General features: G+C 33.5%; 6 protein-coding genes across 33 annotated transcripts; 5 read left to right on the top strand and 1 right to left on the bottom strand.

The window, feature by feature from the left end:
• The first annotated feature begins 6,131 nt into the window (after positions 1–6,131).
• On the top strand, positions 6,132–13,889 carry LOC130944298 (serrate RNA effector molecule). Its single transcript, XM_057872563.1, has 12 exons — positions 6,132–6,806; positions 8,566–8,690; positions 9,253–9,304; positions 9,932–10,006; positions 10,114–10,188; positions 10,302–10,349; positions 10,530–10,598; positions 10,691–11,491; positions 11,578–11,623; positions 12,487–12,752; positions 12,871–13,050; positions 13,438–13,889. The coding sequence occupies exons 1-12, from the start codon at positions 6,343–6,345 to the stop codon at positions 13,496–13,498; spliced, it is 2,262 nt and encodes a 753-aa protein (XP_057728546.1). The 5' UTR covers positions 6,132–6,342; the 3' UTR covers positions 13,499–13,889.
• Positions 13,890–15,968: 2,079 nt separating this feature from the next.
• On the bottom strand, positions 15,969–24,749 carry LOC130944629 (uncharacterized). 9 transcript variants are annotated; one of them, XM_057873035.1, is made up of 8 exons: positions 24,155–24,749; positions 23,200–23,367; positions 23,004–23,102; positions 22,703–22,801; positions 21,112–21,243; positions 20,640–20,795; positions 18,183–18,359; positions 15,969–16,431 (listed from the first exon to the last, which is right to left on the bottom strand). In XM_057873035.1, the coding sequence occupies exons 1-8, from the start codon at positions 24,665–24,667 to the stop codon at positions 16,063–16,065; spliced, it is 1,713 nt and encodes a 570-aa protein (XP_057729018.1). In that variant the 5' UTR covers positions 24,668–24,749; the 3' UTR covers positions 15,969–16,062. The 9 variants fall into 9 exon arrangements, with proteins under 9 accessions (XP_057729018.1, XP_057729019.1, XP_057729021.1 ...); XM_057873036.1 differs by having other exon boundaries at positions 20,640–20,777; XM_057873038.1 differs by having other exon boundaries at positions 23,061–23,102.
• Positions 24,750–34,111: 9,362 nt separating this feature from the next.
• LOC130946028 (uncharacterized) lies at positions 34,112–36,605 on the top strand. Its single transcript, XM_057874709.1, has 3 exons — positions 34,112–34,672; positions 35,113–35,574; positions 35,670–36,605. The coding sequence occupies exons 1-3, from the start codon at positions 34,112–34,114 to the stop codon at positions 36,603–36,605; spliced, it is 1,959 nt and encodes a 652-aa protein (XP_057730692.1).
• A 3,975-nt stretch (positions 36,606–40,580) lies between these two features.
• LOC130945016 (dihydroorotase, mitochondrial-like) lies at positions 40,581–46,635 on the top strand. 15 transcript variants are annotated; one of them, XM_057873656.1, is made up of 9 exons: positions 40,581–40,953; positions 41,955–42,252; positions 42,411–42,556; positions 42,732–42,913; positions 44,034–44,170; positions 44,573–44,738; positions 44,841–44,957; positions 45,398–45,558; positions 45,970–46,635. In XM_057873656.1, exons 2-9 carry the CDS (start codon positions 41,992–41,994, stop codon positions 46,162–46,164), a joined length of 1,365 nt encoding a protein of 454 aa, XP_057729639.1. In that variant the 5' UTR covers positions 40,581–40,953; positions 41,955–41,991; the 3' UTR covers positions 46,165–46,635. The 15 variants fall into 15 exon arrangements, with proteins under 15 accessions (XP_057729639.1, XP_057729640.1, XP_057729638.1 ...); XM_057873657.1 differs by having other exon boundaries at positions 40,581–40,957; XM_057873655.1 differs by having other exon boundaries at positions 40,581–40,971.
• Positions 46,636–49,248: 2,613 nt separating this feature from the next.
• On the top strand, positions 49,249–60,343 carry LOC130946404 (uncharacterized). Of its 4 annotated transcripts, none has more exons than XR_009072274.1 (8): positions 49,249–49,994; positions 51,044–51,135; positions 51,231–51,395; positions 51,514–51,585; positions 51,673–51,790; positions 52,391–52,463; positions 59,453–59,540; positions 59,682–60,343. XR_009072274.1 is itself a non-coding variant. In XM_057875141.1 (5 exons), the coding sequence occupies exons 2-5, from the start codon at positions 51,098–51,100 to the stop codon at positions 51,786–51,788; spliced, it is 408 nt and encodes a 135-aa protein (XP_057731124.1). In that variant the 5' UTR covers positions 49,249–49,994; positions 51,044–51,097; the 3' UTR covers positions 51,789–51,815. The 4 variants fall into 4 exon arrangements, 1 of the variants encoding a protein (XP_057731124.1); XR_009072276.1 differs by having other exon boundaries at positions 51,040–51,135; XR_009072275.1 differs by lacking the exons at positions 59,453–59,540; positions 59,682–60,343 and adding an exon at positions 52,653–53,480.
• Positions 60,344–63,333: 2,990 nt separating this feature from the next.
• On the top strand, positions 63,334–68,511 carry LOC130943564 (uncharacterized). Of its 3 annotated transcripts, XM_057871489.1 has the most exons (9): positions 63,334–63,516; positions 63,619–63,831; positions 64,021–64,212; positions 64,301–64,503; positions 64,598–64,673; positions 65,304–65,424; positions 66,147–66,233; positions 66,794–66,899; positions 68,241–68,511. In XM_057871489.1, the coding sequence occupies exons 1-8, from the start codon at positions 63,412–63,414 to the stop codon at positions 66,868–66,870; spliced, it is 1,074 nt and encodes a 357-aa protein (XP_057727472.1). In that variant the 5' UTR covers positions 63,334–63,411; the 3' UTR covers positions 66,871–66,899; positions 68,241–68,511. The 3 variants fall into 3 exon arrangements, with proteins under 3 accessions (XP_057727472.1, XP_057727471.1, XP_057727473.1); XM_057871488.1 differs by lacking the exon at positions 68,241–68,511 and having other exon boundaries at positions 66,794–67,016; XM_057871490.1 differs by lacking the exon at positions 68,241–68,511 and having other exon boundaries at positions 63,348–63,516; positions 63,744–63,831; positions 66,794–67,016.
• The last annotated feature ends 1,788 nt before the right edge of the window (positions 68,512–70,299 follow it).

The raw sequence follows: 70,299 nt of genomic DNA, 5'->3' as shown, positions 1-70,299 counted from the left end.
CCAAATATAATTTACGAAAAAAAAATTTATACGATTCATGACCATTTATTATAAATCATAATAAAATTGTATTAGGAAATAAAAAAAAGTAGTCTACTTAAATTATACCTCTTTTGATCTGATTCAATTATTTTTTTAAATAGATTTGATATTCATATAAAAAAATATATTAATTGATTCACTTCATATAAATTTTCATTGAATTAATCTAATCATTTTTCTTGGTTTTGTTTTTTCGCCGCTGAATTATCAAAACATATGCCAGAAAAGTTATAAAATCTACCATTTTCGTCCCTAAAATTTTATTATTGTTGGGTCAAAAAATTAAACTCAAATCATGTTTGCAATCAAAATATACCTTAGCCATTTTGTAGTATTTACATCATTGTGCAACTTTTTACAAAGTACTTTAATCTTATTGAATTTTTTTCATGGTATTGATTCATGAGTTTATTTTTTTTAAAGGATATTTTTTATCCTTATTAATTGATTCATATAAAAAATACATTAAGTGATTCACTCCATATAAATTCTTATTGAATCTAACTTAATCACTGTTCTTGTTTATGTTTTTTCGTCGCTAAATTATTAATTAGTGTGCCAAAAAGATTTTAAAATCCACCATTTTCGCCTATAAAATTTTATCACTCTTAGGTAAAAAATTCAAACTCAAATCACATTTACCGTCAAAATATATCTTAGGCATTTCTTACGATTTGTATCGTTGCGTAAATTTTTACAAGGTGCTTTAATTCTTTTGAATTTCTTTTGTGACTTAGTTTCACGAGTTCGATTTTTTTTTCTTTCTGGGTTTTTAAAGGATATTTCTTATCCTTATTAATTAATTCACTCCATATAAATTTTTATTCAATCTAGGCTAACTACTATCTCCTTTTTGTTTTTCACCACGGAATTATCAAATCAGTGTGCCAAAAAGATTTTAAAACCTACCATTTTTGCCTTTAAAAGTTATTATTACTAAGTCAAAAGAATCAAACTCAAATTACGTTTACAGTTAAAATATATCTTAGCTATTTGTAACGATTTGCATCGTCATGTGAATTTTCACAAAGTACTTTAATTTTATTGATTTTTTTATGGCTTAGATTCTTGACTTTGATTTTTTTCTGATTTTTTAAAAGATATTTCTGATCCTTATTAATTGATTCATAAAAAAATATATTAACTGATTCACTCTATTTAAATTTTTATTAAATCTAATTTAATCATTATTCCTATTTTTATTTTTTCGTCGCTAAATTATTAAAACTGTGTGCCAAAAGAATTATAATAAGTACTATTTTCGTTCCTAAAATTTTATTACCGCTGGATCAAAAAATAAACTTAAATTCTGTTTGCAATCAAAATATATATATAGATGTGGCATTCGAACTATATATATTCCCTGCTATACTAGATATAAAAAAACACATATGCATGTTACGTTTGAAGTATATCGCCGTTTTCAACTTTTAATTTGTTTTTGTTTTATTTTTTTAAAACTTTTGTTTCCAGTTTTTTATTTATTTTCTTTTAAATTTTTTGTGGCTGAAAATCTGGAGCATATTAAAAAATTTAGACGGGCTGAGAAATTTAAAAAATTATAAAATGAGGCATTTTTGAAAACCATTATAATTTATAAATTACGTTTTATCATGGTTTAATAATTTAGTCAAAGTTGGCCGAAAAATATTTACACACATATATATATATATATATATATATATATATATATATATATCCAAAACCTAAAGGTACATAAACAAAATCCTGTTTTTTCATAAACTTTTAAGAGGACTAAAAAAATAAGTTATGTAGAGAGAAAGCTAAGTACATATATATACATCACTGTACAACAAAATAACTCAGTAACCACTTCACTTCAAGAGTCCAGACGCCTAACGAGATACCTCTCGACCTGCATCTGAAAAACAATAACATAGTATGGGGTGAGAACCAGAAGTTCTCAGTATGGTAAATGTGTCACACACATAATATATAAGGTCATGGGAATGCCCGAGGCAATCCTAGAACGCCGACACTCAGATTATAGAGCTTAAAGTATTAAACAGAAGCCATAAAAGGTGGTTTTCTAAGAGTATCTAAGCCTAACTTAACTTAATCTTAAATCTAAGTCACATGCTGCCATTCCTCTATACTTCCATCTCCGTCAGCATTTCATAGACAAATAAACAGATAAAAGCAAACACAAGAAGGTTACAAGTACTGTAGATAGCAAATATACAGTTAACATAGTAAAGGCACTTAGGCAAACCTAGTTAGAGCACAAACAAGTAATTTAAGTAATATGCACATGATGCATGTCTGTCCTATGGCTAATGAGCTCATCTATCGGTTATACAGCCAACCCAACAAATCCGGTTTGCTAAACCATTGGACTGTCTCCCGACGTGCATCCTCATGAGTCTATGCATAGCTTTTTTCTCATATATATATCAAATCGCTCAATGGGGGTACCATTCCCAGGAATTTATAAGTGTCCAATCACCCTTACGTCATAGGGTCAACAGAGTATCGAGTTTCAACCTGGTACACGTGGTGGCAAGCCACGGTACTTTATCCAGAGAATCTCATATCTCAGATAATTTAATCATTCAAGCCAAGTAACATACATGATCAACCATAACATTTCATAATCAATTCATCACTTTTTAACTTTACTTCATCTCCAAGTTATCCCTATTTCATAACTTCATTTGATTATCAGGTTTAACACTGTTATTAATGACTAAAGGAATGAAAATAGAGGTTTAGAAGCCTGAAGTGCGGTTTAAAATTCTGAAAACCATGTTTGCTGAAATAGGGGCCACGCGTACGCGTGGGAATGTAAAAATGCAGCTCGCACGCGCGCCCCCTTGTCATGCGTACGCGTATACGAATTTTTCATGTCACGCGTGGACATGCTTACTAGCTCATTACGTATAGGTATAGAACCAATCACGTACGCATCGTCAAAATTTCATGCCACGCGTACCCATAAGCCACGCGTATGCGTGGATGTGCATTTTAAAAAAAAAAGATTCAGTAGCAAGATGCAGAATTGAAGAAGGAAATCAGTTTTGAGTTCAAATCTTCCAACACACATAATTTCTTCAATTTAAAATATTTTTTACCCATTCTTCGAATGGCATAAACTTTATGAACCCAACTTTTATTTAAAACAAGTTGGAATCAATTTGGAGTTCTGGAAGCCAAGTTATAACTCGCCGAAGTTCGGTCCAAAACCAAAATTTTGCAAACAATTCCAAACCTCATTTTCATTCAATAATTCCATTCCTTTCACCACTAAACCTGCATTCTTTAATACAATATACCCCTTTCTCATTATTTTAACAATCAACACAATAAACATACCTCAAATTAATAATAATACACTTACAGTATTCAAATCCATCAACCAAAACCAACCAAGAACCATAGTTTACAAATCCTAAACTTATAACACAATAGGACCTTCCTTATCATCACAACAGCCACCACAACAAATATACCTCAAATCAATATTTCTCCAAACCATCAATTAATCAACCAACACCAAGCCAAACATGTTTTCTCACAATATACTAACAATATATATATGCACATGCATTTCAACCTATTCTACAGTTATATACCCTAAGTTTTCACATAACATTATATATTAAATGTAAGAAACCTAAACCATACCTTAGCCGATTTCCTCATAATGATCAAGGCAACTTATTAAAACCAATCACATCCCCAAAAACCTCAACAAAACTCTAGTGTTTAGCTTCCTCCAAGTTCCAATATCCACAATTTCAAGCTTCAATTATTTATTCACAACCTAATACACATTCATAACACATATATACCCAATTTAATTCCCAAAACACAAATTCAGAATATTTAGATAGAATTATTATATCCTCACCTTATCCAAGCTTCACATAAGCAAGAGTGAACGTTTTTCTCAAACTAATTGGATCCTAAAACATCAAAAAGTAAAGAAATTCAACACCCGTATAATACTTTCAAAAATTGGGGGAAAGGAGTGGCTGAGAGTAATTAATAACTTACCTATGAAATTGTTCCGGTAGAAGCGTAGAGCTCGATGCAGTGGTCGCGTGGCTGCAAACGGTTCGGCGATCGAAACTCAGACGGAGAAGTTACGGGATTTTGAAATCACCGTAAGGGTTGGAAGTGTTTTTTTTCGTTCTTCACTTCCCTCTGCTTGATGCAATGTGAATAAAGGAAGAAAGGGGAAATGTTTGGATTCGTTTAATGTCCTTTTGGGCTGGTTTGGGCCTACGGGCCTGGTTCGGTCCGTTTAGTCTAATTTTGGACCGATTTTTTTTTTTAAATTAGTGTCAAAATTCTCGTTTAGATGAGCTCTATCCTAATTTGATATAATATTCGCATTTCTATTTTTTTATTAAAAACTAATTTATTGACTAATTATTTACTAATCTAACGGGGTTTACATTAGTGATTATTTCAAGTTTTTATAAGAGAAAGATTGTGAGTAAAGATTCACTTTCTTCACTACATACATAACTTTTACATATATATTATATAATATATTAGGAGTGCGGGTAGGGTAGGATAGGATATACCCTAAATCTGTACCCTACCCGCAGTGGATAGGATATACAACCCTACCCGAACAGATTGGTTCGGATTGGGTACCCGCGGGTAGAGTATACATTGCCAGCTCTTCTTTGATCCCAACACAAAGAAGAAAAATTGATATAGGTAGGGAAATGAAAGAAACTATGTCATCCACCATGAAAGTGTCAACATCTAAAGTGGAGAAACGTATAACCCCGAAAGCTATAAACAATGAAACTTGCAATCCAATAGATTCTAAGTGACAGGATGATTAACAGCTTCAAATATCTTCTTATGGATGATCGTGATTGCAAGCACAATTTGTTTTATTGCTTGAACCAACCAAAACACTCCATCAAGTACCTTCCATGGAGCCTGAATTATAGAACTGCTGAACACTAAACTGGAAGCAACAATGAAAAGTGCAGCCAAAACAGATGTTGCAATGAGAGTTAGCTTGAACCATAAGGTTGTTATTTTGGTGAAACTCCTGTTGTTTCTGATAAGGGGCTTGTTGAGCTCATTATTATGGTGGTTATTGTGGCCGTTGGAAGTGATGCTGCTGTTGTTGTTGTTGCCATTTGAAAATAACCTTTGGTAAAGCTTTATTATGGCAAACACATAGAAGGTGAACAAGAGAAGAACATCAACAACAGAAAACAAAGCTCTCTGAGGACATGGTGAAAGGAACACATACTTAAGCGAGATCCTGGCAGCGACACCAACCCCTCACAGCAGCGATTACACTGTGAACGAAAACGACTACCTCACCTCAACAACTGGCGCCGCCACGCCGGAGCAGTTGGCTCCGAAATTCGCCAACTCTTTCCTCTCGGAAACATGGATCCTGATGTGGCGCAACTTCATCAACATCCGAAGACCCCAGAGCTATTCTTGTCGCGCCTTATGGTACTTACTATCATGGGCTTCGTGATGGCCACATTGTTCCACAACCCCAAACAGAATCTCCAGGGAATCACCAACCGCCTCAACTTCTTCATCTTCACCGTCTGCCTCTTCTTCTTCTCCTCAAACGATGTCGTCCCTGCCTTCATCCAAGAATGCTTCATTTTCATCAGAGAAACCTCTCACAATGCCTATAGAACCTCTTCCTACACCATCGCCGGCTTAATCACTCACATGCCTTTTCTTCTCCTCCAAGCTTTCATTTACGCCGCGATTGTTTTGGTAATGGCGTCGTTTGAAGCATAAGGACCAATTTGTCCATTAACAATTTGTTTTTCATCCACATCATCAATTAAAATGGACAGCTCAGTCTCTACCTTTTAGGTAAGCATTTTTCATTACCGTTTTGAGCTCAAACTCGACGAAAAAGTATAATTATCATGCATTTTATAAAGTGAAAAATTTAAATGTATTTTTTAATCTTAAAAGACAAAAATATCCACATTTAAAAAAGTTAGAGACTTATTTCTCTTTTAGTCTAAATTTTTTAGCCCAATATTACTTTTAATTTTTTCGGCTGCGAAAATGGGATGAGACGATGATTCGAGGCAAAGCAGGGCGGCCCGCTTCACACTCTAATAGGCGTGAACAGAAAACACTGCACGCATATAACATTATCAGACACACAGCACACAACCACTCTCAATATACAAAATCTGCTCATAACGAAACGCAGACACATTAGAGAAACATAAGGGGCAAGCTAGATTTTGATTATACAGGCAGAACCACTTCTCCTCCTTCACTTTTCTTATTTCCCCTTTCGGTTAGGGTTTTCGAATTTCCATGGCAGAAGTCATCAACATGCCCTCCGATTCCGTCGACAAATCCCCTTCCTCCTCTGCTCCACCTCCGCCTCCTCCACCTCCTCCTGCTCCTCCCTCTTCCTCCGCTTCCGCCTCTGCCTCCGTTTCCGCGCCCGCCAATGACGATCTACCACCTCCACCTCCCCCGCCGCCGCATTCCTCCACCCGGAGGAGGGACAGGGACAGGAGGGATGATAGGGATTTTGATCGCCACTCTCACCGTCGTGGTGGCGCTGGCGGTGCCGGCGACTACTACGACCGGAACATGTCTCCCCCGCCGCCCCCTCCCAGGGACAGGGATAGAGACAGGGACTTCAAGCGCCGTCGCAGCCCCAGCCCTCCCCACCGCGACCGCCGCTATTCTCCCGCCTCGCGTCGCTCCCCTCCGCCGTATAAGCGATCCAGGAGGGGTAGTCCTCGTGGTGGTTATGGTCCCGATGACAGGTGATGCAATTTCGTTTCTTGTTTCTTTAATTTCTTGTTTTCCCTTTTCTTAGTCTATTATTTTGGGTTGTTGAACTGCGTTAACATGAAATCGTAACTTGCTAGGATTTCAGCTTCAAATTGTTTGTTTAGGGGATTTGGTATCTAGTCTCTACTATGTTATTTGTTATTGCAGATCTGTTTTATTTGAAATTTGGGCCACTGGTTAAAGACCTTAGTATTATTTGCGGTAGCAAATCTTTATCGCTTTTCATTTTCATTTTCATTTTTTTGAACCATTTTGTTTTGTATGTCTGGATGGTTCGTTTGCCTTAAAAAAACCAAGAGGGGGAAGTTTTAAGGGTTTGTTTGTGAGCTGGGTTTTGGAGCGATGGGGAAGGGAAGGGAAAGCTGGTTTTGGAGCTATGGGAAGGAGAGGGAAGGCTTGCAGTGAAAATGTTATATTACAAACTCTCTATTTCACTCTCTTATCCTCCAAACTCACAAACAACCTTTAAGTCATTATGGAGGAAGTTTTATCAGAGTCAAATGTTAATGGTCCATTTCACCTTAGGTGGTCTGCATGATAAATTACTATTAATGTGCGTACCATTTGTTTTATTTTCTATTTTTCATATTCATTTTTTAAAAGAAGTATTTGGTTAGATTTTGAAGGAAACATGCTCATGAAAATATTTTCAGAGAGATGGCTAAATTTGAAGATGCTCAGACTCGGTTCACAGTTTTAGCATCTTCTTTGTTATTCGTGGGGAACATTCAGTTCAAAATGTGGTGGCATAGTGGTAAAGGTGATAAGCTTTCTTTTCTTAATTTCGTTGGTCTGGGTTTGAACCGGGGCAATTCTGAACCATATTTATTTCTTTTCCATTCCAAGCGCCACACAGTCACAGCCTGCGTAATTTAATTAAAAATAAAATCCCCAAGTTGCATGGCACTAGATTTGAACTTGAGTCCACCCACATCTATACAATAATAACTGCATTCAATTCTGAAACAGGCATACCAAATGTATTTGGCCGCTTTTTTGTTCTAAACAGAATCTACTTTCATAAATATCTCGCATGCATTTCCTAAAATTTAAAAATCTGAAATTGGAAATTCTTTTCTTCAAAAAACAGCTAAACACAAGTTCTAATTTTTAAGCTTGGGCTGAGTTTCAAGTTTTAAGCATGGGCTGGTTTTGGTGCAAATCTAACAAACAAAAACTCTAATTGACAGAGGAGATTGGTGAAAGTGTGAATGAGTGTAAAAACAGGGAAGTCCACAAGAGAGAGATAAAGTATAGGAGAGGGGAATGATTTACTACCTAAAAGTTGGTAGAATTTCATTACCCCTAGTTTTTTTTAACTTTCTTGCTATTTTTTTTTCCTTCCGTGTGTGTGCGTGTGTGTACACTGTACAAGAGATAGAGGGGGAGGGAGAAAGAGGGGGGGGGGGGGGGGATAGAGATGGAGGGAGAGAAGGGAATATGGATTGTAATTGTAGCTCAACTTTGTGCACATGAATTATTATATATGGAGAATTTTCTGCTGCATATTTCGATCATATTAGTTTTCATATAGGACATGGTATGATATTGGTTTATTCTGTTGTAATGGAAAAGTCCTTTTGATTGCATGGTTAACATGTTTGTCTTTCTTTGTTCTAGTTGTGTTGCTACTTTGCACCTATAGTTCTCTATCATCCGTTTGTTAATCTATGTTATTCAGAACATTTTGTCGTTAATTTTATTTTTTGAATTTACAATCTGATTATGCAGGTTTGGGTATGATTATTATGGCGGCTACGAAAGGGGCGTGGGTGGAAGATCTGGTTATGCTGATGATAGGTCTTATGGCAGGTTTGGACACCGTCCTGCTGGGGGATATCAAAATGGGATTTCTGGTATGTTAGTAGAAGCTAATACATAGGGCTTTTCCTATATTACACAATCTTAATTTATGTGTAGTATTATTTCCTGTCTTTCTTCCCCGATTTATGTAATTAAATATCATAACTCTTTTCCTCTTGCATTCTGACAAGCAAATATGTAGATATAGAAACTTCTTAGAGATGTTGAAAGATTGAAAAGCTACGCCTCATAGGATTTTATGGTTTCTTCATTGCATGTTATCTGTTGTGTATTTGTGATGTTATTACTTCCGTTTTTGTAAGTACATGGGATGAGTACAGAGCAAGGTGAGGCAAGACCAATTCAATCCTTAAAAGCATAAAATATACATCATTCCTGATTTTGCAACTCATTTTAATAAAGACTAAGAATGTGGATCAAGAAAACATAAAGATAATCCGATAAATATTCTGTCAAAATTTTGGTACCGTAAATATCATGTTCTACAAAAGGGATCATCCACGGTATGATATAATTCAACTTCCAACCTTATATTTTTGGGGTGAAGCCAACTCACTGTTTGTATGTTGTTTGTTGGTGCTTTGCTCTTTGCAGATATGGAAACCAATCGTAGTTATGCAGACATGCCAAGTGGTGGTGCACAAAGGTCAGCTTCGTAATGTGCCCTTTTTAACTACATCATAAATGAATAAAAATCATCTGCTACGTGTCTGTGTTTCTTGTTCAACATAGATGAGGAATTTTATGAGTGGAATGTACTTGAGTAAGGAAGTATAGCAAACCTCCAAATGCTCTAACAAGGCATGCGTTTTCAGGAAATTGAACTTTCATTTTAAAGGTTTTGCATAATCTTTATTCTGTGACGGCCCTAGTGGTCGCTGAAAATTCTAATAATATAGGACTGCTTAGCTGCAAAAACAGATGTAATTACAAAGATCAATACCATTAACACAGGAAATTTAAGAAAGAATCTATGCTGTTTGAAGTCAAACAAAATAGAAATATTGCACAAACCTGCAAGGCTGCAACATAATACATAAATGATGTCATTGTTGTGAATCCTGTGAAGCATAGCTGTCCACATAAAAGATGTCCTACGGAGAAATGTCAATAGGTTTGTCAAGATGGAAAGAGGTTGTATTTGAGGAATGAGTTAGAAATTGGAATTTCTTTTCAAGTTCAACCTATGGAGGTTGGCTGAAAAATTATCATATGTTGTATGTTGTGTGTGTGACACGCATTTGTTTAAATGTTGTTAACGCATTTGTTCCAGAGAAGGGTTGATGTCCTATAAGCAATTCATCCAGGAGCTTGAGGATGATATACTGCCAGCCGAAGCAGAGCGTAGGTTAGTCCTTGAAAGTTGTGTCCTCTGCATAATTATAACATAAGAATTTGGAGATATTCATTGACAAATGAGTTTTTGAATTGAATTTCCTTTTCTTTATTGGGAAGATATCAAGAGTACAGATCAGAATACATTTCTACCCAAAAGCGAGCTTATTTCAATGCACATAAGGATGAGGACTGGTTTGTTTCCTTTTCCGTTTAATATTCATTGTTCAATTTTTAAATGTTTATGAAATTGCTACTGTTCTGTTCTAGAAATCTTATGTTTTCCAATTTTTTACCTTTTGGTATAGGTTGAAAGATAAATATCATCCAACAAATTTACTCGCAGTCATCGAAAGGTGAGGTTTTTCATGGATATTGCAGACTATTGAAGAACTGAACATGTCCTCTCAAAATTGACTGATCGTTTTCTTTCTCTTTCTTTTCCCCATTGAGGGATGGTTTTTCAATGGGCGAGTGGATTAAATGTGTTGAGACATTCAATTTATAACAAACCTGTCTGGTTCATCATCTTTTAGGAGGAATGAAAATGCTCGACAGCTGGCAAAGAATTTTTTACTGGATCTGCAGAGTGGGACATTGGAACTGTATGCAATTATTATATCTCTCTTTCAGGTGCCTGTCATTTGCATGGTGTCAATTCTTCCCATAATGTATATTTTGTTTGAAATCAATGCAGAAATCCTGGTTTAAATGCCTCCTCATCCAGTAAATCAGGACCAGCAAGTGAACCAAATTCAGAGGAGGAAACAGAGACTGGAGGTAAAAGAAGAAGACATGGTAGGGGATCTGATAAAGAAAATGATTTCTCAGCTGCTCCAAAGGCTCACCCTGTCAGTTCTGAACTTAGACGGATACAAACTGATATTCAACAAGCACAGGCACTTGTTCGTAAGCTTGACACAGAAAAAGGAATTGAAGACAATATTTTATGCAGCAGTAATCACAATAAAAATGATGACAAAGTTCACAGTGGCTCTGTAGGACCCATAATAATTATTCGGGGCCTGACATCTGTTAAAGGTTTAGAGGGTGTTGAGCTTTTGGACACACTTATTACATATCTATGGCGGATTCATGGTGTAGACTATTATGGTATGACTGAGACTAATGAGGCCAAGGGTTTTAGGCATGTGAGGGCAGAAGGAAATGGGCATGAAGAAACAGGCAGATCAGGATCTGAATGGGAGAAGAAACTTGATTCATTTTGGCAGGGAAGGCTGAATGGTCAGGATCCCTTGGAAGTTATGACTGCTAAGGAGAAGATAGATGCTGCTGCAGTTGAGGTGTTGGATCCCTATGTGCGGAAAATTAGGGATGAAAAGTATGGATGGAAATATGGTTGTGGAGCTAAGAGCTGCACAAAGCTTTTTCATGCAGCAGAATTTGTGCACAAACATCTGAAGCTAAAACACCCAGAACTTGTTATGGAACAAACTTCAAAAGTGCGTGAGGATCTCTATTTTCAAAATTACATGAAGTAAGTTACTGAAGTTTCTGTTGTTTTAAGGTTATAGTTGCAAGTGTTGGTGGAATATTACTGATAGTGTCCTTACTATGTTGTAGTGATCCAGATGCTCCTGGTGGAACGCCTATCATGCAGCAACCTCAGGTGGACTTATTTTTTTTCTTTCTCTGTTCAGTTTTTTACTTGAAACTTCTTTTCCTAAATACCCTTCACATATAATTCATAAAAAATATAGTTATATCTAATACTTGAACACAAGACCACCTATTTAGAGTCTAAGGTACTTACCATCCTAAATAATTTCATTTGTTATTATTACTATTTGATAAATAAAATGGTACTAATAGGCATATTAGTGCCTATTTGTATCTAGATATATTGATTTATAAACTTAATGATGATTAATAAGAGATGGAGGGAGTATTATGTAAGTTATTGCGTATCTTATAAAAACATCATTATGGTGTGTTGTGAAATCTTGATGGTGTTGAAGATTTGTATTTATATTTATATTTCCATAAATTGAGGTTGATAACTAATCTTACTGATAAACAGCACATTGGAGAGTAGCTCCTTCATGAACAGGAAGGAATTCATCGATAATAAAATATTTAAGCATAAATTTAGTGTTGTGTAGATAATAGCTGCTCTCCCAAACATTTCCCTCTTCCTCTCAATTCACCCTACCTTGCAACTACTTTCCCTCTTATAGTCACTCATTTCTAATCACTGAATTACCTCTCATTTACTTGCTATTTTAAAGTTATAATATTCTCTCTATAGTTCACTCTGTTGTCCACCCATGTGGGTTGATCATCTACTTCATATCCCCTTCCAAGTAGCTTACACACTAATAATAGGCGACTATCAGAAGTGTTGGGAATTTTCTCTGTCTATATTTCATATAATCTGATGTTAGCAAACTTTAAGAATATAGTGGTAAAGGTTGGAGTTGTATTTGTAAACAATATCATATTCTTATGGACAATCTTTTGTTGTATTTGTAGAAGGACAGACCTTTAAAGCGAAGATTGGGGTTGGAAGGCCGGTTGAGAGACGATCGTGGTAATCGTCGAGATCATGATCGGAGTGACAGGATAAATGATGGAGATAGGCCTGAGAGTTCCCCCAGCCGGGAGAGGCAATCTAAAGCACTCGAGATGGGGAATCATGATGAAACCATGTATGATACATTTGGTGGTCCTGGCGTACCTCCATTTGCTTCTGATATGCCGCCTCCTCCACCAGTGTTGATGCCTGTTCCTGGTGCTGGGTATGATTTTCAGTTTGATTATCTTTTCCCTTAATGTGTTCTTGATGCATTCTTTTGAAGTTTTGACTACTGAACACTTTTCCTGTAGTGCTCACTAGCATAATTTGCAACTTTACAGGCCTTTGGGACCCTTTGTTCCTGCTCCACCAGAAGTTGCAATGCAGATGTTAAGAGAACAAGGAGGACCATCATACGATGCCCCGGGTAGGAAGATGCGCGCCGGCCATCCTATGGGTGGACCAGCACCAATAATTGCTGTTCCTCCAGCTTTCAGACAAGATCCTCGGCGGATGCGCAGGTAAATCTGCAGTATTTTTCTCCTTGCCGAAATATTTTAATATTTCCCCTATCTAATCTTTTTTCAAGTCCTCTCAAATGTGAGCTCTTATGTCTTTTAACCTGGCCCGATCATGCTCATTATTCTCACTTAAATTTAGTCCTTGGTGTCTATACTCCGATCAGTTGGAATAGCAACTTGAAGTTATTTATTTATTAATATTAATATTTTAACTGTTATTGGGTTATTCCTTCGCTTCAACTCCAAACTCGAAAAAACCCTTAGGGGACAGAAAGTTAGAAGGAATGCCTATATCAGTTGTCTATATTTACTCAAAACTCAACCGATGTGACCAAATACTTGTTTGTTCTCCTTGTGTGGTATTCTTACCGGGCATTGGTGCTGCAGCTATCAAGATCTTGATGCGCCGGAGGACGAGGTCACTGTGATAGACTATCGGAGTTTATGAGTGTCATCTGTTCCCTCTGAGATGGAGTTGGCAGGCAGACTAAACTGTTGAAAGATCTGATCGTGTACTTTGCTTTTTCGGCTAGAGTAACTGTTTGTCATTAATAATTGGATCAGGCTACTCTCTTCTGTGAATTTATCTGCTGAAAGAATTTAATCTCTTGTTTTGCGGAAATTCGTGCCCTGCTGCTGAAGTGAATTAAATTATTTTATATGCGCTTTTGATGAGGATTAAGGATTTATAATATTGGTCTAGAGTTTAGATGTTTATTTCTTGAACGATATTATCCTGCTTTTTATGAATAGTTCGATACTTGTAAAATTGTTTTTCCATAGTTAAATCTTTACTGTGCGGTTTTATTTGTACATTCGCAATTTAAATCTGAGTTCTATATCCAGTTTAGAAAGAAATACCGTTTTATTTTATTTTTTTTTTGCTTGTTACTATTTTTGTATTAGTCTTTAGTTTAGTATTAATTTTTGGGATAAATGTATATTTTTTAATAGAGGTGGTCTAGTTTAGTTTGGTTAATTTTAAAGTTAGTAAATTTTATTATTACTTAACTAATTCATATAATGTTATACAGGTTTATAAGAATGAGAAGGAATGTACAATCTTAACCATTAGATCAGTTTATGAGTAGTGGAACCAAATTTCAAACATTTTGTTCAAAATACTAGTATTTCTTAAGGTTAGGGTTAAGTACGATTTTAGTCTCCATGATTTAGGTTAAAAATTTTATTCGCTTTTAAGCTTTTTTTTATATACAAAATTATTTTTAAGATTTAATTTAGTTTTAAAATTATTCTTTTTATTCATTTTTTTTAATTTTGAATTAAATTGTTCCTAACAAAAAATTATAAAATTAAAAGAAAAAAAAAAGAAGTAAAAGAAGCTAGGACGGAGAAGAGTAGTCACTCATAGAGAGAGAAGCATGGGGAAGAGGAAGGTGGTGACGATGCTGACAAGAGAGAGAAGGAAGGTGGCGACGATGCTGACGAGGGAGATGTCTTCGCTGCTCCTTGCCGCTGTTCCATGCTACTTGTCTCTGCTCCTTGCCATTCGCATTCTTGTCGTTTTGCAGTTTTTTTTTTTTTTTTTGCTTTTCATCACTCGTCACTCGACTTTATTTTTGCTCGTTTTACTTTTGCTTCATTTCACTTTTGAATTAGGGTTTTAATTCTATTTTATTTTTAATTTTGTTGAATCTTTGACATTTGAAATGCAAATTTATTAATTTTTTGGTACTGATTTCTACTTCTATTAAATGTTTATTACATTATTTTTTCTTGCTGGCTTGTTGTCTTATTGTTGGTGTTTCTTGTTTATTTCTTCTGCTTCTGTTTTAAAACTTTTATTGTTGTTGTTGATGCTGCGAAAATTCTTTGTTGCTTAGGATGCAAAAGTATAAATTTTGGATGAAGAAGAAGAAAAAAAAAAAGAGAAACCAAGCATTTTGGTGAAGAAAGTTGTTGGAGAAAGGTTGAATGGTATTTTGGTCAGATGGACGATTTTAAAACCAAGTTGAACCTTAGAGATAATTTTGTATGCAAAAAAAGGTTTGAGACGAATAAAATTTTTAGCGTCAATCATAAAGACCAAAATCGTAATTAATCCTATTTCTTATTACTTCCTTGTTATACCTTTCAACAATTATTGTGGTTTGGGTGCAAATTAGTCATAAATAAAAGATTCTATCCAAAATTACCATTTTAATAACGCATATTGTTACTGTTTAATCACAAATATTTCTTATATTCCAACAAGACAGATTTAATACATACCTAAAACTAATTTGCTTCTCTCAAATAACAATTTTTTGCTTCTCATGGTTGTTGTACCTCCTTCACGACTTCCTCCTTCCTCCTATGCGATGAAGAGGGTGCAAGTGAAAGGCAGCATGGGGCAAGGTGGTAGTGGCTACAGGTGGAGGTGGGGAGAGTTAAGGTGGCTATAGATACAGGTGGGGTGAGATAGTATATTGCTCATACGAACTCATCTTTTATGAATATAATAACACCAATTCTTTTTTCTCCAGGATTAATTTGTCAAAACTTCGTGATCATATATGGTAGTTTATTTAATATGAAACAAGTATACTTACACTTTCTAGTAAAAAAATCGAAATCCTTAAATCTGGATGTATTATTTTCTTGTTTGTGATGGTATAGTATAAATCAGCATAGAAGAAAAGAGTTTCTATCAGAGCATTTGTTAACCGATTTAGAAAAGAATTATGTAGTAGAGAAAATCAAGAGGGGAAAAGAGTTTCTATCAGAGCATTTGTTAACCGATTTAGAAAAGAATTATGTAGTAGAGAAAATCAAGAGGGGGCTGTTTCTATTTATAAGCTACTGATGAAATGGAAACTAAAGCGTTTAGGCATGGAGTGAACATTCATAACTACCAGATCGAATAGGTGGCCACTATTGTGCAGTAAGAAAAAAGATGCCAAAGAAGAAGGGAAAAAGAGTGCAAATCAGGCATATGTACAGTTATATTGCTTGGGAAAATGATACGAATACAGTTACATTAGTAACAATAGGTTAATCCATACTTCCTGGTCAAATTCCTATCCCACAATATTTTGACCATAATATACTACCGCCACTACAAAGCAGCAAACCACCAGCCTCAATTCTGTTTTTTAGTATCACCCTATCAACCAACAAACTCTCCGTTGGAGATTGATAACTGTATTCACGAATGTCATGATAACCTGATCTCATATTTGGTGACTTTAATACATTCTTTTCAAACATCTTTATGTATTGTTGGATGTCATCTGCAAATCCAGAACTCTCAGGTGATTTCTGTGAAAATGAGAAGCGAGATTTGCAACTTGATTCCGGGGAGCCAGCAGTATCAATGACGGTACATGGTTGTGAAACGTCATAGTTTCTACTAATCAATTGTCCATGAGAAGCTGATTCCTGTGTCATGTGTAAAAGTTACTTTTAGGAACGTGTTTGGACACCACATAATATCTAATAGTAATAATGTCCAGAAAGTTCACACAAATGACCCTAATCAATTGCACTTAGTTTGTGGAAAAAGTAAATGTAGAAGACAATTCCACTGCTAAACAACTTTTGCACTTAGAATTTTGCCCCAAAGAAAAATAAATCCTAGTGATAGAATGGAGGGGTAATAGAGTAACAAGAAGGATCAACAAATTGTGTTTACCAATTTGGAAAAGGTATACAATAGGGTGTCAAGAGAAGTCTTATGAAAGATTTTGAAAAAGAAGAGAGGAAGGATTGCATAATATATTTGTATAATTAAGGATATATAAGATAAAGTTACATCTAGTGTGAAAACTCAAGTGATATAATAGAGGAATTTTTCATTGGTATAGGACTACAAAAGAGTCGTGTCTCTAAATTCACATCTGTTCACATTGGCTTTGGAACTGCTTTCGGAACATATCTAAGAACCAGTCCTAAGGTGCATGTTTTTTTGCCAATGATATCGTCCTTGTGAGGAGAAAATTTAGAAGTTCGTACGTAAGCGGTAGTAAAACAACACATGGAAGTAAGTTCGGGACAAGGAGGGAAAACACCAACACAAATGGAAATTGGAGAAAGCATCCTACCACAAGAGAATTAAATATCTTGAGTTTATTATACAAGATAATAGAGAAATCAAGGATATAGAACATAGGATTCAAATGGGCTGGTCAAAGTGGTGAAGTACGTTTGGTTGAAGGATAAATTTTATCGCACTGTCATTAGACCAGCTATGTTATATGGAAGAGATTGTTGGGACGGCAAAAGATAAGCATGGACATAAACTTAGTGTGGTAGAGATGAGAATGCTTAGATGGATGAGCAGCCAAACATGTATGGACAAAATAAGAAACCACAATATAAGAGAAAATGTTGGAGAAGCACTTATAATGGTTTGGACATGCGGAAGAAGATCATAAGGGTGCATTAGATGGAGGATAGACAGGTGACGAAAGGTAAAGTAAGACCCAAAAAGACCATACACGAGGTGGTAAAAGGATACTTCTTTGTAAATGATCTCACTGCAAACATGATACATGTCAGAGCACAATAATACCGTTTGATTCATGTAGTCGACCCCATCTAATGGGATAAGGTTTTGTTGTTGTATAGATAAACAAGACTAAAGCCCAAACCAAACAGTTACACAAGAATCAACCTGGCGTAACTTACCTGCGATGAACTTTAAGGACATGAACGGGGAGAACTCTATCAAAAACGACTAACCCCAAACTAAGAGTATACCTCTGTTTGCACAACCCGCACACTCATGGCTCACCTATTAGTTTCCTTGTAAATGTGTCTTAACAATAACAGAACAATTCCTGTTCATATATTGCCTAACCCCCCAATTGGGAGGTGCAATCACAAGCTACCCTTTTAAACTAATGAGAGCACTAAAACAGACTTGTCTCAAATTAAAGAAAATTTCTCGTTATAAATATGAAATAATTACATTGATATTATTTATTTGTGTACTCTAATTAAAAGAATCAAGCTTAAAAAAAGTATTATATTTTCTCTTTTTGATGGAATGATTCAGTATATAAGAAAATAGTTTCTATTAGAGAATTTGTTAACCGATTCAGAAAAGAATTATGCAGTGAAACAAATCAAGAGGGGACTGTTTTTATTGAAGAAGCTACTGATGAAAGAGAAACTAAAGGATGACTTGCCTGGAGTAAACATTCATAACTATCAGATGGAATAGGGGGCCCCACGGAAGTGACGGGAGGATCATCTTGTGATGAGAAGTCTGAACTATCAAATGTTGATAGCGAAACACACTCATCAAAATAAGCCTTTGCATCTTCTGCAAGACGTTTTGACATCCGCCTTCTTTCTATGCTATTCTGTCACCAACTTACCATATTAAACAATGCAATATCAAAAAAAAAATTAAACAAAAGCACGATATCAAAGGCATTAATTCACAATCCCAAAAATCTATCACAACCACTACAACATTATCTTCACCTATTTCAGAGAGCAACCTGATTAATTAGTTAAATAAAAAATGCTTATAATCAAGTCACATGTATCCAACAAGCAAATGTTTGACTCAGATGTGTCATTTCATGTTTGAAGTTCACATGTATGGAAATCTTGTATTCAAAATTAATTAGTAAGTGTTGAGATTATAGTATGATTTGATAAGATTCCTTCATATATCAATTATAGATATAGACACAAATGGTCAGCAGCTTCAATAACATGTAAGCTATCAAACCACCAACTGACCCTTTTGTCCACTCCCCATGAGTTTCTAAAAGAATAAGGAAGCTCGGATGGTATTCCTTTTTTATATCTATAATCAGGGATGGAAAGGCTTTACCACCAGCCCCTCTGTGATTCCATGCTAAAATTTGTTTATTAGTTGTGTGCCTTGTTGTGGCAGTCAATGGAACCTGCAATTTTGGATAATTGACGGTCTTTTAAAACTTTCTCATAAATGATGTATTTAACACATGATTTAGCTCAGAAATTGCCATCCCATAAGCAAACAGATAAGGATATGACAAATTTAGTTACCCAGGCAGATGCTTTTGTAGTAGAGTTGAAATTGATTTTGCAGGCAGACATGCTAGAGAATGTGAAAACAAAGTTAGATAACTTGTACATGGTGCTGGTTCTATGTGCAATACTGCAATGCACTCGCAATTCGACCATATCCGTGATCAGATCCTAACTGATCAGACGGTTCCTAATATGGAAGATTTGATTACTCACCTTCTCAGACTTCCTCCACCCAAAATCTATTCATCTTCAAATTTAGTAGAACCAACTACCATGGTGACTTTGTGGTGGATGATTTATGGAGATCGAAGAGGACATGATGGTTGAGGGGGCTGTGGACGCAAACGATTTGTGGTTGCTAATGCTCCTACTGCAAACGACCATGGTATACCTAGGACACATGTTATTCTTTCATGAATTTCTCAAGAAAGCAATGAATGTTGTTCAGACAAGACTCCATCATGCGGAAGAGAAAAAGATTGAGGTTCGTTCTGGCAAATAGCATATTGCTACTTCTAAAGCAAAATTCCAAGAGCACATTCAATTAAGGGCAGGAAACAGGATCAATCTCCTATCTTGCCACAGTAATAAACCAAGTTCTAGGATAATTGATTTCTGTGCCTCTGACCACATGGCTGCTAGTGAATCCCTTTCCTCTCTCTTTCTACACCTGTCTTACCAACATTTATCACTTTAACAGATGGTTATGGAGTTATTGCCAAAGAACCCGGCCATGTTTCGCTTATTGAACCCATGTCTTTATAAATAATTTTATACGTGACTCTACTTCAGGCTTCAAGTATTTTGTTACTTTCATCTACATTTTATCCAGTTGTACTTGGTTATTTTTAATAAAAGAATGTTCATAACTTTTTCTATATTTACTTCTGTCACCACTGAAATTTAAACTTAATCTGGCAATACCGTTAAGGTTCTCCGCAGTGACAATGCCAAAGAATATTTACTTCTGTTCTCACTAGGTTTGTAAATTTTAATGATCAATTGGCTAATATTCTTATAAAATCTTAGAGGTCCTCGTACCGACTACATTTGTAACAAGCTTGGTGCATCTGATGCATATGCTCCAGCTTCAGGCGGAGTGTTGAGAATATAGTATGATTTGATACGATTCTTCATATATCAATTATAGATATGTAGATATTTGTAGATATCAATTAGGACTTGTTTTCTTATATTAGAGATTGCCATTATGCAAAAAGTGTATATATGAGGACCATAGGCTAAAGAGGTTTTCCTCAAGCATTCACAGAAGATTACTCCTTCAAGTATAACAAAATGTCAAACATCTGTCTATTAATTAAACCCAACCCCCCAACCCCCCCCCCCCCCCCCCAAAACCAAAAAAAAAAAGAAAAAGAAACATAATTAAAGGATGAAGCATATGCTTGATATAGGTTTTAAAACAAGACAATCATCAAGCTTTCACACTAGTACTTTCTGCTTTTGGAAAGCTTTCCTCTCTAGATACGTATTTGTAAAGAATACAGATCCATGTACAACATAAAACATACTACATATTGAGATAGGCCAATTATGAATTATGAAAAAAACACATATGGAAAGGTGCATAAAAAAAATAATATAAAAGAACATACCTTTCTTGTTGGATGAGACTTCTGCACATTAGGGGTCTTTGGATAAGGTAAAACTTCTTTCAAGATTCTGTCCAGTTCCTGTCCACAATGTTCTTCAACAGCCAGGTTTGCTCTAAGATTTCTAGCTCGCTCCTGGGACTGCATGTATGACAAGGTCTACTAAATAGAGTTCATGTGAGGAGAAAGGAGAGTAGAATGCAGATAGAGAATACAACTGAACAAGGACGAATGTACATAACAGCATCACCAGGAGAAAGAATCGGCTTCTTTTGAGAATTTCCATTAAAGCATAAAAGGAAATTTTAAAATGAGAGAGAAAAAAACAAAAAATCATATGTCATCAATAATAAGAATCATCCACAATAGGGAAAATCAAAACTTTTAGAAATACAGGGCAAGGGCTTGCTCTAGTTTCTTGGAGGGGGAAGGAGCTAACCGTACTTTATGTACAAACCATAAAGGGGATAATCACCTCTTCAAGCTTTTGGGCATACTCTCTTCTGATCTCAAAAACCAATTCTTCCGCATCCGGGTTTACCAAGCAAGGAGGAATATCAGCTATGTTGGTAACAGCAATAGCAGTGGCATTACTCCTTTGGATAGCCTAAATTTCCAAAAAGCCGAAAGCAGGTTGGCATTAAACATACTTTTGCAATAATTGTAGTGATTTAAAAGTTGGACAAACATGCATTAACATTTCAATAAGAGTCAACTATTTAGATGTTATGATGCACAACCAGAAATGCCTAGTAGACATGAAACAGTAATCAAGGAATAAATTGAGCAAGTCTCGTGAGAAATAAAAGGGTTTTTGCTCAAGTGCTTATAGATGAAAGGGTTTTTGCTCAAGTGCTTATAGATGAAAGCTTTATGAACATTTCTCTTACCCAGCCCTATGGTGGAAAGAGGTGGAAAGTTACCAAGGGAATTGTACCAGCTGTTGAAGCTGGAAAGTGTGACCTGCACACATAACAAGGGGCATTGGTAGTGCTGGTAGTCAGTTAGTACCTAAATGGAAGTAGAGTCTGATGGCTTTGGCAGAATTTTAGTAGGAAAGATGGTAAGAGATTTGCAGTCCAACAAAGAACCAATGGTGTTTCCTTTTATCTAGTGTTTCCTTTCTATTTCTGAACATTGAAGGTAGTGAGAATGAAAAATTAATGTGATATACTGTTTTCATATTAATATCATTTTCAAGCGGGAAGATTCTAGAAGTTTGTGAAAGGAGGTACAAGAGGAAGTAAAAGGGGGATTCAGTGGGAAAAGAAACAGATGCATCATAGATAAGGGTAGCATTTCAGGAGAATAATCCTATGTTCGTGGATTTGGATCCTCTAAAGTTTGAATTTCACTTTAGAGAGTAAAGTGTGATCTTCTACCCTTGAATAGTTTCTCTTTCATATTTATTCTTGGTCCCACCTATGAAATCAATGGTGAGAGATCACACTTTACTCTCTAAAGTGAAATTCAAACTTTAGAGAAACCAAATCCTATGTTCGTACATGGCCGCATCGGGTCATGACAGGTTGCCAATATGGCGAGGCAGCTATAAGGAAATAGAATGGAGCAAAGCATGACAAAGCTATCACTTTTGTGGAAGCAAGATTTTTTGTAAGTGTTTGAAAGAGCTTGTGATGAAAGTCAAAGGAGAGCATTTGTGATGTTCTCAACCAAGAATGTCATTACCACCTTCTTTAGTGAAAAACTGAATGAAGTAAAGCAGAAGTCTTCCACATAGAACAAGCAAATATATGCAGTTGTTACAAGTTTTATGCTAATGGTAAAAGTTTATCCTCTAAAGAAAGAGTTTGCAATTCATTCAGATCATAAAGTTCTTAAATGCATCTAGAAAACAAAACTTATGATGAGAGGAAGAATACAAAGATTTAAGATAACATGAGATCATGCCTGCAATAAACAAGAAATGACAGAAGACAAAAATGTATGCAAATTTCACATAAAGTTGCATAATGTATCAATATTGCTTAAATAAATTCAACGTTTCAAATAGAACCAGCAGATTTATAGTCGGTATGGACAAATCAGGATATCATGAAATTTACACTCTCAAGATCAGTCTGAATCTCAGAAATAGCACGCCTCACTTCAGAGCGAACTGTCTCGTATACATCACTGGTTACCAGCGGACCTCCTTGTACTGACTGCAGGAGCATAGAACAACCAAAATTGTACAAAAGTTATCAGTAAGGAAGAACTAGTATCTCTTCTTAGCATGAGTTCAGATCTTCTAGACATAGGACATATGCATCTATAACAATAAAGATGAAGGTTTTCTTCTCTTTGTTTTCAGGCAGACATGAACATGGATAACTAGGAAAGAGTAGAAAATTTCCTATCACACACCATCTTTTCACTAACAGCTTTGATAGTTTTCACATCAGATCCATATCCAGAGCTCACCATAGAAACTGCATCTGCACACCTCTGAGTTTCCAAGCTAGACTGCCATACAAACATAATAATTAATCAGCACTGAACAATAAGATAACACCTCCTCATCTTGGCATCACATATACAACAGCAAGGGTGGAAAAAATACCAAAGTTGCAGCAAAAGAGTCAGAAACCTTGGTAGATGAATGCTGACTAGACCACCTGCGCAGATCTCTCACTTGATCCACCATACCACTATCACTTCCAAACAAACCACCTTTTCTATTACTCTCAACAAACCTCAGATCACTGCTATCTAAAGCATCAGTTTCGCTCTACACAAAAAACAGATGCAAATAAGTATACTTCCTTTCATATCCTTCTTCCATATCCCACATGGGTGCAGGAAAACGGTAAAATAAAATAAAGCAAATAACATTAACCTCCCTTGAAGTCCAGTGAAATTCAATGTGAATCCCATTTTTAAAAAATATATATTGAACTCCCAAAAAATTCCGGTATAAACAACATCCATCTATTTTATAGAATTTGACGTTATAAAATAGATCAAAAAGCTAAAAAGCGCGAAGGTGCCCTATTATATATCATATCTAACTTTTAACCATATATATATAAAATCTCATTTAATACATCTCCCTCTGTCTTTAGCTACAAAAATGCCTACCATTTAATCCACTTTCCCTAAAATGAGTAAAATCGAACCTCCAACTGGCGAAATCTCTCTCTAAAATAATTCCTAATCCTATATAGTGTAGTTTAACGTGTCCACACATCCATCTAAGCATCTTTGTCTCCACAACATTAAGCTTATGTTGGTGTTTCCCTCTTACCACCAACAATCCAACATTCAGTCGTAAAATTTACCATTAAGATTTCCCGGTACCCTTTCTGTTACGGATAAAACCTGAAGCACTCCTCCATTTCAATCACCCGGCTTGTACCCTATGATTTACATATCCCTCAGCCTGCCCATCATTTTGATTCAAATGATTCAACACATGTTGCTCTATTGGATTTGATTACATGATAAAAGAGCTTTAGAACTATAGTAGTAGATTCCAGATTCACAGCCACTCCACTCCAACAAAATAATTGCATTACCTCAGAAGTTGAATAACTCCATGGCCGCCTCGAAGCCGGACATTGAGAAGCCGATCGAGTGCGGCGACCCGCATCCGATCTCGACAAGCTCCGACCCGTTGACGAGGACCACGACCCTCCTTTGGCATCAACATTTCGCGTCACGTGACGGCCACGTGCACCGAAGGCCTTGTTATTGGGATCGGAAGCAGATGGTGTGGGTCTGTCGAAATCGGAGGCTTCTAGAAGAACTGAGCTGGGCGGCGGTTGGGCGTCGTCGTTACCGGGTGGTAATGAAGGGGTGGCGCTGCAGAAGAGTGGGTTGTCTCTCTTGTTGAGGAATTCAGTGGAAATGTCCGAACTGCCCCTGGAAAACGCGCTTACGCTCCTTGACCTTCGAATGGGGGCTTTGGTTCGTGATTCCTGGCGGGAGGATCTGGCAGAAGTTGCGGAGGTGGAATTTGAATGGTTTTGGTTTTGGTTTTGGTTTCGGTTTCCTCTTCTGGAGGATGATTTGAATGCTGCAATGGCCATGAGAGACACAGAAAGATAATGCACCGAAAAGAAGAGCAAAATCTTATTTTATTCTTCCATTTTTTGTTTTGAAGGCCTTATTCGCAGGGTTTAGGGAATAAATTTTCATAATAGTCTTGAAATTCGTATAAATATTTAATGTAGTCTTTTAAAATCTCAATTTTTTTTTTTTTTATATTAGTCCTTTAGATAGAATTCGGAGTATTTATACTGTCTTCAGATATATATTTTTCGTGATGAGTTATATAGTGTTATTTTATCACGTTAGATGACTCTAACTACTAACTTAGCTGGCACATTTTCAATTTATATCCATATTGGTCCCTTCTTCTGTATTTAATCCTGAATTCCAAAATTCAAATTCCTAATCTTCTTTTCCGATAGCTCCCGGTAGTTGAATCACAAACCCAAACACATAAGCTCGCCAAGTAGCTGAATCACACCCGAGCGATATCTTACCATCAATTGCACTTGCCAGAAACTCTATATGGATGCCTAATATGTGTGGACGTCACTTTAAAGCACATGAAGATGAATCAACTCCCAGGTAAAAGCCCCACAAAGTACTGCAAAGTAAGCAAGTGCATATCCACCAAGCATTGCAACCATTTTATCTGATTTCTCTTCCATCTGAGATCAGTGAACAGATATAAACGATGAAGGAAGAGTTTCTTTCATTAGTAGTTGAACCAGCATTAACCCTCCTGATAACCACACTAGAGAAGCTGCTAGGGAAGCTGAAAGCTTTAGTTGGGTCATTGATGCAGCAAATGAAACCTGTCCATATTTTGTGCCACCTTTAGTTGCTTTTAACTTTTCCAATTTTTCCTTTAGAAGGCCACTGGATACAATTTCCCTCACCGAGTGCATCAAGATTGAGATAATCTCTTCAGTCAGAAACACGACATCTCTAACTGATCGATAGACACGTAGATAGAAAATTTCAGGAGCTACATGGCAAATCCCTCATAAATGGGATTTAAATGCATGGCCAAGGAGAGCTCTAACACCACCATTGGATGATAAAGGATAGTTGTTGATACCAAGGGTAGCTATGAAGCAGCTTTTAAGGAGTTGGACAACCGCATCAGTGTTATGGAGGAAAACAGTTCTTAATGCTGAGAAGATAAGGAAGTCAGTCTATAACACCCTACCACACTGAGCTTTACGCTTAAGCTGTAAAACAGAGGTAGTGTGGTATTACGACCTCTAAAACATAATGTATACATATAACAGCAAAAAGGTTTATAATATACAAGGAGCCTAGAAGAATAGATGAAACAAAAGTAGCGAAATAAAAGCGCAATGCTCAAGAAACGAGTTAACTTGCGTGTTAAGAAAACTATAACTATCGAACATAAGATAACAAAAGTAGGAATAGGGTGCCAAAGATACAAAATAACAAGCCCTTAACTCAACCCGCGAAGTCAAGGCTGACCGGAGAATATTTACACACATATATATACATATCCAAAATCCAAATGTACATAAACAAAATTCCGTCTCTCCATAAACCTCTAAAAGGATCAAAAAGTACAAGTTATGCAGAGAGAAAACTAAGTACGTATATATACATCACTATACAACAAAATAACCTGATAACCACTTCGCTTCTGGAGCTCAGACGCCTAAGAAGGTGCCTCTCGATCTGCATTTGAAAAATAACAACATGGTATGCGGTGAGAACTAGAGGTTCTCAGTATGGTAAAGGTGTCACACACATAATATATAAGTTCCTGAGAATGCCAGAGGCAATCCTAGAATGCCGATACTCAGGTTATAAAGCTGAAAGTATTAAAGAGAAGCCATAAAAGGTGGTTTTCTAAGAGTATCTAAGCCTAACTTAACTTAATCTTAAGTCTAAGTCTCATACTGCCATTCCTCCATACCCCCACCTCTGTCAGCATTTCACAGACAGATAAACAGATAAAGGCAAGCACAAGAAAGTTACAAATACTGCAGGTAAAAAATATACATTTAGCATGGTAAGTACACTTAGGCACACTCAGTTAATGCCCAAACAAGTAATTCAAGTAGTATGCATATGATGCATGCCTGTCCTATGGCTGATGAGGCTCATCTGTAGATTATCCAGCTAACCCGATAAGTTCGAAAACCTTAGACTGTCCCTCGACGTGCATCCCCAAGAGTCTATGCATAGCTTTTTCTCAAATAATCAATATTACTCAATGGGGGTTAACATTCCCGGAAATTTATAAGGCCCAGTCACCCTTACATCATAGGGTCAACAGAGTATCGAGTTAAAAAACCTGGTACAAATGGTGGCAAGCCATGGTACTTTACCCAGGGAATCTCGTATCTCAAACCATTTAATCATTCAGGCCAAATATCATACATGATCATTCATTTAATTATCAAGCTAAGTATCATACATGATTATCCGTAATATTTTATAATCAATTCATCACTTTTCAGCTTTACTTCATCTCCAAGTTATTCCCATTTCCTAGCTTCATTTGATTATCAGTTTTAATATTATTGTCTATGGCTAAAGGAATGAAAATAGAGGTTTAGAAGCTTGAAGTGCGGTTTAAAATTCTAAAAAATCATGTTTGCTGAAATAGGGGTCACGTGTACACATGGCTCACGCATGTACGTGGGAGTGTAAAAATGCAGCTCGCGCGTGCGTCCCCTTGTCATGCGTACTCGTAGGTGAGTATCTCATGTCACGCGTATGCGTGAGCCATGCCTACGCGTGGACATCCATGCTGGCTCATTACGCGTACGTATAGGGCTTTTCGCGTACGCACAGTCAAATTGCATGCCACGCGTATGCGTGGATGTGCGTCTTTCCAAAAAAATTAGATAAACCAGAGAGCTGCATAAACATGGAAAACTCACCTGCATAATTACATATTACACTCCAAAACTTTCGACGAGCATAACTTGATCGTTTTAAATTGTTTTTCTTACGTTCTTCGAACGGCATAAACTTCACAAAACCAATTTTCACTTTAAAACAAGTCGGAAACAAATTGAGGATCCGGAAGCCAAGTTATGCCTCACCGAAGTTCGGCCAAAAATCAACTTTTACAAAATTCTTCAAATCTTATTTTCATTCAAGATTTTCCATTCCATGCATTACCAAACCTATCAACACCAACACAATACACCAATAACAATACTCAAATAAACTCTATCTCACCTCATCAACCACCATTTAATAATATTACACAATTTCATGTCTATCATGCTTCCTTCAATACACTTGTAACCATATGATCAATAATTTAAATCACCAACATAATCTCCACCACATAATCAAATCACCAAACCAAACCAAACATGTTCATCAATCAAATTACTAAACATTAATTATACACCTGCATTTCAACTTATCCTATGGTCATCTAGCCTAAGTTTTCACAAAACATTATATATTAAATGCAAGAAACATAAACCATACCTTGGCCGATTTCCACGTAGCGACCAAAGTAATTTAATTAAAACCAAGACAACTCCTCAAAAGCTCAATAAACTCTAGGCTCAACTTCCTCCAAGTTCCAATATTCACAATTTCAAACTCCAATTATTTATTCACAACCTAATACATATTTAATTGGGGGAAGAGTAAAGAAATTCAATATCTCCACTTAATTTTTCCAAAATTGAGGGAAGAGGTAGCTGAGAACAATAAAGCAAGTTACCTATAAAATTGTTCCAGTAGAAACGTAGAGCTCAACGTGGTGGTCGCGTGACCGCAAACAGTGCGGCAATTGGAGCTCTGACGGAGGAGTTACGTTAGTTGGAATTCACGGTAAGGGTTACGGGATTCCTTCTTTCCTTTCCCCTGTGTGCTTCAATGCTGCTAAAATGGGGAAGAGAAGGACGTGGGTTCATTTAAAAGGCTGGCCCGGTTGGGCCCACGTCCAGTTTGGGCCCAGTTCAACCGGTTCGGTCCGTTCGATCCAATTTTGGACCGATTTCTTTAAAATTAGTGTCAAAATTCTTGTTTCGATGAGCTCTATCCTAATTTAATATAATTTTCGTATTTCTAATCTTATTTATTAAAAGCTAATTTATCGACTAATTATTTACTAATTTAACAGGGTTTACACAATCCAACGTTTTGCCGTTTGTGTCCACAAAGAACCCACAATTAGCATGCAAGGCCATGGACAACTTGCAGCAAGGGACTCGAGTGCTGGGCAGCTAAATTAAGAAAATGTTCTGCAACTCTATCTAGTTTGTAGGTAGTAAGGCTCACAAAGACAGCCAAGGGCAATGGAAGCATGGCAGGAAAGCTTCCTCCTGCAAGAAGATTAGGAATTTGAATTTTGGAATTTATGGTTAAATATAGAGGAAGGGACCAATGTGGGTATAAATTGAAAGCATGCCAGCTAAGCTAGCCATTGGAGCCACCCAGCATGCCGAAACGATGCCACGTAAGCGCTTTGGTGATGACTCATCACCAGAAATATGCCCAGGGACCACTATGAGTGTCCGGAGCTCTATCTGGAAGACTAATATAGGGAAATTGGGATCTTGAGGACTACAATAAGTATTCACGTGAATTTCAAGGACTATTATGAAAATTTACTCAGGGTTCAAGTGTTCAACTTAGAACATGGACGCTTTTTATTTTTGTTATTAGACTTCAGACGGAGTTTTAAAAGAGTTTATGTATTTTTTTCGTGTAATTACTCTATCGGTCCTTTTAGTTTCACTAAATTTTTAATTAGGTTTCTATACTTTTTTTTTTCGATATCCCTATACCATATTAGATTTTGTAATTAAGTTTCTACCGTGACAAAAATGATAGAATTAACAGAATATTCTGTTAAACAAACTGAATATGTCTAACACTTTACTGAATATTCTGTATACTTTAATAGAATATTCCGTTAATTTCAACGTTTTTGTCACAGTAGGCACTTACTTACAAAATTTGATATAGTATAAAGATTTAATTGAAAAGGAAAAAAATATAGAGACCTAATTAAAAATTTGGTGAAATTATAAGGACCGACAGAATAATTAAACCATTTTTTATGTGGAAAAAACTTTTTTAAACAAAAATTTGAGAGTTAGATTTGAGTTTCTTATTTTAAATGTGTAAATTGGAGGGTTTAATTTGCTTCATGATAGAAAAAAAATTATTTCAACATAAATTGAAAAGTCCGATTTGTATATTATAAAATCTGATTCTCAGATTTTTTCTATTTCTCCAAATTTGAGGGTTCAATTTGTTACTTAAAATTAAAAAAAAAATTAAATTCATATTAAAGAAAACGGCCATGCTACACATCCATGTAATTTTTCATTCAAGTTCATCCAAGCTGGCCCAACACAAAAAAAACTCAATTTCATTAAATGAGCGTGTATTCACGTACCCAAACCCCCAAAACGTTTAACATTCATTCGTGCCTTCATTATGAAACAACGTTCCTTCTTCAACTTCGAAACCGCGACTGGAGAAGTTTAAATTTCTATCAAAATCTCTCAAACCTCCATTGTGTTCTCTACGAAAACTGCTCTTACTCCAAAATCGCGTCAAGCTTTCGAAAAGAAGAAGAAAAAAAGAAACAAAAACAAGAACAGAGACTCCGCAAGGTATGAAGAGAAAAACTATCATTATTATGTTCATTTAATTTCTCTCAAAACTCGTATTTCTCCTAGTTCGATTTAAGGTTTAGTGGATTGAATTACTTCATTTAGTAGATCGGCTTATTCTAAATCCATTTTTATTACGTAACTAGGGCATACGAATAGAAAATGTGTTGTTATTTTCTTTCTGTGATATATTGATCGGTTCATTGGTGTTGGTCATTTTGATTCACTTGATTGTTAGTGTGTTCAGTTGAGTCATTGTGCATGTAGAAATATTTTTCTTAATAATTAAATGTTTTTCACGTTTTATTCAGCACATGAACGTTGTTCGGTTTAGTGGAGTTGCTCATTTTGATTCACTTGATTGTTAGTGTGTTCATTGAGTTCTTGTGCATGCAAAAATATTTTTCTTGATGATTGAATGTTTATCACGTTTTATTCAACATGTGAATATTGTTCGGTTTAGTAGAGTTGCTCATTTTGATTCACTTTATTGTTAGTGTATTCAGTTGAGTCCTTGTGCATGCAGAAATATTTTTCTTCATGATTGAATGTTTGTCACATTTTATTCAGCACATGAATGTTGTTCAATTTATTAGTGTTGGTCATTTTAATTCACTTGATTGTTAGTGTGTTTAGTTGAGTCATTGTACATGCAAAAATATTTTTCTTGATGATTAAATGTTTATCACGTTTTATTCAGCACATGAATATTGTTCGATTCAGTGGAGTTGCTCATTTTGATTCACTTGATTAAAATGTGCATGCTTGTGCTTGCCAATATATTGAGTGAATTATTGACCAAATTTTTTTGTCCTTACAACAAAAATGAAGAAGACAATGGTGACAAAGAAGGAGAAGGCACGCTATAACGTAAGCATATGTACAAAATGAGAGACGAAATGATTTGGGCATCTAAAGTAATAAGACTCCCAAAGCCATCTGCTACCATCTCAAGCCCTTATTGTAAATTCACATCTGGGGATTTAGATAGTAAATAGGACATACCTTGTTTGATTGATTGTAATTAACACTATTTTGTTTAACTTGTTTAAAAAGCAAACACTGCTTCTTTGAATGTATATATGTGAATATTAATGTAAATGTTATTGGAAATCTAACGTTAATGTATATATTTGATTTAAGATGGATTAGTCCTTGTCTTGTCAGTCTGAGATGTTAATGTATATATCTGTTGGAACTGTCTGGCTGCTGTTTTGTTCCAGGTTCACAGTGAATGAAAATCAGGGCATTTATCAAACATTAATAGCCCTAAAAACCCAAATGAATCGAAATTAACACACTGGATGGACCGAAAAAGTGCATATATCACTATTAAAAAAATGTTTCTATGAGTATTCAGTTTCAAAACAGCTTTCTGCATAATGAAATGAACACGTTATTAAGGTGAATCAACTGTATAGTATTAAATGAATAGAACATTATTCATTATATAAAATCAAATTCAAAACAATTTTCTGCATAATGAACCAAAAACGTTATTAAGCTGAATTAACTGTATAGTACTAAATGAATGGAACATTATCCATTATATAAATCAAATTCAAAACACATGTGCCTACAATTTAGAAGTTATAAATTCAATTTAATTCAGAACACCTGCGTACATTCAATTCAATTCAATTTAACAATTGCATTCCATTCAATTCGACTAAAAAAATTTTAAAAGAGTGATTGGATGGACTTTGAGAGAAATAAATTTATGAATCTAATACAAAAGACTAGACCTTTAAAATTTCATCCGGAGATGTTAAAGAATTTTACTTATTGGGAAGCTTGGAAAAGAATATCAACATAACAAAATTCAATGAGAATAATGTGGCGCAACTCATAGAAACTAATTACTTTGATACGCTTGCTCCTTGTGTGCATATAACAGAGATTATTTGCAATAAACTAGTGGATCACTTGGAATGGAGACTTGAGAGAAAAGATATATATTTGCAATAAACAATTTTCTGTATAACGAACCGAACATGTCATTGTGGTGAAATAATTGTATAGTACTAAATGAATCGAACATTATCCATTATATAAAATCAAATTCAAACAACTTTCTGCATAATAAACCGAAGACGTCATTATGATTGACAGCGATCTGTTTGATTACCAGTTAGGTTTTGATAACTATGGTTGACAGCCAAGTTGTAGAATTTTCATTTCTAACAATATAATATCCTTTTTGCTTCTATTTTTTGTGTCATAGTTTCATCCCTGTCATACTGGCCAAAAACTGTGATTTTTTATTTTGAATGCTGATATGTCTTGGACTCTTGGGCTTTATCTCATTAATCTACTTATTCTTTCAGCCCAAAAAGAAAAAGAAAAAGAAAATAAAATAAAAGGAAAAAAAGAAGAGTATCTCATTCTCAACGTTGACTTCTTGCAACTTAGTTCCTGTCACAGTAGCTACTTCTGTCACCTTCCGATCGAACTTTCCATCGTCGACAGTGCTCGACAGTGCTGACGCCTGCTTCCACCGAAAACAGAGTACGACGACTATCACCGGATTCCTTCTCTGGTAAGTACCGTTTGCTCCCTGTTTTATTTTCAGCTTTTTATTTGTGTGTAATTTTTCTTTTATATTTATATTTTTTTTGTAAAAGATATATGTTGTGAGTGTATAAACTAAAGTGAGTTTTTTTTTAATATGAATTTAGTTAAATTGAATAAAAAGTATATGATTTACATCTTCTTTTATTAAAATAGAACCATAATAATTTATTTGCTTTACATTTGTTAAAGTCAACAAGTTGCAAAGTGCAAATAGCAGCGAGGAAAGTGGACTTTTAAAAACCTAATTTTCAGATGGAGAGCGGTGAGAGCGGGAGAGAGTCTTGAGTCTTTGAGGGTGGCAGATAGCGAGGTAGCTGGCCATGCCGGTAGAAGCAATAAGGGGAAGAGCGGGGGAGGGCATGCATCAGGTGAAAAGGAGGGGACTAAAGGAGACAGTAACAAGACTCAAAGTCAAAGGGTATCATTTAGAGATAAAGTTGTTGGTGCTTCAGCAAAGAGAGTTTTAGAGGTTGCTGATTCTCTTGATGGGAATAAGATGGCTACAGTAGTTGGTAAGTAAGGTGACTCGGAGATGCCAACTGTGACATTCACGAAAGAAGCAAAAGAGATATTGGCAGAGCCCTACAAAGATGCCATCGTAATCAAAGTTCTTGGAAAAAAATTTTAGCTATAAGGCGATCACGCACAGGCTTAAAGTTGTTTGGAGAACCAAAGAAGGATATGAGGTACTAGATGTCGGTTTTGGCTATTTCTTAGTCAAATTTGATCTCTTGGAGGATTAAGAAAAAGTTCTCCTTGGAGGACCGTGGATGATTACTGGTAGTTTTGTTGCAGTTAAACCTTGGAGTTCTTCATTTAGACCTTGTGAAAGCACATTTGGGTCTACCATAGTTTGGATAAGGATCACATGTTTAAACATTAACTACTATCAAGAGAAAGCCATAAAAATGATTGCATCAGCGGTTGGAAAACCGATCCGCATCGACTTAGCCACCAAGTCTACGGAGAGGGGAAAGTATGCAAGAGCATGTGTGCAAATCAACTTGGGACTTCCAGTCATAAAGAGAATTCAAGTTGATGGTCATATGTATGACGTAGAATATGAGCACTTAAATTTAATTTGTGAAAAAATGTAGCTGCTTTGGGCATATAACAAGAGAATGTGCAAAAGAGAACAATAATGGCATTGAGAAGGAAAGCACGGTGAAGGAGAAAAATTTGCCGTTACTATTTCTGGTGGATAACAACGAGAAAACGGCAGAAGGTAGTCAAATCCCAATAAAAAATCAAAATTCAACCTTTGAATTTTGAATTAATGCTAAATCAATTCCAATTATGGAGAAGCATGGAGAAGCAGATCTTGTATATGATAATTTGCAAGAATCGAGCATGGATAAAGATACTCATGTAAAAGAGGGTGAATGGGTTACAGTTAGTAGAAAAGGCAAGGAAAAAGTGGGTAAAGACCCAAAAGTGGTACCAAAAAAGGCCAACGCAGCAATATGCTCTAACTTGGTGAGTAAGAAATTTTCTCTTGGGCCTACTAACATGCATGCTGGATCCTCATCAAATACAAAGGTGAAGTCCTCATCAAATGCAAAGGTGGGGTCCAAGAAAAAGAAGAATTCTCCATCCACCCTTGACTCTTTGGGAAAAGCACAAGTGTCATTCAAGGATCAGAGCATTCCCTTTTTCAAAGCAGGGCATAAAAGGCAGCATCCTATTTCGCTTCAAAACTCACCTATTGAAGCATTGTCAATGGATTTCGAGCACAAAAAGAACTTGATAAAGCCGGTGCAACAACAAATCTGGAGAACCAACCTCAACAGAAGAATGATGGTTCTGCGGCGCAAGATCAAGAGAAGAAGCTTGGAGATAGGGGCCCATCAACGTGAGGTAGGATGATTAAACATTCCAATTATTTAATTTATTTCCATGGATTGTGACCATTTAAATATTATTAGTTGGAGTATAAGGGGGCGTCAAATAAGATGTCTCGGGTGCACTGCAAGGAGTTAGAACGAAAATATCAACCAACTTTTTTTATTTTGGTGGAAACTCATATTGGGTTTGAAACTATGAAATATTTTTGGGGGAGATTAGGCTATTATTCTGTAGGAATTGTAGATGCTATTGGGCACAAGGGAGGAATTTGGTTCCTCTCTGCTAATTTAAAATTTTCTTGTAAAATTCTTTGGCCTATGAATCAATGTGTAACATTGAAAATTGATGGTGGTGGGAGAAGATGGATTTGCAGTGCAGTTTATGGTAGCCCTCAAGCCGCTAATAGAGTAGATTTATGGAGTCATCTGCTTGATATTGTCTTGTGCATTCAGGACCCGTGGGTGGTGGTAGGGGATTTTAATGATATTTTGAGTGTTCAAGACGTGAAAGGTGGTAATTTCTATTCGAATCACAGTAGTATCTTTGCAAACACTTTAGATTCTTATGGTCTTTTTGATCTGACAACCTCTAAAAGATGGTTTACTTGGTTTTGTAAAATTCAAGGAAATAAAGAAATTGCAAAGAGATTGGATAGAGCTTGCTGTACTATAGAATGGGGCCTTCTTTTTCCAAAAGCATTTGTTGAAGTTCTCAGCCATTCTCACTCTGATCATTGTCCCATGCTTATCCGATGTCAAGGAGTTCCTTTCAAGAAAGGAAACCAACCTTTTATATTCCAAGCGGCATGGGCGACGTATCCTGATTACAAGGCCATTGTTATGAAATCTTGGGATAGTACAGATTTTGGCATCCATAGAAAGTTTCAAGAAGCTTCGTTGGAATACAACTCTACGGTTTTTGGCAATATTTTTATTAAAAAGAGGGAATTGGAGGCTTATTTGAATTGTATCCAACAGAAAATAGAAGCTGACAGTGTTCAATTTTGAAGCACAAAAAGGAAGAATTGAGAGCTGGGTATAATCTAGTGCTGGCTCAGGAAGAGATGCTTTGGTACCAAAAGTCAAGAGATCAATGGGTCCGGTATGGTGATAGAAATACTAGTTTTTTCCATATGCAAACCATCATTAGAAGAAAATCTAACAAGGTTCATGGGTTGCTAGTCAGTGATGGGTCCTGGTCTGATGATCTGGAAGTTTTGCAAAGAGAGGTTGTTCATTTCTTCAAAAATATTTTTTGCTCCATTGAGCCTGTTGAGGTTAATTGCATCGGAGAAATTCCCATGCCAACTCTTAGCCAATATATTTGTGATAATTTGTCTAAACCAGTGACAATGTTGGAGGTTAAAAAAGCTCTGGATAATCTGAGCTCATTCAAAGCTCCTGGGCCAGATGGTTTTCAAGTATTCTTCTTCAAGGAATATTGGGATGTCGTGGGTCATAAGGTGTGGCGTACTGTTCAAAAAGCATTCTTAGGGGAGACGTTAAGTCATTCTTTGTTGGAAACTTTGATTATTCTTATCCCTAAGTGCGACCCTCCAACTAGATTGAAAGATTTTTGGCTAATAAGCCTTTGTAATGCCATTTACAAACTTGTGACTAAAGTGCTGGTTAATAGATTACGACCTTTCTTGGATGAGATTGTTGGCCCAACTCAGGGAGGGTTTATTCATGGTAGAGGAGTGTCTGATAATATTATTGTTGTTCAAGAAGTTCTTCACTTTCTTAAGTGGACAAAGTCTAGAAAAGGAGCTATGGCTTTTAAGATTGATTTAGAAAAGACTTATAATAGAGTTGATTGGAATTTTCTTGAGCACACTCTTGAATCTTTTGGCCTTCCTTCTCTAATTATTCGGCTTGTAATGAATTGTGTTCAGGCCTTAAATCTTTCCATCCTCTTGAATGGGAATAGATTGGATAGCTTCTAACCTCGCAGAGGACTCAGGCAAGGAAATCCAATTTCTCCTTATTTATTTGTTTTGTGCATTGATAGATTGGCGTGCTTCATTTCCAAACAAGTTGACGAGGGTATTTGGGATGGTGTGGTTATTTTTAGAGGGGGACCTAGAGTTTCTCACTTGATGTTTGCAGATGACCTTCTCCTTTTTTGTAAAGCGGAGAAAAATCAAGTTCAGAATGTCGTACACACCTTGGAGTTGTTCTGCAAAGCTTCAGGTATGAAGGTTAACATTGAAAAATCCAAAGCTATTTGTTCTAGAAAAATCTCTAATATAACGAAGAAAATGTTGTCTGGTGTTTCTCATATTCCTTTTACTAGTGACTTAGGCAAATACTTGGGAGTGAACCTTAATCATCCTCGAGTTGTTAGGTCTGTTTTTCTGGACTCTTTAGAGAAGATCAAGAATAGGCTGGCTAGGAAAGGTCGACTCTTTACAGAGCAGGCAGGCTTTGCTTAATTAAATCTATTGCTTCTTCTCTTCTTATTTACCAGATGCACGTGACTATTTTTCCTACTTCGATTTGTCAAAAGATTGATTTTGTGCTTAGACAATTCTTGTGGAAGAAAAAGTGGGAGAGAGTTACTTAAGCTTGGTCAAGTGGAGCAAAGTTGTCACCCCAAGAAAATATGGAGGTTTGGGAATTAGAGATAATCAATGTGTGAATTTTGATTTATTAGGAAAGTTTGTTTGGCAATTATTACATAATAAAGATAAGCTTTGAGTAAGGATTATGTTGGCAAAATATTTATCTGGGGGTTCTTGCTTTTCATCTAATTTTTCTAATAATGTTTCAAGTACTTGGTGAGCAATTTATAAGACAATAGAAAAGCTTCGTGATGGTTTTGAATGGTGTATAGGCATGATGTCTCAATCCTTTTGGTATCATGCTTGGCGACCATCTGGAACGCTAGCTCCTTTGGTTCTTTTTGTGCACATTTCTAATTTTCTCTTGAAGCTAGAAGATGTCTGGCACTATGGACATTGGCGGTGGGATATTCTTTGCACAATGATTTCGGAAGAAATTAAACTTGATTTGATGCTCTTTGATCCTATCAAGCAAGCAGGAGATAAAACAGGTTGGTTTTGGACAAACTCAAATACTCTCACATACTCGACTAAAAGCGGGTATGAGTGGCTATTGAAGAAGAAATTTAGCTGGAATGATAATGAAAATTGGCTTTGACTTTGGCGCTTGAGAATACCAGAGAAGATAAAGTGTATATTCTGGCTTTGCCTCAACAACGGAGTTCCTATAGCTAGCTACTAGTTTCAAAGAGGTCTTGCTACTTCTGATTTTTGTCAGAGATGTTATCTTGCTTAGATGATATTAGCCATTGCTTTAGGACTTGCTAAAAAGCTCGTCAGATTTGGATTAGCTTAAACTTGGGAATGATCGCTGTGGATTCTGGTTTGGATTTTGTGTTTTGGATTCGTTCTAATCTCAACAAAAATGAGTTCCTATTTGCAGCGGCCTTTTGATGGATTTGGAGGGATATGAACAATGACATCTTCCATCAAGATGATCCATGGAGTAGGGAGAAAATTGTTCACTTGGCTAAACATGCTGCTCGAAATTTCTCCAATGTCATTACCACCCAAAAACATATTACTCCTTCCTCTTTGCAATATAACTGGAAACCACCTCCGATGAATGTCTGTAAACTGAACTGTGATGCAAGCATTTTTGAAAATGAGCAATTAGCTGGCTTTGGGTGTATTATTAGAGACAGCATGGGAATTTGGATAAAAGGTTGTTCTGCCAGTATACCTCTTTCTAGTGTTCTCTGCTGTGAGATTCATGCTATTTGGAGAGGGCTTGTTATGGCTTGGGATTGCAAGTGCAAATAGGTCATATGTGAAACTGATAATCTTGATGCGTTTCTTCTTATTTCGCGAGACACAACCAGCATGATTAGGACTGACTTTCATTTGCTTGACAAAATCAAAGAGATGCTCCAACGTAATTGGACAATTACGATAGTAGTCATTCAGCGCACAGCAAACAGAGCAGCTGATTTAATGGCTAAGACTGCTGCTTTTAACAAGCAGTTGTACTTGGAGTGGTTGTTGCCCACTAATAGTTTAGACATTATTATTAGAGAGGAGTCCTACTATTTCTCTTAGGTCATTTTTCTTTGTGTTATTTTCAGTCACAAAAAATAGAACAATAATAAATATATTTTCGTTGCTGTGTGAATGAATGCTTATGTTATGTTTGACAGAATGACAAAGTTTTATTGTAGCTATTATGGTTGTTATTAGGGGTGTTCAAAACCAATCCACATCGAACAAAACCGATGAACCAAACTAAAAAAATCGAAAAAACCAAAAATAAAAAACCAAAAAATTAAATTTTTGCTGTTTTCTATTGGTTCAGTTCGATTTTCAGTTTTGACAGTAAAAATTTGAACCAAACCAAACCGAACCAACATGTATAATAAAATATAAAAAATACCCTTATAATGCTAGCACCAACGTCTTGAAAATTGGATTGGTTGGTTCAATCGGGTTAATCAGAAACCGGTTATTTGGTCGTTCTGATTGATCTCCAAAATCGCCTTGCAAAAAAATTGGTTAACAAACCGATTGAACCAGCCGAGTTTTTTAAGGCTCGATTTTGTAATCCAAGATAAAAAATGGTGTCATTTTTACCAATGTTTTGAAAATTGAACCGGACCGACCAATTCAATCGGATTCACTGAGAACTGGTCACCTAGCCATTTCGGTTGAAGTGAAACCGTTTAGCAAAAAACTGATTAAAAAGCGGTTGAACCGATGATTAACCGATAAACTGTTTGAACCAGACGATTTTTCTCCGGTTTTCAATTTAAAAAAAATTACCTAAACCCTCCGCGTTCTCTCTCTTTCACATGCAAATTACCACGGAACCCTACTCCTCCCCCCCTCTCTCTCTAGCTCCACGGAACCTTAGCACCCCCAGCCAACAACAGTAGCAGCCAGGGCCCAGTTCCCAGCGCCGCTGTTGCCCACGAACTCTTCTCCTCAGCCAGCGTCCATCCCCGGTGTCGCCGATCCTCTTTTCCTAGATCCCTTCTCCTCGCGTTGCTAGTTTCGCTTGGAGCTGCTGTTGGCGTCGCCGCCTCTGTCCTCATCGTCATCGGCCACCCTGAACTTGTGTCTCTGTCCTCGTCGTCGAGCCTTCTCTCTCGCACGCTGTCTTCGATCCCCTGGCTGTCCGAGCTCACTTTCCTTCCTCCTTCGCCGTCACTTCTATTCCTCCCTTGCCGTCGTAAGCAAAGCTACTTCAATTTATATTTTCTTATTTTGTTATTTTACCCTCGCCCCTCGAAGCTTTTGTTATTGTTGTCGGAAGGTCGGTTTGAAGCTTCTGTCATCGTCGTTGTCGAAAGGTCGGTTTGAAGTTTCTGCTGTTGGTCGCCTCTGCCTGTCGATCACCATCTCTTTTCCGATAAGCACTCATCCATAACTTCTTCTATCCTTTTTTTATTGCATTAATTTTTATGATTCTGATTTCTGAGTTAATTTCTTTGATGATCTTGATGGTACCTATAAATTTTGTTAATTATGTCCATAATCTTGATGTTCAAGTTCATGTCCATAAGTATGTTCTTGTTGATGTCTAATGGTAGTTCTCCTTACTTTTTTAGGTTCATTTTGTTTAAAACCAAATCTTCTAATTTAATGTAATATATTTAGTTGTTACTGATTAGAAATTAATTAAAACAATTTTATTTTTGAAGATGGATAAGTGATTAAAATTTTTTTAGTTATAAGATATTTGAATTTGTTTATGAATAATTTAATGATAAATTATGTGAAAGTATAAAATTTTAAATATTTAAACTTATATATTTATTTTTTAATAATTTTATTTTATATTTAATTAAACTGATTTTATTCATTGAACCATTAAATCAGTTACTCGACCGGTTCGGTTATGACAACCTTGCCTGGCACAACTGCATTACCCTCTGCCCCACTAAAACCTAACCCTAACACACGCATCACACTCTCCAGCCTCCACTCTCCAGGTTTCTCACGCTCCCACCAGAGGCTCACCACTCTTTGCCGGCGGCGAATTCCATCACAGTCGCGCCCCCATCCAGCCCACAACGCCCTCGTACATTTTGTTCTGCGTCACTCCTTTCCCAGCACCGTCGTGGTCTCCATCCAGCGTCTTCGTTGTCTCGCCGGTTTCAGCCCCGCCATCTCCGTCGTCTCACCGTCCAGCATCTCCCTGTCTCTCATTGATTTCTTCTGCCAGAAGCTCTGTTCAGTGGCTGCTGCTGCTACCGGTTGCGTCGCTGGCGGTCCTGTTGATGTTCTTGTCGCTGTCGGTGTTGTATTTCGAGTCAATCTCTACACCTCTCATGGTTCTGTTATTATTGTTGGTTCTGAACTGATTTTTTGTTATGATTCTTTGTTTTTGGTTTAAGGTTTTGGTTATGTTCTTATTGTTTTTATTATTCATTCTAATTTTTTCGTTCTGATGTTTTTTTTTTCTAATTATCTGGTTATGATTTTTAGTTCTAATTATTTGTGCTAAAAACATAAATTTATTTACAAAGATTACCTTTAACTATGAGTTTCTACTCACTGCTTCTGGCGCATCTAATCACATAGGAGTTTCTACTCTTGTTGCATATTCAATTTCTGAAAAACAGCAAGAAGAGATAGAAGAAAATATGGTTACAAAGCCGTTGAAGTTTTCGGTTTTGACATTATATTTTTGGTTCCCTTCATTGTTTCACTTGCATTGGTTAGTTTCTTTTTTTCTTTTTTTCTGAGGCGAAGCAAATGCTTCTTGGAATATCTTGGGCATATTTTAGAAAAATGCTAATATTAGGATATATGACTAATGTATGTTAATTCTAATGGGGTATTTAAAGTATGTATTTAACTTTGTTTAACTTTGAATTATGTTAGAAATTGTGATATATGATTTAAAAACCGAAAAACCGAACCAAACAAATCCAATTATGTTTGGTTTGGTTTGGATGGCTTTAGATAAAAAACGAACCAAACTAAACCGATCAAATTTTATACGGTTGGATCTGATGATTTTTTCTCTAAAAACCGAACCAAAAATCGAACACCACTAGTTATTATACTGATCTAGGACTGAGATTTTACTTGAAAAAACGCACAAGTCCGCAAGCTCAAGTAAACTCTTGTCGCAGATTCGTACATGCATTGAATTATTCATCACAAATGTAGTTGTTATTATGCTTAACTTGTTCTCCTAATATATATAATGTTGACGTACTTGATCTTTCTGCATTTTTTCCAATCATGTTTATATTGTTTGTTTTGATAAGTTTCTTCTTTGAGCAGATAGTTTGCTCATGCTTTCGTGGTACTAGGAAGGGGAATGATAAAGACTTTGTCACTTCCTTGCCAAGTATGTATATATATTCTGATTGTAGTTTTATTCATCTTTCATTTTCATGCATTTTCTTCAATCCCATTCTCCGTGTTTACAAAAAAAAAAAAAGATATTTTTCCTGCTATTTTGCATGGAATGTGTAGAATGTTTGGGGAAAAGGGGAGTCATGGTATCAACATCAACAAGGGTTGCATATGGAACTTGTTGCTATTTTGCATGGATAAGTGTAGAATGTTTGGGGAAATGGTGAGTCATAGCTTCAACATCAACAAATATAGCATATTGAACTAGATTTTCATTTTATTTCTTTAAAGTTTAAATAAATTTTTTGATTAAATCAAGAATTAATCTCTTCCGTTTTTTCTGATTCTGCTAGTAATTGAATTGTTATCCTTCTACGAAAGGTATTTAGATTGTCTTCCAAAAGGTTCGAAAATCATAGGCGCTTTAATTGTAAAGGAACAATGATGGAACTCAGTATTACACAACCTGATGATTGGCATCTTCACCTCCGTGATGGTGACCTACTTGAAGGTGTCATCCCTCACAGGTAATTTGATTTCTAATAGAAAAGACTTGTTAAACTCCTTGCATTTCTTGCTGTTTATTTTTGTCGGATGCCTAAACAGCCTTGGGCATGGTCTATTATTATTTAGCTATGACTGTGCTCACTTCATTTAAAGGAAACAGAAGTGAATATTAATTAATAAATATTGCTTCTACAGTGCCAAGCATTTCGGAAGGGCAATAGTGATGCCTAATTTGAAACCACCCATCACTACTACTGCAGCTGCTTTGGCTTATAGGGAGTCCATTCTGAAAGCATTGCCTAAAGATAGCAGCTTCACTCCTTTGATGACCCTTTACTTAACAGATATGACAAGCCCTGATGAGATTAAACGTGCAAGTGAGTATAATTTGTTTATATGTGAATCCAAAATATTGCCAATTACCTATGCAATTTCAAGTAATAAAAAAAGCGTTGGCGGAGATAGTAAGTATGTTTAATTGATGTGTCTTTGTTAGTACAAGGTTTTATGTTTTACTAGAAGAATTTTGTTAAAATTAACTTCTTTTACCTTTTACCTTATCAGTTCTATTTCATATTTCCAACTGTGTTTTGTTGCTACATGACATGCTAACATGATATTATCTTTGCTGTTAAGCATTTCTTATATCAAACACAATTAGCCACTATATAAAGAAGTTTATGGTACTAACGAAGGGGTGACTTTTATTTTATTATAACTTTTATGAGGTGAAATTTGAGATGTAATCATTGGCAGATATTTAACCAGTTAGTAGCTATGGAACAAATTATATATGATTCGTAAGAGTCAAAACGGATAGAGTATGGGATAGAAGTTAAGGAAACCTCTACGCATAATTAACATAATCTGATATCATAGTTTAATATTGATCTTAAGAAACAGTACTAGTGTTTAAGCAAGTATGAAAAAGATATTAAAAGGCTATAAAGCAAGTAAATATCCTATGCAGATGGGAGCCACCCTCCTTAGAAATTGCTTAACTGGCTCCAAGCATATTTTTTACTCATTGAACCATGCGTCCTTTCTCTCAATTTTCCTCATAAACCCACATCTCTTCCTAGTCAGCATTACGGCATTATTAGCTTCTTGCTGTCCTCACTAATTCTTCCCCCTGCTATTCTCACTCCTTTCTCCTGAGTCAGGTTTCTCTACTATGGGGCCAATGTTGCTTGGAGTAGACTTCGGTAATCATGAGTTTGAGCCTTTTTTTCTTTTCTCTTTCTTTAGACGACAACAAGCCATTTATTGCCCTTTTCTTATGCATAGTGGAGGCTTTCAGCTTTGTCCAATGGAGCAAAGGATCTAGCTTAATGTTTGTGTACACAACTACTTGATATAAAAAGTATAAAATTTTGTCGTTCACATGGAAATCAATGGTTTGATAATCTAATTTCATGCTATTCTCTATATATTTATTCAACTTTGGCTTGATTCTTCTGACTATAGTACATTATTTATGCTAATTGCATTTGGAAGAAAAGAGTGGAGCTGTTTATGGTGTGAAGTTGTATCCTGCTGGTGCTACCACAAATTCTCAAGATGGTGTTACAGATCTTTTTGGAAAATGCTTTCCTGTTCTTGAGGAAATGGTTGAGCAAGATTTACCATTACTGGTACGTTTTTCCCTCTCTGTATGTGTGTGTATGTGAGTTGATGTATAACAATGCATTACGTGCTTTTAGATGACATGCTTGCCCCAATTATAGATAGTGATTCAATTTCAGCTACAATGTCATTAGTCTTATGACTAATCACACCATGTCTTAATTATAATACACCTTTTCTAATGGAATTTATTATATTTGACGCCAAAATCACAATATGCCCCTCTAAAAATTGTGTGCAAATACTCGAAGACTTTATCTATTGTCTACGTTGTGCTTTGGAAAAGCCAAGGCTAGCCCAATAATGTTTTACTCTCTTTTTGCTTGTTGATTTGTCTATTGTCTATAATGTACATAAAATTGAAAGTTCATGTTTGTACTTTCTTATTTGCAAATCAGTGTATGTGACAGGTTCATGGAGAAGTTACAAATCCAAATGTTGATATTTTTGACCGGGAAAAGGTTTATATTGAAACGATTTTAGAGCCTTTGGTTCAAAAGCTTCCACAGCTTAAGATTGTAATGGAGCATATTACTACCATGGATGCTGTCAAGTTTGTTATGTCTTGTAAAGAGGGTACCTTATTTCAATTTCTTGAAAGAGCTTTCTCGAAAGAGCTTTCTCATCATTATGCTGTGATGTTGTAAAATTTTACTGATGTATGGTTTTCCTTTACAGATTCTGTAGGTGCAACTGTTACACCTCAGCATCTTATCCTTAACCGGAATGCTTTGTTCCAAGGTGGCTTGCAGCCTCACAATTACTGTCTCCCAGTTCTCAAAAGAGAGATCCACAGTATGTAGCTTTGTTTGTTCTCCTTAATGTATAGATTTGCAACATCTTTACATGTGATGTCAGTTCTCATGGTTATGAAATTGAAGTAATTATTTAAGGTCATGAATGAATCCGTGGTTTGCTTGTATTATATTTAGCGAATGTCTCAGTTTTTCATTGATCGGGTTTGATGTTATTCCTACAATTAGAAAATATTGGCTTTTTGTGGCTGCTAGCCTGGAATGGCCTTCCAACATCAGTTTACATTTTGAAGACGAAACTTGTAGCTTTTCTGTAAAGAGAAGTCTAATTGAGGAGTTATGGAGTCTATTGAACAGACTCATACGTAATTAGCTTGAAAAATTTGTTGCGAACTTGTTAATCATTTTAATTATTATTAAATTAATTTCTATTGCAAAACTATATTATCTTACCTTGAACTCTTTTTTCCCTCCCCATAGGACAGGCTATTGTTTCGGCTGTCACTAGTGGAAGTAAGAGATTTTTTCTCGGAACTGATAGTGCTCCACATGAAAAGCGTAAAAAGGAATGCGCTTGTGGATGTGCTGGCATATTCAATGCTCCTGTTGCTCTATCACTCTATGCCAAAGTCTTTGAGGAGGTGAACACTTTCATTTTGTTTCTACATATATTTCTTTAACAATTATTAGGTACTCCTTTCATTTTTCATTTTAGCAATGTGTGTTTTCTGTGACCAATATGTCACTTTCAAGTTTCAAAAGATTTGCAAACTAGTTTTGCTGCGCAAAATTCCAAAATTTCACTTCTAGGTTTTCTCCTTATGCGAAATTTCCACATATCCTTTTATATTTTGCAGTGAATATCAATAGCCATACATATAATTTTAGTACTATCATGAATATTTCATATGCATGCATGACTCGTGCATCAATCTTGTTTTTCCATGAGATGTAATATAACTAAATTAAAAAGCGCACACTTTACATACTACCTTGCCTATGAAAGCATGTTAATTTTTATATTATCTTGAAGTTATTTTTACATGTCGCAGGCTGGTGCATTGAATAAGTTGGAGGCCTTTACAAGCTTTAATGGGTCTGACTTCTATGGCTTACCCAGAAACAAGTCAAAGCTTACTCTAAAGAAGGCTCCATGGAAAGTACCTGAACTGTTATCTTTTCCGTTCGGAGACATCGTTCCCATGTTTGCAGGCGAAACCCTTGAATGGGAGGTATCCCTTAATTGACTAGCATTCTTCCTTTTTGACCAAAATCACTGGTATCTTTTTTCCTGACAGAATCCTGAACGAGCTGGGAACAATTGACACTTTCAGTGGAAAGTGTACATTATTTTGGCATAATAAAATAAATTGCTAATTTTTAAGAAATATATTCATGATTCATGCAGTGTTTAGACCAAGGGATTTGTCTGCACTGCAAGGTGACTGTTCTTACAAGTTACATAATTGGTTCTCTTTTTTCGTTTTTTGCACCCGTAAGTTTTGCTCTTAATGTGCAAATGCTCGTCTTGCTATCATTAACTCCTGAATTAGATGCTATGTTCCAATGGCATCTTACATAATAACTATAACATTATATTGAACAGCCCTTTTACCAGAGGTGTATTTATGTGTTACTTATGTGTTACAACTTGCAAATGAAACTATGGCCACTCTTACCATTTTATGTTTCTTGTTTAAATGCATACTTGGTCCCTTAAAAACTTTTGGTCCGTCTTTAATTTTTAATTTGTTGGCTTGTATTATGAAATAGTTGGCTAAAATTTTATCTCTTTTTTATTTAATAAATATAAAAAAATAAAATATTTCTAGACATACGAAAGAGTTGGAAAAGTTGCATAATTACGCAACTGATACTATTTTGCAATTTCCCCGTGAGAATATTGTGGAATGGCCTATTTTCATGAATAACTTAAGCTATGCGTAACTTAAAATCAGCCATTTGTCATTAGTATAAAATACATGTTGGAATATAAAATATATGTTGAAAATAAATTATACAACATATGTATTTATATACAAATAAATGATGATTAATTTTGGTACTTAATTTTAATGTAAAAATAGCATTTTTATTCCATGAAAATTTCTTTTGGAATAGGGTGTTGCAAAATCATAGTGGGTTTATTTTTTCCTCTCAAATAACCCATTTTGCAATACGTCATGACAATGATGCAGCTGCTCTTGTCATCTATGTCATAAAAATTTGAGTTGTTGAGGGTCTAATTGAATCTATTCCTTTATTTGGGTTAGGATCGACTAGGTGCATAAGTGGAATTATTTTTTTAAAATATCATGTGGCGTAAAATATTTTTTTCTGAGTTAAATTCTAAAATAATTCATGAATTAGTGTAAAAATAAATAATGATAATAATAGGTACAGCAGTTATAAAATTTTTTTTGGTGTAAAAAAAGAAATCAAGTCCGAAATGAATTGGTTTTTGATGATTTTGATATATTTTTTTATAAAAAATTGAAGAGCATAATAAATGCAAAGTAATTAACGAGTCATTCAAAGTTTAAAAAAATAGTGAATTTTTAAGAAAATAAAACTAAAAGATGAATATATATATATATATATATATATAGGATTTAAAAACAACTTTAATTTATATTAATAAATTGATTGAAGGTTAAAATTATGTATATGTCTTGAATAAAAATTAAATTGATAAATAGGTGTATATATTATAAATCTTATAAATGGTTTGGGTAAAGTATTAAATTGGTCTCCTACGTTTAGGCGTAATATTGTTTTGGTCTTTAAAATTTAAAGTGCCTTATTTAAATCCAAAAAAGTTCCATTTAGCTTCAATGTAGTTCCATCGTAAGATCAAAATGAAATAATTAACAGAATGTCCTACACAACAACAGTACAAGAACAAAATAATTTGGAGAATAAGTACAAGCTTCAGAGGTATAAAATCAACCGTGGATGCATGAATACATTTATTTATTATTTTTCTTATAATTTAAATGAAATATTTTTTTATAGAACTAAAGAGAATGATAAATAAATGTATTGATACATTCAAAGTTGATTTTGTGCCTCTGGAACTTGTACTTATTCTTCAGATTATCGATCTTGTCTTGTACTGCTGTTATGTAGGACATTCCGTTAATTATTTAACTTTGACCTCACAGTGAGACTACATTAAAGCTAAATGAAACTTTTTTAAATTCAAATAGGACTCTTTAAACCTTAAGAACTAAAATAGGATTATGTTCAAATGTAGAAGACCAATTTAATACTTTACCCTAAATGATTTTATGACTACTAAACGGTAGAAAAAAATTTTGAGTTAACTTCAATATTATTTAATAAACCTTTGAAACAAAATTATCCTCGCATAAAAATTAAAAACTCGTTTACTCATTACAATATTAGATTTGGCATTTTAAAATATTAGGTTTTAGTAGAAATTTTTTTAATTTAAAGGATTGTATACGATGAAAGTTAAAGTTTTAGTATTTTTAATTAAAAAAGTGATACAAAATATCTTTATTAATACTTTACTGTATATGATATTATTTAGGGTTTAGGATTAAAAAATTAGTGTTTATTATTGATAAATTAAAAAGTGTGATTTATGATTTAAGATTTATGAGTCAGTACTTATGGTTAAGGGTTATTTATTTAGTATTTTTTATTTAGATTTGTAGTATAGGATTATAAGATTTGAGTTAGGATTTAGAGATTTTGGATTGGGGATTAAGATTTAGAATTTGTTGTTGAGAATTTAGGGTTTAGAATTTAGCAGCTAAGGTTTATAATTTTTCAAATACATTTTTTTCAATTCGTTCATTATTTTTTTATTAACTTTTTTTATTTTATTTTACACTTTTATATATATGCTTAAATTATGTGATTTATTTTTTATAATAAAAATTATTTTTTAATTAAAAAATTGTGTTTTAAAGTTTAATGAATTTGTAATAAAGGATAAAATAATAGAAGGGTTTAGGTTTTATTAGTATTATTATTATTATTTATTTTACTGGAATTTATAATTTTAATTTATTATTACTGTGATAACATTATGGTAGTCCTATTTGATTTTCATGTACAAAACTATAAATAACTATTTCATGCTCCAAATTTCATGCCATATCTAAATATTTTTATTATTATTATATTATCATGGTCCAAAATAATTTTTGATTAATGATTCACCTTTCGATAATTTGGTCCAACTACAAAATAAAATCAACATATCCATGTCCAATAACAACAAAAACCAACAAAAAAAGTATCTATTTAATATATAATACTTATGCAGTTCAGTCCCCGAAGCAAAGAACAGTATTCCCTCCAATTTAGCATCATCCGTGGTAACGACAGCTGGCAGGCAAAGAACAGTGTTTCCTCCAGTATGCCTTGAAGCGGGAATTTTTCCGCGCAAATCCATCTCAAATTCAAATTCCCTCTCTTCCCTTTTACTTTTGGTGATTGAACATTAAGAAGCAACAAAAGCAAAGAAAACAAAACTTCAGGGATCTTCATCATCACGAAGATCATCTTTTATGAGGGAGATTTGCTACTTGCAACTGAAGAAGAGGCTATTTTAGGACGAGATATCTCCACCATTTCAAATTCATTCCCTTTCTCCTCTTTACTCTCAAGTCTCACCAGATTTCAACTCCCCAAAACGTACCTTCCACTTCAAAACAAACCCTAAACCCCTTGATACTCCAATTCTTGCTCCGCCATTTCACTCGGCACCTACAAGCTCAACATCTTGCTCCGCCCTTTATCTTCGTGTGACCTTGATTGGTGACTCTATTCATGCTATGTAGCCAAACATGGGTCAAGGAGAAGCTGTACCTATATCTCATTGTTGCATAAAAATCTAATATAGGATCTGTACTCTGAGACTCCTACGAAGAAATCTGACTTTGGAGATCACTGGAAGCTTGGAATCGAGGATGGTGCGAAGCCTCAGGTGTACAATGAAAAGCATGAGAAGCTGCATGAACTGGAGTGGGTTCTCAATATAGGCCTTTGAGAATCTCTGGGGATTCGTTCGTCTTTCCCTTACATCTGCGGTTATGCTCTGGTATCAAAATTTAAATTAATTTATTTTTTGTTTTTTGTTGTTTATTTTTATCGTTTGAAAAAAAAAACTCTCTTGGTGATATGCTGCATGAAGCATATGAGAGACAACACTCATGTTTTGTATTAGTAGATCAGAGCCAAATTCTTTAAGAGGAGATAGTATTGTCTCTTCCTTAAGAAATTATGCTTTCTATATGTTAAGGAGATGCAAAAGGATTCGGATCTTCTGATGTTTTAAGTTGTGTTGCAATCTTTACCATTAAAAGATAAACATTCAATTTTAATGGCAAAAGTTGAAACATGACCAACAACATGGAAAGAGAATAGCATGAGAAGATCCAAATGCAGCAACAAAGAAAGGAAAGGAAACAATAATGTGTACTAGAGTGTTCTGAGTGTAGCACCTGTGATGCACGAACATGATAGTTGCAAAATCATTGAAAACTTTTGAAATTATCTGGTCTCTTTGACATTTGCTTGATTTCCATTTTTGATTATTATTCCACCCACAAATTAGGACTAAAGAGGTGCCTTTTAGTGTTATTTTAATTATTACTCCCAATGCATGTTGGCATGTGGTTTAGGATGAAAAAATAAGATACTGTAATGGGGAAAATGGTAAACCCATAACCATTTATAATTTTTAACTGAAGGTTTGTTCTTTGCTTTGGAAATTAATGTACAGTGTTGTTGTCAAATATATCACCCCCTATTCCAATTTGTTCTTTGTTATTTTTTCGGTCTCATGTTAACGAATTTGAATTCTAAAACAATTTAGAGCATAGAAAACTTCATCTTTTATGAGCAGCAAGTGGAACATTGACTGTGCGACTTGAACTATTTGTAGTTGCCAAGACGAATAGAGATAGAGCTTCTTTGATTACTTGCTTCTTGGTGTTACTTTTAGTGCTAAGGTTTCACATGGATTAAGGGCTACTTTCCTGTTTGCTTACTCATTTACTCCCTCTGGAATGTTAGTTTCCTAACCGAGGTTTAACTTTATTCTAAATTTGATGGAAAAGTTTTCTTTTTATTTTTTTTGAAAGTTAGGCTTGACAATGGGATTATCTGCAAAGACATCTATGAAGATGTGAAAAAGTGACAATGTTTCGGATGACTACTGTGATATGGAGCTTGACGAGGTAAGTATTGGTGATGCAAGATTTCTAAAATATTTTACAAGTATAGTGGTTTATTATTTTCTATTTTGTGATTGACTGTTGTTTTTGTGATGCAGATGGAGCATGCAAAAGATGATTTTGATGTCAATGATTATGGTGAGGAGGATGAGAAAGAACAAGGAGAAGAGGAAGAATGGAGAGGAAAGAACAATTGTGGAAGACCAAAGTGGATGGAATAATGATAAGATGGAACAACTTGAGATACAAATGTCCCAAATCAGGTTAGATACAAATGTCTGTCTATCCTATTTGGGTTGAAATACCAATATAATTTTCTAACTTGCTTTAATGATTCTATAGCTCATTATTTAATGTGAAATAGTTCATGTCAATTTACAGAGAGAGAAAGAGATGTATATGACAAGTTTGGCTACACCTATCAGAATAGAGAACAGAATAATAAATATATAGGTAAACTTTGATTTTTGCTATTATCTGAATTTGGTGGTTTATGGAAGGACTTAAAGCCAAGATCTATCTAATTGATTTCACCTCCAGGGATTCACCCTCGACTTAAAGCTAAGATCAAAGGTGTATTTGTGCTGCAGTTTAATGACAAGACTATTTTATGTTGTATTATCTGGCAAGGGTTTACACTATTGACACAATCTTAAAGGTGACTTTTCTATCTTTATTCTTTAATCTCTGATTCATTTTTAAATCTGTCTATAGGATTTGACTGAGAAATAAGGAAGAAGAAAAGGGTAGAACAGTACTATGAAAAAGAACTAAAAATCTGTAACAATAACGATTAATTATTAGTCACACTTTGACTTAGAAGAGATGCATCTTCCAAGTAATTGATAGATTGGATAGTTGTGTTAAATAAAAAGTTTCTTCTATCCATAGGTTGGTCCATGTGATAGTGTCAATGCTGTCGAATTTGGAAAAGTTACAACCAAAGACATGTGATGGCAAAGCTAAATGAGTTTGATATGTTCAGTAGATTAGATAAACATTAAGAGCATTCTTGGGTTTCAATTTCAGTCGGATATACTTTTCATGCTCTGAATATAATGTGAATTAGACAAGTTAAAGCATGTTAATATTTTCTTTTCCTAACTGTTGAACTGTTAAAAAAAATGTGGCAGATTACATAACCATTTTTTTCATATTTGGAGACTTACGTGGCATCAAGTAGCTCATTGGACTTCAATCAATTCCATTAATCTGTTAATCCTTTTAAATACTAATTGTATTTCTTGGTTATCTTTAGGTGAAAATATAATTGGAGATGAACTGTATTCAATCATCCTTATGCTTTGTGCCGCTATTATGCTTTAGAAGAGGTGGATCTCTGCTCAGATAATTTATCTGTATACTTTGTCCCAAGTGTCATAATATCATCCATTTTTTTCCTTTCATAAATCTTAAATAAGAAGAGACAAAGAAACAATAGATCTGTTTCTCTTGGTTTTACTAAAAGCAATTAGGAAAAAAAATTTACTTTTGTTAATGAATGTTTTTGCATTCTTTAGAGTGAGTCGACCCTATGGAAGTTGAAAATGAGGCTTCAGAAAATCAAAGGAAGAACTCAAGAGGCACAGGTGGCAATGAAAACCATAACAACAAAAGCAAGTATAATGCATAAAAAAAGGGGTAAATAAATGAAAATTTTATTTATTAAGAGATAGTATATAGAATTAATCAGGTATAAACTCTTTTGGTTGAATTTTATATAATGATAGAACTATTCAATTTTTTATGATAATTTTTGCTGCATTTTTCAAGGAAAATCAATTGGGTGTTCATTATTTGAATGCAAATTAAGATTTCAAAGATCAATGATTTGCTTATACATTTCTAGAATAATTTAGTAAAAATTAAATATGCTCTTTTGCAGCAAAATATAGGCTCTTATTTTATTTTACTTTACTTTTTATTCTGTAGCTTAATCAGCACTTTATTGCTGAGGCTACAAATGTGAATGCTAAATGTGCATAGTTCATCATTTTTGTTATGCATAACACTTCTAAATATGGCTGGCACTCTTGCATGTGTTTTAGCATTCAACTCATTTGTACTACCTCATAATTGATTTAACAAATATTCTCTTACTTGATAAACCCAACTATTTTCTTGCTTGATGAACCAACCAATCACGTTGGTAATCCTACCCTCCCTTATGAAAAGCCTTTTCTTTGTTGAGGTGCTGTTTTATTTGATGGATTTTTCTATTGGCTCACCTATAATTTTGACTTAAAAAGATACGTGGATCAATTATTAGAAAATCAAAGTTGAAATTGACCTCAAAGACCACAAGGTTCATTTATATTGCCTATTTGATCTTTATCTTATGTGGTTGATGTTCTGATGGATGAGTTATTCTTATAAAATAGTTGAACTTGAAATATTGTAATCTAAGTTTAATTTTCTTTCAATGATTGATGTGGTTATGCTCTTAGTTGAACTATATTGTTATAAAATTAGTTTGCTATGGTGTTATAGATTTCATTTGGTTGCTAAAGCTCATTGTTTTGTTTTAATGAAACATTAGATCAGAACTTTCACATTTAAGTATTTAACCGGCCAAAAAAGCTAACCAAATGAGCAGAATAATGATCACAACTTTCACATTTAAGCATTCTCTAACTCATGATTGACAATAATGTTTTCATGTTCTTTTGAATATTTTTTTTTCAAGCTTTTCAATATTAATTTTCTGGATGAAATTGTCCTTTTTCATTCCTTCTTTGTGTTTATGTTCATTTGAAACATTAAAAGATTCAGTAGCAGTGTAGTGTGACTAATTGTAGAGCTAAGATGTGATTTTTTTATTAATATTTTTAATTAAGGCCGATATCATAAGAATAGTTATTATTTGAAGCTTTTAAGATTTTTCAAAAAGGATGCACATAAATGGAAGCTTTTTAGATCCTTTATGCATACAATTTTATTAATAACATGATCGGGGTCATGAACTATGTGTTAAAGTAATTGTAGAGATTATTTTTTAATTTTGCTATAAAATACAAATTATTTGTTAAAGTAATAGAAATTTAAGTAATTATAATAATTTATTAGGTTTATAATTAAAAATATATATTTTAAAATATAGAATTTTATCTTTAGTTGGTCAAATCTATAAAGAAGTAGGAATAGCTAGCATTTTATTTATGAGTTCTAGCATTTATTTTCTATTGTAATTCATTAGACATATTAGTCGGATGAGTTTAGTTGCAAGTCATACTATCTTTACATCAATGGATATTTTTTGTCAATTTTAAAGACTTTAGAAAATGTTACAATAGACTCAGAGTCAAAGTTGATAGGAGGGATTAATTCGATAGTTCACGTAGATTCTTGATTGATCTGTTTTTTTCATGTTAGACCAAGAAAAAATTTTATTTAAGTAACATGATTGTTTACAAATTGCAAATATGAACTATCGGTTATTTACAGGACTAAATTTATTAATAGAAAGTTATTGTTTAACTAAATCTTTTTAAAGTTAGGACCTTAAGTGATAGTCACAAATTTTTTTGTGAATTATGTACATGAACCAATTCTTTGATATACTCTAATTAATGAAATCATTATTTTATTACTTTTTTTAATCTTTGAAGTCTATATTACTATTACTTTAATTGATATCCACATCATGAAAGAACATACCACTAAACCCAGTTTAATTCAATCTAACCATGGTTGTTTTTTTAATTTGATTATTTTATATAAGAGAGGTTGGTGAAAAATACTTTACTTTTCAAAATTATCAGAACTCAACAAAGATGTTTATAAGGTACAAATATCATTATATAATTTTGTCTTTGAATGAATAATTCTTAGTTCTTTGGTTTCATTTAGTGATTTTATAAAAGAATTTAGGACAAATATTTAATTCTAATTATCTCACTAAATTTTTAAGATTTTATTATTATTTTTTAACAGTGTTTACCATAGATGTATTCTTATTAAATTGTGGGTTTGTATTCTTATTAAGCTTCATGCTTTGCTGTTTATGACAACAAATGAGTCATAGAGTATAGTTGCGAGAAATTGTGTTCTTGAACTCCTAAAGTTGTCGATATTTTTGAGAAAGCTAAAGAATTTTTTGTTTCTAATTCATCACATTGCATGTATGAGTTTTATGTGCTGATTTTAGATTATTGTCAAGTCATTTCTTTTTCTTTTTGATGTATTGATGAAAATTGTGAACAATTTAGAAGGAAAAACTTTAGACGTATGATCTCTCTCAAGCATGAAAAATACCTGGGCGACTTAGCTGAAGGAAATGTAACACATGAGCATTTTTTTTTTCAAAGAAGATGAAAAGTGAAAAAAAATTGTTACTCTAGATTGGCTTTCTCTACACTTTTTTTTTCTCAAGTTAATATTTGTTTAGTGCAAAGTTCATTAACAAAATATTTTTGCATATTATGAGTTAAATTCTAAATGCCATTACTTGATTCATGTAGTGAGTTTTATATACTAAAAAAAAGTTGTGTTATGAATAGGATTGTGCTTACATTGCTTACTTACTTTTATTTAATAGCATATTTTAAAATAATTCATAGATTTTTAGTTTCCAGATTTGTAATTCTCATTTTCTCTATTGATTTGTTCGCTTATTTTAAAATTATCTGTATTGACTTTGACAATGTTTAATATGATAGTGAAACTGTGAAAGTTATTAGCCAATTAAAGGATAGACATCTGAATTTAAGTTTTTTAAAAATAAAGAAGGATATAGCAGATAAACAGACATATACATATTCATTTTTATGGAAATATATCAACAAATACAGGAAAGACAAATATTCCTGTACAAGAGCATTGTAATTCCTCTATATCTTAGTAAAGGAGATTTTTCAAAGGCTATAATTTCGGAGAAAGTCCAAGGAGAAATGTTCTTTTAATGTTGAAATGTTTAGCTGTTGCAGCATATGACACTAAAAGAAAATACAACAATACTAAAAATAGGTCTTTTAAACAAAAAATGTAAATGGATAGATATATCTTTTATTAGTAGCTATAAATTTTTCTTACTTTTAATTTAAATTTATTCTCTAGATAATGTATTTGTTTGAGGTTATGGAAACACTTGATTTACTCTGGCCAAATCCAAATCTTATTTCAAAAACAACAATAATTGTCAATTTGATAATGAAGTAATTAAGGTTTTTTCTTTCCTTTTTCAATTTAATAAAGTTGTTTTTTGTTTTAAATATTCTGTGTATTATAGTTCTATTTAATTATTTAAATTTCATACAAGTTACTAATTACTCAATACTTCATGATACAAATATAAAAAAAAAGTATTGTATATTTTCTATTTTAAAGTAAAAGTTTTTAATAACAGACATAACATGTTACTTCTGAATTGGTCATTTTTATTACTTTTATTATTATTGATACTTTTTTTTTGAATGTGTTAGTTTTTTCTATCTATATTTACAATTTATCTTCGTGTCTTGAGTAAAACAAAAGAAAAATACAATAATGAAGTGAATATAAACTATATTTAAATTGTTAATTGGTGTGAAAAATAAAAGAGCACTATTAGTATTTAGAAAAATAATATAATGTAATTTAATATAAATTACGTACTATGTTAATTTCTAATATTTGAGTTAAATAGCAGAAAATTTAGAACATCATTTATATTTTGATTGAATCACTTATAAATAACAACGTAACACAATATTTTATAGCATTTTTTTAATAGTTATCTTTTTTGCTTCCTTAAGAATTTTCATATACTTTTTCGAACAACATCAATGCTTTTTTATTTTTTATAACAAATAATATCCCAAATATATTTTATATTCACGTTATTATAGTCTTCATTTGTTTTGCCCGCGCATTGCGCGGGTATCTTGCTAGTTTTCATTAAACTATTAACAGCTGCTTAATACTTTCAAGTTTCAACACAACTCTTGTCCGCCACTGCTATTCCACAGTTTGTGTCTGCTCCTACAACAATAATGCCAAAAGGAATAAAAAATAAAAGCATCCTCGATCAAAATCTTAATAAAAAAATATTTTTCTTTGTATATAATAGATATATATTATATTTTATTTTATGCTACGACTGAATTTCTATTTCTATATTAAAATATTTTATATTTTTAATTTAATATGACGTACCTAAGACAAAAAAATATTTTAATCATTTTGTTTATGTTTTAGAAGTCAACTATTTATCTATGTTGGTGTTTTAGTAGTTGATTATTGATTGATTGGTCTTGATGTCTTACAAGCTGCTTACTGATTCGTCTTCTAGTGATATATCAATGCATAGTGATTTGTGTTGGTGTTTTAGAAGTTGATTTGTGATAGTGTTTCATATGTGAATTTAGTGATTTCTCAATGCATAGCAACAAGATAGTGGATGTTGTAAGATCTTTGGTTTTAAGAGAGCAGTAAGGAGCGAGGAAGCATATGGGATTTCTTAACATATGTTACTAATAGGCAAGGCTTCAGGAAGAGGAATTAAGAGGAGTCTGATGAAAATTACATTAATACAACATCGCACTCGTATATTTGAGCACGTGACTGGACAAATGGTAGAAGAGGAATAATTTTTTATTGTAAAAATTATATGGTTATTTACATCATTTTTATAGAAGAAAATAAATGATAAGATCGGTAGAAGAGGAATAATTTTCTTATTTAATTTTTCAATTGTAATTAGCCTTCCCCAAAGTGAACGCAGAAGCTAGAATTTTTAGCTTCCTGTAAACGTAAGCAAAATCACTTATGGGTTCAGAGTTTCAAAGAGTTGCCAAACATAAAGAAAGAATGTTCAAAACACTCAAACGAACTTTTCTCTTCTTCAACTTGAACTCCAAACACACCTGTATTTGGTTAGAGGAGTTGTGGTTACTTATTGGTAAAGAACCATCGATTAACAGTCTCTAATGAATCAGAAACCATTTCATTGCGTCTAGCTTTAATGGCTATGGTGGTTGGTCTTTAAGGTAATCTTGTTAAGCATTGGATGTTTTTCTATTTCCTGAATGTGTTGCATTCATTATATTTAATAAGGCTTCAGTGGCATTATATTTTCTGGAATGCTTTGCAAAATGCAACTTACCATAATATTCCTCTGCAATTTGATGTCATTGTTTCTTTGGTTTAAAAGATTTTACCCTGTTACGTGCAAGTTTTCATTTACTTGTGCCATGCTTTTATGCCAACAAGGAAATCAAAGTAATTTTCTTCTTAAAAATTTTAATTAGGTACGATAATTTTTAAAATATGCATAAATAATATTTTCTTCAAATGCTTAATGTTTAATGCTCTGAGTATGGATTATCTTGTCGGATTATAAGGGAAACTGATGAAGCTTGTTTGCAGATTCAAACATGGCTTGGCATAAACACAGATTGAAAAGTTTCTCTAAACCTGTCATGTCGCATGTACAAATATATATCATTAGTATAGATAATTATGTCGTATCTTCTTCAGATCTCTATATAATTATAACCTCAACAAACCCCATCTGAATAGTCTATTGGATACCCACATCTCAACTTGATGGTTGCTGATTTGTTAGCTAACTTCTACGTTCTAGTATGCTTTTGGTTGCATCCATTGTCGAAAAGGGAGTAGCATCCTGCATTAGACAAGGCAGCCCAATAGGTTGGCGAAAAAGAAGACCATGAAAAACTATAGATGAAATCATTAAAAAAGAATTAAACTTTAAACAGATTTTCTGCATACATGGTCTATAGTAGGGCACAATCTCATTGTTTGATTAATGTAGCCGATTTTACTTAATGAGTATAAAACAATGTTTTTTTAGTATATATGTCATGTAAGTGCGATTATAAAAGTATTAATGCATTGGATCCTATTAAAATTCCGCATTTAAGCGTGCGGTGAGAATAGTGCTAAGATGGATGAATTTTTTGAGAAGTCCTCCTGTTGTACCTCTTTGAAGGGGAGCCTTAGAACATCAGTTGAGTTATTTCCGTGTGACCTCAAAGTCACGGGTTCATTATGTGAAAATAATCATTGATGTAATTATCAGGTTAGGTTGCGTATATTAGTATATTATATCATTTGGGTGCAACCCTTCCCCAGACCTTGCGTTAACACGGGATGCTTGTGAACTGGGCTGCCCTTTTATATGTACATGTAAAAGTAACTAATAGCAAAGCTCCATGCTTCTTAGGTAGAGTGTGCTTGAGAGAATATATTCAAAGCATTTGTTGATCCAAATTTACTATTTTCATTTTTTCCCCTTTATTTTATTTTATTTTTTGGTAGTAGATGTGATTGGGACTGTATAGCTTTTCAAATGTGAAGGCTCATTTGTTTTGGCTTGCAGGTTGCTTGTAGAGACTATCCTCAATGCTCGGCATGCTTGTGCTAAATTCCCTTTTTCTTCCACACCGCATGAAACGCATTGTGACCAGGTAAATAAGTGATAGATTATAGCCTCAATCTATTATCTAACTTTTGCACTCATGTCTCATTTCATCTTGAATGTTTCTAATTGTTACCATTCGATATCATCCTTCTATCTATTATGCTGATTTCTGTTTGACACTATGCAGTGTCACAGCTGATTTCCTCCAACCAAGTCTAACCACCCAATGTAAACAAATCCGACACCCATGTAACCCCTACTGGAAATGTTCCAGTTTACCTTGTTGATATCGAAAACTGGCTTTTCGATAAAGACTCAATTCCAAGGTTAAGTGACAATGGTTCCTTGCCATCTGAACTGATCAATATTCCATCTCCTGAATGGTGGTGAGAATGTTCAAAATTTGAGTAGTTATGAATAATGCTAAGGTGGCTATTGATTTTTCTGTTGCATGACTTGCTTAGCCATGAGTACCATATAGTATATGTCACATTTTGAGGCTCAGAAAATCTTTTGTTAAGAGATAACCTTGCTAGGTGTTCAACAATCCCCAAAAGTTGGTGATAAATTAGATTGTATAGTTAGTGCATAGCCTAATCAATTAGATATGCTTTTATTATAGTTGGATGTATTGAAGACTCAAAGAAAGTCTGAACCTTTTTGCTGCTTTTATGAATAGTTCAAGACCTAAAGTTAATGGATGAAGTGAACATGATAAATGAGCTTTAGTTGCATTTTCGTTGGTGCTTACTCGTTATGCCAATCAATGGGTTGCTGGTGTTGAGTCAAGGATTCAGATTGAATATATTGCATTGAGAAATTTCAGGGACTAGTAATTTTTTTTATCAACATTAGTCAATGCTTTATGCCAATACTATAGTTTTATATTATTAGAATTTAAGGTTTAGGATTTAAACTCTAGTTAATACCATATTTTTTGGATATTACATGTAAAATTATTTGTTGGCTGAGTGTCTGTCTAAAATGATAAATTTTGTTGGTTATTTAGTATTGTCTTTTAAGTTAGACACTTAGTCTTTAACAAATTTTAATCATCAAATTAGTTTTTAAATTTTTATTTCTTTAGATAAAATTAGTCTCTACACATATTTTTTTGTCTTTTATGAAGGGATTGATTTGAAAATTTTAAAAATTATATTTTTTTAGAATATCAAAAACTTATTTGCTTAATTTTTTTTATTAAAATTTAACTTGAGAATTGATTTGTCTAATAAAATAAAAGATTGATTTGGTAATTAAAATTTATTAAGAATTAAATTATTTGATTAAAATTTTTTTAGGTACTATTTTGGATATTACTCCAAAAATTGTAATTAATTCAATAACTGAAAAATATTCAAATTTCTTTACCACATTCATGGTATAATATCTTCTCCAGATATACTATACATTTAAATTTTATTGTCATCTAAGTTCAATTAAGCAGGTTCAACATCAATATCAACAAAAACTATTATCATTAAAAGAGTGTGTACACAAAGCTTAAAATCCCCAAACAAATGTTATTCTTCGTGCTCTAATTTGAGAAACCGTTCTTCTTCTTCTTCGCGCATACAGGTTCCTCCTCCTCCTTCTTCTTCTTTGATGCTGTGTCGTCGTCTTCTCTTTTAATGATGCGTCTTCTTCTTCTTTTTTTTTTTCTTTTTTCGTTAACTTTTTCTTTCGTTATCAACATCACCAACAACACCAATATTTTGTTAACATTTTTATTGATTTTGATTTTTTCTGGTGTCATCATTAAATAATTTCGTTTTATTTGGATCCAGAAATAAATTCGATGTGTTTTTGTTGATAATTGAGTCTTTTTGATTGCTTGTTCGAATCTGAACTAATTTCGGTTCATTTGTGTGTTAATTGAGGTCCACTTGATGATGCTGATAAGTATTGACAAAATTTTTTATTCCTTAAGTAATTTCGATTCATTTCTTAATTTAATTGATGTTCATTTAGATTCAGAAATGAATTCGATGTGTTTTTGTTGATAACTTAGTCTTTTTGTCTGTTTGTTCAAATCTGAACTAATTTGTTGAAGATGATGATAACGAAAGAGAAAGATGACGAAAAAGGAAAAGAAGAAGATGCAACATCATGGGAAGAACTTCATTCTATAAATTTAGAAACTCCGGCATTCTATCCAAATTCTATTCGTTATCACTTTATTCAATTGCATTCAAAATCGGTAAAGAATGAACCGAAAATATTATTAAAACGAAATTATTGTATAATACCAAATGATCCGAAAATTTGTCCATTATATAAATTTAAATTCAAAAATACTTGCGTCTCGAATGGATTGAAAATATTATCAAAACGAAACCATTATATAATACAAAATGAACTAAAAATGGTGTTCATAAACGACTGGATTTAGCGATTGCATTCAATTCCATTGAATTCAAAATTGAATAATCTAAATCTTGTCCACTTGATTCGATTCAGAAGAATAATCCAAATCGCTCTCATTCAACTGATTTAATTTGGAATCATTCATTATTTTAATACGCTATTAAAATTTGAAAATGAAGAATAAATCTAAAATCTAAAAACGAAGAACATAAATATAATGTATATCAAAATCTGAAAACGAAGAACATAAATGCAATGCAAATCGAAATCTGAAAACGAAGAAGAAAACAAAGTTTTTACGTTGAAGAAAACAGGAAGAAATCGAAAAAGAAAATGAGAAAAATTAGAGTAAAGAAGACCGACGAAAAGTTCTACATTGAAGAAGAAGAATGAAGAGAATCTTTACGTTTAGAAAGAGAAACTCTACATTAAGAAAGAAGCTTTATGTTAAAAAATAGCGAACACGTGAAATAAAAACAATTTGATTGACTTGGTTAAAAAAATTACACGAACGTAGAACATTATTGATTTATAAATTTAATGAGAATAAGTGAAAAAGGAATGGTAGAGATTATGCACGATTTAAAAGTTAAATAACAACTAATCAAACTCAAAATAAGTTAGCTTAGTGGAAATAGATTAAGTCGATCGGTTTATTTTTATTAAGTTTCAAACATGTTTGGTTATTTTAAAAAAAGTATTTTTATTAAAAAAAATAAATTTTTTATTTTTTTAAAAACTAATAATATTTTGTTTAAAAAAAATATGTTTTAATGTTTTTTAAAAGTTTATCCAAACAAAAAATAGTTGTTATATACTAAAAGAAAATCTTTTTTAAAAAAATAAATTTTTTTTTTCAAAAGTCAAACTCAAACTAAATTCACCCTAAGCCTTAAATGAGTTTTACTAGCAAGGTTGAGTTTTTGAATCTTAAAAAGTGTCTTAGAAAGAGATAAGATCTTTATCATTTTAAATAATAACGAATCAGTTTTTAGAAGTTAAACAATGAATATGAATTTTGAATTTTCACAACTTAAATGGATTATGTTAAGAAACTCACACTTGAGTTGAAACATAACAAACTACATGAGTAAAATTTTCGTTAATTCAAACGTTATTTTCTATGTCCTTCTACTCTAGTTTATTCAAATAACGAATCTATTTTTTTTTTCCGGTAATGTTAAAAAAAATTAAATTTATTTTATTTAGTATTTATTAATTCTAATAATAATTAATAAATAATAAATAAAAAATTCTGTTTTGCTATTTTTTTCCCCATATTTCCTTCTTTTTGGTCTTTCAATATAGGATTAGTTTCTAGTTTTTACTAAGAGATGTAACGTAACATTGAAACTTTAACTTCATATCAGTGAAAAGGAAAAAAATTGCATCTTATTTTGTTTTATTTTTCTATCAAATAGTACACAAGAACTATACTACAATAATTTTGACTTCGCCTGCATAGTGTTCCAACTAGTTTCTGGTATGTTCTAAACTGAAACTAAACAAACAAAAGCTGCGTCCGTTGGCAAAAAAAAAAAAAGCAGGAAATGGCGCTATGGATGGAAAATGGTTCAGAGCCACTCACCGAAGCTGAGAAGGCAGACCTTGAAGCCATTGCTGCCATCAAAGAATCTGCAGCCATTGAACTCAAGGTAGGTACCACTACTTCTCATTAACCATTTCAATTTGTTTCTTTTTTAAATTTAATTTCATTTGAGCCTTCAATTTGTGTGTTATTATCATTCTTGCATTAGGAAAAGGGTAACGAGTATGTGAAGAAGGGTAAGAAGCATTACTCTGAAGCAATTGATTGCTACACAAGGGCAATTAATCAGAAAGCATTGAATGATTCTGAGAGCTCTGTTCTTTTTGCGAACAGGGCGCATGTCAATTTGCTTCTTGGGAACCATCGGCGTGCCCTCTCTGATGCTCAACAAGCACTCAACTTGTCCCCCTCCAACATAAAGGTGCTCAATTTATGTTTCATATATATATATGCACTGTTAGTTTTATACCTACATCCAAATATGGAATGCTACATTAGCAAAAATAACTATTTTTAAATTGAGCAGTTACACTTTGCCTTATGAAGTTTGTTATTGTGAATTTGTGATTCCCTTGATTTGATGTCTCAAGCAATGAAAAATCATGATTAGGCAATTTATAGAGCTGTCAAAGCATCTCTATCACTGAATTTATTGGCTGAAGCACAAGAGTATTGCCGAAAGGGTCTTAAGTTGGACCCCAATAATGAGGAACTTAAGAGGCTTGACCAACAGATTCGTACGAAGATATCTGAGAAGGAGAAGCTTGAGGCTGAAGTCTCTAGAGCCATATCGGAGGCAGAAGTATGGACTGCCAGTTGTTTCTTACTTATTTTATCTTTGTTTTGTTGTATGGAATCTCATGCCCTTGCTTCGACCAAAAACTATGCAGGAACTTGTGTCTGCAATAGAAAATAGAGGATTGAAGATTGGAAAGGCAATGTATCGAGAACTCACCGGGTTAAAGAAACCGGTGTTAGACAAAAATAATATCCTTCATTGGCCTGTCCTTCTTCTGTATGCAGAGGTTATGTCCAGTGATTTCATTGAGGATTTCTGTGAGACTGACATGCTTTCAGTTCACCTTGATATCATATCCTTTTCTCTTTCTTTTTTAATGATTTTAAAATATCTACATAAATGTGTTATTTTTATGTGGGAATGTATTACACCCTTAGCTTCCAAACATGTTTTCAGCAGACCAACCACCCCCATGGGATGTTGAAAACAATTACAAACGTGATTTTGTTGAATTATACTATGAGGTAAGCTCTCTCGTTTAATTTTTTTTCTCGTTTGAGTTTGATTTCTTATTTCTGTTTGCAGATATTGATGCTCAAAGTATACTAGTTGTTTTGTTTGCCAATCAAAATCGGATGGGATAGTAAGAACAAAAATAAGGATAATTGAAGATTTCATACAACAGATCTGTCTATTCATCTAGGACTTTACAGTGTTAGAACTGATATTGAAGATGTAAAAAATCTGCTATAGAATTGGGAGTTCTTGATATAGTTAAGTCCCCAGTCTCTCCCAAACTATTCCAATTGACTAGACACCCTTCTCTCCATCCTATTCCCTCTATCTATACTTACAACAAACTAATCGATTGTAACTAACTACCAAATGGTAACCTAACATAGAGAGCAGCTAACACCACCATTCACCACATATGCATCGAGTTGCCATTTTCTTTTTCTTGAAACATTTTACTTTTACTAAGTTTTAGTCTGTTTTTTTTTTTTTTTTTAAAAAAAAGGGCATCCCAGTTTGTTAGTATCCCAGGTTAACACAAGGTACGGGGAAGGGCTTGCTAAATAAATATTTAGTATCAGATGATTGACCGTTTATATCTTAAGAGCATCTTGTTCACCTCTTAGCCCATGTTTTATCAGGCTGGCTCTGGAGTTCGTCTATCAAAGGAGAAACTTCTTCATTGTTTATTAGAGGGAACTGCAGCTTCTCATGTTGGTGATGAAGAGAAAGATGCAGTTGAGGATTTTAAACACACTGCAGGTATGGTATGGTACTTTTGAAGTACTAGTGATACAAGGAGTGGAATCAACAGTGCTCTTAGCTTATAGGCAACCAAGTATGACAATAACCTCAAACTGTAGACATAGGAAGTCCCTGTTAACATATTTCTGTTTGGCCACCATGTATGTTTACATATATCGATTTGTGAGATATTTTTTGTCTTTATACTGAATATACTACCTATGTTCATCAATTGCTTGTTTCCCTTAATGTGACATCATGTAGATTTAACCATACGTTTGCTCCCTTCTATATGTGGTTTCAAGTTGAAGCGAATCAATCCCTTGTCAACACAGTTTTATTAACATAGAATAGGGAATAGGGACATTACGTTGTTAGGATTCACAAGTTTAAAAATGATCTTGAAAAGTAGCTCTGGATAAGATACAGCTATTTTTGGTATAGAGCTGCCGTAGCAACTTGAGCCATAGAATCAAACATAGCTGTGGATGGTATACTTGGGAACTTTCACTTACGAGTCACAACTGATCAAAGTGTATTGAACCTTAGATGTAGGAAGAATAAGGCTTATCAGTGGTCAATTGAGCTGGTTGATGATCTCAGTGGTCTCAGCATTCCCAAGATGCTGGCTTAGTTTAACTAGATACCTTATTGTTCAATTCTCACACGAATTTTATTTATCTGTCCTCCCTTTTATGTGAATAATTGTTATATGATGTGATATCTTTTGTGTTCATCAGGTTCCCCAAAATGGATCAAAGTAAATGAGAAGAAAACCCTCCAAGATATCCTCAAAGAGCCTAATTTCGTAATCCCCGAAATCCCAGGTGATATATGGTTTTAGAAAATGTCATTGCTTTTTCATCGTTGATTTTGGAGTAAACTACTATTTTTATTCCTAAAAGATTCAGTTTTTGACAAAATAGCTCTGAAACAAAAAAATCATATCTTGTCTCTTCAAAGATGATCTCAGTTTGACAAAATGCACCATTGTTCATAAGTGACAATCGTTTCATGCATTGATCTAATTTTTTGTGATAACATTTGGATAATTATTTATAAAGTGCATACAAAAAGCCAATGATTCTAAACCTCATTGTTCATTTTTTTCCCTTCTAGATCTAGCTATTGTAAAATCACCAAATGTGGAGGATGAAAATTTCTTATTTTTCTAAGACTTACAAAGAATTGGGTAAAAATTTTAATTTCTAGAGCCTTTTTAGAGTATGTCTCCCCATATTTGGTGCATTCTAGGTAATTTTTAGGAGGCCAAGATGACATTTTTTTTTTCAGGGTCCATTTTGTTGAAAACTTGATCTTTTGGTGCCAAAATGGTGGTTTATTCTTGATTCTGTTTAGAAATTCAATCTGAGTGATGTACTTGCAGTCTTCTATGTTGTTTCCAAGCAATCCAGCTTTTATAGCAAGTTCAAATCTGGAAAATGGGCTCCTCCAAGCATATGAAAGCACAGCAATAAAGGAAGGGCTTCAAGGTAGCTAATATACCTTTAGATGTTATTATAGTCATATACCTTGAGTTTCGTTAAGGTTAGCAAATAACAATGAGCGATTTGCAATTTTTTAATAATAAACTTATTTGGTATCCTTTATTATTGGCTTATTGCGAATATTGCATACCCTATTAACATAATAATTTTTATATCAAGGATGCATAACAATAAATTTATGTAATGCGTATAAATTTTATCTAAACTAATCACAAAGTTCTAAAAAAAAGTGTATAAAAACTGAGACTATTAAATAAATATTCTAACTTGTTCATAAAGAAATTTATAACTTAATAATAATAATAATAAGTGTAAAATATATTTTTTGTCTCTAATATTTTCGAAATTAAAAAAAAAAGTCTAGGAGGTCAACTACAGCATTAATTTCATACATATTCAATCTCTTGTCATTTTCTTCATTTAAAGTAACTAGCTTTTAAATTTATAAAACCCCTCTCATCCTCAGCAATCATTATCTTACTTCACCACATCATATCATATCTTTTGTTTTTTTTTTTTTAATTTACCTTAATTATCTTTGGTTTCCAAAACTTCTTTATCCTATATATAATTCATAAGTGAACAACCACTAAACTAATTAGTTAATTTAGTAATTTAGAGCATTAGTTTTTTATTTTTTATGTTATTAATAAGTATAAAATTCGAAATAATTGAATTTTATATTTATTTTGAAAAAATTTGATATTTTTGCGGGTAGGGTAGGATAGAGTAGGGTTTAAAATTTTAGGGTGCGGGTAGAGTTAGGGTTGAGAGATTCTCAACCCGCGGATAAGGTAGGGTAGAGTTTTAATGAAATTTTCAACCCGCGGGTAGGATTAGGGTAGGGTCCAAATCCTACCCTACCCTACCCATTGCCAGCCCTACTACAAACAAATTGATATAATTTTCGAGAACAGAATATTCTGGTAGTGAATTATAAAAAAATACTATATAAGTTTCCTTCCCTAACATGCCTAGGATTTTTGGTTTTATCCGAAGGGCCTTTTGGTCAATGATGATATTATTACTCTTTATGATCCCCATTATGGGGGTTATATCTCTATGCACGGGAGATGGATCTAAACATGGTGATTCTTATGTTTATTTTGAATTGATCATCGGTTGTTTTGGTTATTTTTTTATATTTCTGAATTTGAGGGATAATTCAGACGAAAATAATGCTATTGATGAGAACACAAGAAATATGGTATTGATTCCTTTGTTTGATAATTATGGAAATCGTTTTATGATACTTCAACTACTTATTGAAGAAGACACACAAGAACTAACAGAATTACCTTTTAACGATATTTGGCGCACTTTGAGGCTATTGCCGCTAGTTAAGAGCTACATCGAGAAGAAAGATAAGGAGGACGGCGCCAACCGATCGGCTAGTCAGAAAGTTAATTATTGTTCTGTTTGTATAGAAGAGTTTAAGAACGGGGAGTTGATTCAACCTTTTGGTGTTTGTGTTCATGAGTTCCATTCAACTTGTATAAATTTTTGGTTGCAACGTGGAAAAACTAGTTGTCCAATTTGTCGTTCAGATTTAGAATTTTAGATACATTTGTTCATTAATCAAAAGTAGTTTAGTTATGTACTAATTAGTTCTAGCCTTTGGTGATAATCAAATTCGATATTTTGTGAAATATTAGTTTATTTACATTCTTTATCCATTGAATTTGTCTAATCAAACACGCAATGTTATGAAATATTAGTTTATTATATTTTTTATCAATTATATTTGGGACTTTTAAAAAATAAATAAAAAATTATATTTAATCTTTCAATGAATTTTTTACTGTTTTGAACATTCTGTAACTATGTTGCAAACAGCTATATCGCATGCGCTAACTATAAACAAGGGAAAAACAACTGTAATGGAGCTAATAAAGATGCGAGTATTATTGTAACGATTTAATTATAATATTACGTACTCGTATTATTTTATTTGTATGGTAAATTAAATATTCAATTTAAAAAAAATTAACGATTTAAATTTTTAAATCAAAAGAATTATAATTTAAAATTTTAAAATTATTCAAGATATATGCAAAACTTTTTTAATATGTCGATATAATATTTTGGATAATGTTGTGTTGCTTTATTTTTGTTTTTCCATTTCATCTAATTTTTTTCAAATAATTTAAAATTTTAAAATTACAAAACTTTTAATTTAAAATTTAGATGAATATAATTTAAATTAAAGATTATATTCAATCCAATAAAAATAAATATATTTGTATTATTGTACTCATATAATTAATTATAAATATTATCTAATTAATTTTTAAAATTTTTTTAAATATAAATATAAATATTAGATGATTATTTGATAACTAAAAGAACCATATATTTAATAAAAATAAATTATATAATTATTCCTTGTAATATAGTAGTCCTAACTATATCGTTGGCAAAGTCTACGCTATAGTTCGAGATCTGTTTCGCAGGTATAGCTGGCAGTGGAAATAAAGAAATAATATCTAATAAAATAAAAATTTAAACTTTAACTAAAAATATAAATATGGTTTTTTATTTATAACAAAAAAGCTATTATATTTGTCTAATTAACTTTTATTGAGTATAAATCTATCAGGTACATGTGTGGCAAAACTTCTCGTAAACAATGGAGGTTATAGCCCCAAATCTTTTATAAAATAAAATTAATAGTTCTATGTTAAAGAATATGATTAGTTCACTTGGTTAGAATTCTATACTAATAATTTAATAATTTGTAATCAATTTCTATTTTTTTTTTTGTTCATTCTAATTTTTTTTAATTTAAATTTAACATGTTTGGACATTTGACCTTTTTAAAATTTATTTTATTTTTTTTATTCAAATTTAACATTTTTAGACATTTTTTTAAAAGTTTTGGTAGGGATCTAACTACGAGTGTAACCAAGTGGAACTAATTAGTTAAAAAATATAATAGTTACAAAGAAAAAAAGCTCCGGCTATCTTAATTTTTAAAATTTTAAAATTAAAAATAAAAAATATGACTTGAGTTGATTTATATTGTAATTGATTTTTAATTTTTTTTAATTCTCCAAAAATTTATTTTGAAGCTGACATTGGGTGCATGCAATGGTGTTTAATTATATATGATTATAAATTATAATAACTATGATGACTATATAATTTTAATAACACTTAAAAAATATTATAAACTAAAATATTATTAAAATATAAAAAAATATATAATTTTAATCTGCTAAAATTCTTTAATTACATTAACTACTATTATTATAGTAAATGGTAGACTCCACCATTTTATGACGGTTCTATTTTAATCATTGCATAAGAAGGAGTTTTTTAAAGTGGTAAAATCGTGAAAGTATATTTGGTGTTTAAGAGTAAGTCCAATGATTTGGAGACCAAA

Source organism: Arachis stenosperma, chromosome 8 (genome assembly GCF_014773155.1).
Source record: "Arachis stenosperma cultivar V10309 chromosome 8, arast.V10309.gnm1.PFL2, whole genome shotgun sequence".
Lineage (NCBI taxonomy): Eukaryota > Viridiplantae > Streptophyta > Magnoliopsida > Fabales > Fabaceae > Arachis > Arachis stenosperma.
This window is presented reverse-complemented; position numbering and strand designations above follow the sequence as displayed.

Excerpts from the sequence above, each read along its gene's own strand:
- LOC130944298 (XM_057872563.1), top strand. The coding sequence starts at position 6,343 with ATGGCAGAAGTCATCAACATGCCCTCCGATTCCGTCGACAAATCCCCT. Across the intron at positions 10,350-10,529 it reads TTACTCGCAGTCATCGAAAG|GAGGAATGAAAATGCTCGAC; the intron begins GTGAGGTTTTTC and ends ATCATCTTTTAG. Across the intron at positions 12,753-12,870 it reads ATGCCTGTTCCTGGTGCTGG|GCCTTTGGGACCCTTTGTTC; the intron begins GTATGATTTTCA and ends GCAACTTTACAG.
- LOC130944629 (XM_057873035.1), bottom strand. The coding sequence starts at position 24,667 with ATGGCCATTGCAGCATTCAAATCATCCTCCAGAAGAGGAAACCGAAAC. Across the intron at positions 23,103-23,199 it reads ACTCTTTTGCTGCAACTTTG|TCTAGCTTGGAAACTCAGAG; the intron begins GTATTTTTTCCA and ends TTTGTATGGCAG. Across the intron at positions 16,432-18,182 it reads GTTATGAATGTTTACTCCAG|GAATCAGCTTCTCATGGACA; the intron begins GCAAGTCATCCT and ends CACATGACACAG.
- LOC130946028 (XM_057874709.1), top strand. The coding sequence starts at position 34,112 with ATGGAGAAGCATGGAGAAGCAGATCTTGTATATGATAATTTGCAAGAA. Across the intron at positions 34,673-35,112 it reads TAGGGGCCCATCAACGTGAG|GACCCGTGGGTGGTGGTAGG; the intron begins GTAGGATGATTA and ends TTGTGCATTCAG. Across the intron at positions 35,575-35,669 it reads CGTTGGAATACAACTCTACG|CACAAAAAGGAAGAATTGAG; the intron begins GTTTTTGGCAAT and ends TCAATTTTGAAG.
- LOC130945016 (XM_057873656.1), top strand. The coding sequence starts at position 41,992 with ATGATAAAGACTTTGTCACTTCCTTGCCAAGTATGTATATATATTCTG. Across the intron at positions 42,253-42,410 it reads GTAGAATGTTTGGGGAAATG|GTATTTAGATTGTCTTCCAA; the intron begins GTGAGTCATAGC and ends CTTCTACGAAAG. Across the intron at positions 44,958-45,397 it reads TCTCAAAAGAGAGATCCACA|GACAGGCTATTGTTTCGGCT; the intron begins GTATGTAGCTTT and ends CCCTCCCCATAG.
- LOC130946404 (XM_057875141.1), top strand. The coding sequence starts at position 51,098 with ATGTTTCGGATGACTACTGTGATATGGAGCTTGACGAG. Across the intron at positions 51,136-51,230 it reads GTGATATGGAGCTTGACGAG|ATGGAGCATGCAAAAGATGA; the intron begins GTAAGTATTGGT and ends TTTGTGATGCAG. Across the intron at positions 51,396-51,496 it reads ATACAAATGTCCCAAATCAG|TTCATGTCAATTTACAGAGA; the intron begins GTTAGATACAAA and ends AATGTGAAATAG.
- LOC130943564 (XM_057871489.1), top strand. The coding sequence starts at position 63,412 with ATGGCGCTATGGATGGAAAATGGTTCAGAGCCACTCACCGAAGCTGAG. Across the intron at positions 63,832-64,020 it reads TGTCCCCCTCCAACATAAAG|GCAATTTATAGAGCTGTCAA; the intron begins GTGCTCAATTTA and ends AATCATGATTAG. Across the intron at positions 66,234-66,793 it reads CGTAATCCCCGAAATCCCAG|TCTTCTATGTTGTTTCCAAG; the intron begins GTGATATATGGT and ends ATGTACTTGCAG.